Source organism: Salmo salar, unplaced genomic scaffold, assembly GCF_905237065.1.
Source record: "Salmo salar unplaced genomic scaffold, Ssal_v3.1, whole genome shotgun sequence".
Classification (NCBI taxonomy): Eukaryota; Metazoa; Chordata; class Actinopteri; order Salmoniformes; family Salmonidae; genus Salmo; species Salmo salar.
The window spans coordinates 18,277-87,500 of NW_025549157.1; the positions used below are offsets into that span (position 1 = coordinate 18,277).

The 69,224-nt window shown below is 40.7% G+C and overlaps 2 long non-coding RNA genes across 2 annotated transcripts; one reads left to right on the plus strand and one right to left on the minus strand.

Moving 5' to 3' along the window:
* Positions 1–34,116: 34,116 nt before the first annotated feature.
* Positions 34,117–37,069, minus strand: LOC123735859 (uncharacterized). The gene is made up of 2 exons (XR_006765812.1): positions 37,030–37,069; positions 34,117–35,028 (listed from the first exon to the last, which is right to left on the minus strand). It is a non-coding gene; the product is annotated as an uncharacterized lncRNA (long non-coding RNA).
* Positions 37,070–54,263: 17,194 nt separating this feature from the next.
* Positions 54,264–57,586, plus strand: LOC123735861 (uncharacterized). Its single transcript, XR_006765814.1, has 2 exons — positions 54,264–54,618; positions 57,001–57,586. It is a non-coding gene; the product is annotated as an uncharacterized lncRNA (long non-coding RNA).
* Positions 57,587–69,224: the final 11,638 nt, after the last annotated feature.

Below are 69,224 nucleotides of genomic sequence, written 5' to 3' on the forward strand. Positions count from 1 at the left end.
CTGACTTGCCTAATTAAATAAAGGTTAAATGAAAAGTGGACGAGAGTTCTAGAAGCTAGTGATTTTTCGGATTCTATAAAGAATAAAATGAAAAAAATAATCCTATTGTATATTATTGTTTAGAAATACGTGTTTTTTTCTTGTTTTTAATTGTTGACAGCCAGTAGACACCATGTTTATATTGGTGAAGGTGAAGCATTGTAGTTGATTATAATGTGAAATGGAAGTTGTTTTCTGTTGGTGGTGAGCAAACTTGTCCAAAAGAAACTATAGGATAAGGTGTTACAGGCTTTGGTTTTTCCATTTATGTTTTGAGGTTGGACTTTAGCACGTATTGCTCGTTAGCACGTCTAGCTCGTTAGCTCGTTAGCACGTATTGCTCGTTAGCACGTCTTGCTCGTTAGCTCGTTAGCACGTATTGCTCGTTAGCACGTAGGGCGCACTGATTGGTGTCACCTCAGTTAGTCAGTATGTGTTACACCTGTGCTGGCTTGTCCATCTCGTTATGGTTGAATATAACATCCAATTGTTAATATTGTAATCAATTAATTTTCCTTAGAATGCTCATTAGTCTTTCAGTTGTTATTCTTCATTTTTTTTATCCTCTTATGTTTGTGGTAAATATTGCTGTTTATTTTCATTGTTTTTTGTTTTCTTTTCCCTGTGAAGCCATTGTGTTTCATCCATGTCTGAAATGTGCTGTATAAATAAAGCTTGATTTGAACATATAAAACTAATGAACCCAATGACTGACAATCAACAGACTTTTGCAAAACTAATGAACAAATATGTGCAAAAGCAACACGTATCTTGGTCCATCTTAGTATGAAAAACAGTATAAATTCAGTATATCTTCCACTATGTCAAAATAGTGCTGGTATGTAAGTTTAGTATCACTTTTCAACCAACCCAGTTCATTTGTTGAAAATGAAAAATTTTGAAATCAACAATATGTTAAAGGATTCAACTCCTGAAAACTGAAACAAACAATTGGATCAAACAGATCAATCCTACTGGACATTGGGTTTGATTCAGACCCTGCCAGCATGGCCAGAGATGTAACTTATAACCACCCCAGACCTTTCATGCCTAAAAACACCTAAGTATTAGATTTACTGCCATGGTCTAGTATGTCACTGCATCAGACACCATTCACAATGCTGGCTGAGGTACGAGTAAAACATGACGTATTATTTCCTAACCATTCACAATGCTGGCTGAGGTACTAGTAAAACATGATGTATTATTTCCTAACCATTCACAATGCTGGCTGAGGTACGAGTAAAACATGACATATTATTTCCTAACCATTCACAATGCTGGCTGAGGTACGAGTAAAACATGACATATTATTTCCTAATTGTAAAAAAAATCCCCACTGTTTAACCAGAACAACATGAGTTGTGTCCTTCAAACTGTTAGTCCATAATCATATTCAGCTACTTAGATGTCATGTATTGTCATGTTCTCTATAATGAAACATCACCACTGTAGATGTCATGTATTGTTATGTTCTCTATAATGAAACATCACCACTGTAGATGTCATGTATTGTCATGTTATGTTCTCTATAATGAAACATCACCACTGTAGATGTCATGTATTGTTATGTCATGTTCTCTATAATGAAACATCACCACTGTAGATGTCATGTATTGTTATGTTCTCTATAATGAAACATCACCACTGTAGATGTCATGTATTGTTATGTTCTCTATAATGAAACATCACCACTGTAGATGTCATGTATTGTTATGTTCTCTATAATGAAACATCACCACTGTAGATGTCATGTATTGTTATGTCATGTTCTCTATAATGAAACATCACCACTGTAGATGTCATGTATTGTTATGTCATGTTCTCTATAATGAAACATCACCACTGTAGATGTCATGTATTGTTATGTCATGTTCTCTATAATGAAACATCACCACTGTAGATGTCATGTATTGTCATGTCATGTTCTCTATAATGAAACATCACCACTGTAGATGTCATGTATTGTTATGTTCTCTATAATGAAACATCACCACTGTAGATGTCATGTATTGTTATGTCATGTTCTCTATAATGAAACATCACCACTGTAGATGTCATGTATTGTTATGTCATGTTCTCTATAATGAAACATCACCACTGTAGATGTCATGTATTGTTATGTCATGTTCTCTATAATGAAACATCACCACTGTAGATGTCATGTATTGTTATGTTATGTTCTCTATAATGAAACATCACCACTGTAGATGTCATGTATTGTCATGTTCTCTATAATGAAACATCACCACTGTAGATGTCATGTATTGTCATGTTCTCTATAATGAAACATCACCACTGTAGATGTCATGTATTGTCATGTTCTCTATAATGAAACATCACCACTGTAGATGTCATGTATTGTTATGTTCTCTATAATGAAACATCACCACTGTAGATGTCATGTATTGTTATGTCATGTTCTCTATAATGAAACATCACCACTGTAGATGTCATGTATTGTTATGTCATGTTCTCTATAATGAAACATCACCACTGTAGATGTCATGTATTGTTATGTCATGTTCTCTATAATGAAACATCACCACTGTAGATGTCATGTATTGTCATGTCATGTTCTCTATAATGAAACATCACCACTGTAGATGTCATGTATTGTCATGTTATGTTCTCTATAATGACACATCACCACTGTAGATGTCATGTATTGTTATGTTCTCTATAATGAAACATCACCACTGTAGATGTCATGTATTGTTATGTTCTCTATAATGAAACATCACCACTGTAGATGTCATGTATTGTCATGTTATGTTCTCTATAATGAAACATCACCACTGTAGATGTCATGTATTGTCATGTTCTCTATAATGAAACATCACCACTGTAGATGTCATGTATTGTTATGTTCTCTATAATGAAACATCACCACTGTAGATGTCATGTATTGTTATGTTCTCTATAATGAAACATCACCACTGTAGATGTCATGTATTGTTATGATCTCTATAATGAAACATCACCACTGTAGATGTCATGTATTGTCATGTCATGTTCTCTATAATGACACATCACCACTGTAGATGTCATGTATTGTTATGTTATGTTCTCTATAATGAAACATCACCCCTGTAGATGTCATGTATTGTCATGTCATGTTCTCTATAATGAAACATCACCACTGTAGATGTCATGTATTGTTATGTTATGTTCTCTATAATGAAACATCACCACTGTAGATGTCATGTATTGTTATGTTATGTTCTCTATAATGAAACATCACCACTGTAGATGTCATGTATTGTTATGTTATGTTCTCTATAATGACACATCACCACTGTAGATGTCGTGTATTGTTATGTCATGTTCTCTATAATGAAACATCACCACTGTAGATGTCATATATTGTCATGTCATGTTCTCTATAATGAAACATCACCACTGTAGATGTCATGTATTGTCATGTTCTCTATAATGAAACATCACCACTGTAGATGTCATGTATTGTCATGTTATGTTCTCTATAATGAAACATCACCACTGTAGATGTCATGTATTGTCATGTCATGTTCTCTATAATGAAACATCACCACTGTAGATGTCATGTATTGTTATGTTCTCTATAATGAAACATCACCACTGTAGATGTCATGTATTGTTATGTCATGTTCTCTATAATGAAACATCACCACTGTAGATGTCATGTATTGTCATGTTCTCTATAATGAAACATCACCACTGTAGATGTCATGTATTGTTATGTTCTCTATAATGAAACATCACCACTGTAGATGTCATGTATTGTTATGTCATGTTCTCTATAATGACACATCACCACTGTAGATGTCATGTATTGTCATGTTATGTTCTCTATAATGAAACATCACCACTGTAGATGTCATGTATTGTTATGTTATGTTCTCTATAATGAAACATCACCACTGTAGATGTCATGTATTGTTATGTTATGTTCTCTATAATGAAACATCACCACTGTAGATGTCATGTATTGTTATGTTCTCTATAATGAAACATCACCACTGTAGATGTCATGTATTGTTATGTTCTCTATAATGAAACATCACCACTGTAGATGTCATGTATTGTCATGTTATGTTCTCTATAATGAAACATCACCACTGTAGATGTCATGTATTGTTATGTCATGTTCTCTATAATGAAACATCACCACTGTAGATGTCATGTATTGTCATGTTCTCTATAATGAAACATCACCACTGTAGATGTCATGTATTGTTATGTTATGTTCTCTATAATGAAACATCACCACTGTAGATGTCATGTATTGTTATGTTCTCTATAATGACACATCACCACTGTAGATGTCATGTATTGTTATGTTATGTTCTCTATAATGAAACATCACCACTGTAGATGTCATGTATTGTCATGTTATGTTCTCTATAATGAAACATCACCACTGTAGATGTCATGTATTGTCATGTTATGTTCTCTATAATGAAACATCACCACTGTAGATGTCATGTATTGTCATGTCATGTTCTCTATAATGAAACATCACCACTGTAGATGTCATGTATTGTTATGTTCTCTATAATGACACATCACCACTGTAGATGTCATGTATTGTTATGTTATGTTCTCTATAATGAAACATCACCAAGTGAAATAAAGTTGATCAGATATTCTTAATAGACATTAAATAAAAAATGGTTGTTCAGAAATCATTAATTATCATGTTGCTCTGATGAAATGAACTAAATATTTCACAATCATTACCACTGCTGATATTCACAGAGAATAATTACAAGGATCATATTTCACAATCATTCCCACTGCTGATATTCACAGAGAATAATTACAAGGATCATATTTCACAATCATTACCACTGCTGATATTCACAGAGAATAATTACAAGGATCATATTTCACAATCATTCCCACTGCTGATATTCACAGAGAATAATTACAAGGATCATATTTCACAATCATTCCCACTGCTGATATTCACAGAGAATAATTACAAGGATCATATTTCTCAGTTGCATTGACCTGCAGACATCAGACACCACCTCTCCCTTATGCACATGTGACTGAAATGTAACCAATCACAAAAATCCCTGACACAGCTTTGATGGCCCAATAAAAACGAAACTGCACGTTTCTGCCAGCCAATGGGATAATTCCAGTGCAGTACATGTGTAGAGGGATAATTCCAATTCAGGAAGTTCCTACCGTTTAACTTTTTGTCTGAACATTATAATATACATTTTACTCAACTGCGTTACCCACTCCAGTCAGCAGATGGCGGTCTGGGAATTTAAGGTAATGCTGTTGGTGTGACGTAAAATCTAGTGGACGGAACGCTTCGTTCAACAGCAACAACAGTTAGTCAGCCACCTCGGTAGCTTGCTAGACAAAATAGCCAAACCAATAAAGCTCTTTAGATGCTTTCGTGTATATTAGCCACTGTGTTTTAAACCCACTTCTGTCGTCTAGTTAGTTATCCGATTTAATTTCATATTTACGGTGTTGTTGTTATTATTCAGCTAGCGGGCTGGTTTAGTTAGCATTAGCCTAGCTAGCTAACAACTCCGACCATGCGGTCACTGAGCTACTCTCCTGCTAAAGAAGATGAGGACATCACAGTAAAACAAGAAGTGGAGGGTGAGGCTGTTACTGTGAAAGAAGAAGAGAAAGACGTTTCAGTAAAAGAAGAGGAAGATGCGTTCAGAGTGAAAGAGGAGGAGGATGTTACAGTAAAAGAAGAGGAGGAAGATGCAGTTTATGGAGTGGAAGAGGGGAGATGACTGTCACATCGAAAAAGGAAGAAGAGGAGGAAACTGTATATCTGGGCCCGGTTTCCCAAAGGCATGATAAGGCATCCAATGGTTTTAACGATGAACGGGCCCTGATAAACACTAGTAAGTACTGTCTTAAATACAGAGTCACAAACTCTGCAGTTGTTGAACTGATGTGTGGTGTTAAAGGGGAAATCTGCAATTGCTACATCCATATTGTGACTTTATAATTATTAATTTATAGCCATTGATTCTTGAAGAATATAACACATGCCTCATGAGCTTAGTTCAACTGTTGTACCCCATCAGAACCCCCAAAGAAACTTTTTTTACTCCAATGTTTAGAAACAATGTAAACCAACACTGTATAGCCTCAACATGGTTAAAACTATAATGTTGATATCATGGATGGTCAGTCCTTGCATCCATAGGTCTGTCTATGAATTTGAGAGTAGTTACATTTCTCCAACCCCATAATCATCTTATAACCAAAACAGTGGTGGAATGACAGCTTTGTTATTGTTTGGACTGCAGATTGGTTGATTGATTGTGTGGCTTTTTTAAAGGGGCAACCTAGTTTTAAAACAGAAACAAAATGGCTGCCCAGAGACTTGGTTTGGTGAACAGCTGAGGGATGGGGGAAGGAGAAATGTAACCACTCTCAAATTCATAGGGACCTCGTCAAGATGTTCAGACATCTTGGCGTAACAGTTATAAGGTGTTGGCTTGACAGTCACTGGACCCAGGTTTGAGTTCAGCTCAGGGCCTCCCCTGAATTCACTACACTATGAATACAAGGACTGGCCATCCATGAGGTCATAATGATAGTTTAACCAGGTTTCTAGGCTATATAGTATATTCTAGAATTCATCCATGATGTTATAATGATAGTTTACCCTGTTTGGGATAGGGGGCAGTATTTTCGCGTCCGGATAAAAAACGTACCCGATTTAATCTGGTTACTACTCCTGCCCAGAAACTAGAATATGCATATAATTAGTAGATTTGGATAGAAAACACTCTAAAGTTTCTAAAACTGTTTGAATGGTGTCTGTGAGTATAACAGAACTCATATGGCAGGCAAAAACCTGAGAAGATTCCATACAGGAAGGCCCTGTCTGATAATTTGTTGTCCTTCTGCATCTCTATCGACATTACAGCATCTGTGCTGTAACGTGACACTTTCTAAGGCTTCCATTTGCTCTCTAAAGCCACCAGAAAGTGGAATGGGGTGTCTGCTGTCTCTGGGCAAAGTACAGCAGCTCTGTTTGTGATCAGTCAGCCTGGGGACAGTGAGACTGAGATGCGCGTTCACGAGAATTCAATTTTTTTTCTTTCAGCCTTTGAATGAATACAACGTTGCCCGGTTGTAATATTATCGCTATTTTACGAGAAAAGTAGCATAAAAATAGATTTTAAACAGCGTTTGATATGTCACAAAAACCAAAACCACAGCTAAATGCAGTACTAACCTTTGATAATCTTCATCAGATGACACTCCTAGGACATTATGTTATACAATACATGCATGTTTTGTTCAATCAAGTTCATATTTATATCAAAAACCAGCTTTTACATTAGCATGTAAAAAGCCCATAGAGGTTAACCTCTATGGGCTAGGTGGGACGAATTCGTCCCACCTACGTAACAGCCACTGGCAGCCTGTGGCGCGATTTTCAAAACGTTAAAAATCCTATTACTTCAATTTCTCAAACATATGACTATTTTACAGCTATTTAAAGACAAGACTCTCGTTAATCTAACCACACTGTCCGATTTCAAAAAGGCTTTACAACGAAAGCAAAACATTAGATTATGTCAGCAGAGTACCAAGCCAGAAATAATCAGACACCCATTTTTCAAGCCAGCATATAATGTCACCAAAACCCAGAAGACAGCTAAATGCAGCACTCACCTTTGATGATCTTCATCAGATGACAACCCTAGGACAATATGTTATACAATACATGCATGTTTTGTTCAATCAAGTTCATATTTATATCAAAAACCAGCTTTTTACATTAGCATGTGACGTTCAGAACTAGCATACCCCCTTCCGGGGAATTCGCTAACATTTTACTAAATTACTCACGATAAACGTTCACAAAAAGCATAACAATTATTTTAAGAATTATAGATACAGACCTCCTCTATGCACTCGATATGTCCGATTTTAAAATAGCTTTTTGGTGAAAGCACATTTTGTAATATTCTAAGTACATAGCCCAGGCATCACGGGCTCGCTATTTAGACACCCGGCAAGTTTAGCACTCACCATAATCATATTTACTATTATAAAAGTTTGATTACCTTTTGTTGTCTTCGTCAGAATGCACACCCAGGACTGCTACTTCAATAACAAATGTTGGTTTGGTCCAAAATAATCCATCGTTATATCCGAATAGCGGCGTTTTGTTTGTGCGTTCCAGACACTATCCGAAATAGTAAAGAAGTGTCGCGCGCATGGCGCAATTCGTGACAATAAAATTCTAAATATTCCATTACCGTACTTCGAAGCATGTCAACCGCTGTTTAAAATCAATTTTTACGACATTTTTCTCATAGAAAAGCGATAATATTCCGACAGGGAATCTCCTTTTCGGCAAACAGAGGAAAAATTCCCAAAGGCGGGGGCGGTCGGGTCACGCGCCTAAGCCCAGTGTCCCTTGATCGGCCACTTGAGAAAGGCGATAATGTGTTTCAGCCTGGGGCTGGAATGACGACATTCTGTTTTTTCCCGGGCTCTGAGCGCCTATGGACGACGTGGGAAGTGTCACGTTAGAGCAGAGATCCTTAGTAAATGATAGAGATGGAAAAGAAGTTCAAGAAATGGTCAGACAGGCCACTTCCTGTAAAGGAATCTCTCAGGTTTTGACCTGCCATTTGAGTTCTGTTATACTCACAGACACCATTCAAACAGTTTTAGAAAATGTAGGGTGTTTTCTATCCATATGTAATAAGTATATGCATATTCTAGTTACTGGGTAGGAGTGGTAACCAGATTAAATCGGGTATGTTTTTTTATCCAGCCGTGTCAATACTGCCCCCTAGCCTAACAGGTTAACTTCGGCGATGTCATTTTCAAAATAGCCTCCAACACTCTACTCAGCAAACTGGATGCAGTCTATCACAGTGCCATCCGTTTTGTCACCAATGCCCCATATACCACCCACCACTGCGACCTGTACGCTCTCGTCGGCTGGCCCTCGCTACATATTCGTCGCCAAACCCACTGGCTCCAGGTCATCTATAAGTCTTTGCTATGTAAAGCTCCGCCTTAACTCAGCTCACTGGTCACCATAGCAACACCCACCCATAGCACACGCTCCAGGAGGTATATCTCACTGGTCATCCCCAAAGCCAACACCTACTTTGGCCGCATTTCCTTCCAGTTCTCTGCTGCCAATGACTGGAACGAATTGCAAAAATCGCTGAAGTTGGAGACATATATCTCCCTCACTAACTTTAAGCATCAGCTATCTGATCAGCTTACCGATCGCTGCAGCTGTACACAGCCCATCTGTAAATAGCCCATCCAACTGCCTACCTCATCCCCATGTTTTTATTTACTTTTTTGCTCTTTCGCACACCAGTATTTCTACTTGCACATCATCATCTGCACATCTATCTCTCCAGTGTTAATTTGCTAAATTGTAATTACTTCACTACTATGGTCTATTTATTGCCTTGCCTCCGTACTCCATTTGCACACATTGTATGTAGATTTTTCTATTGTGTTATTGACTGTACGTTTGTTTATCCAACGTGTAACTCTGTTGTTTTTTTGTCGCACTGCTTTGCTTTATCTTGGCCAGGTCACAGTTGTAAATGAGAACTTGTTCTCAACTGGCCTACCTGGTTAAATAAATAAATAAAATCTTAACTTTATTGACAACACCCAAATGGATACTGTCATTAACGCGGTTCTTCAATAATTACACATAATTCTTAATGCTTTAGCAAGCATTATATTAAACAGGACATTCAAATATCCTTACAATTATAATCCAAAGTAGTGTGAAATGAACTCATAAGCAACCTGGAAATGGAGGTTACTCCCCTGAGTTTTCCCCCATTCACATTCAGAATACATTGTGAAAAACTAAAATCTTTGCTCACCATTTTTGCTCCAGGCAGATATAGTACATCCATAACTATCGGTTTCCTCATTAGCAGGGAGGAGTTTCTGCAATCAAATTGCATGTGCATCGCCCTCATGCCACAATTTTAGCAAACACAGAAAGGGGCCTATATTGGAGACCAAAAGTCGTCTGGCACACTGCTTAGAGTTTCATCAACTTTAATAACTTATTTCTAGCCTACAATCATTGATGTTACTACTAATGTGAAAACAAGACAAAATATGACTATTCTTGCTCATTTTAAGGCAAATATCAAATAATTCTAACATTCATTACAGACGTCAATTGTTGTCCAACATCATGGCTCCGCTGTTGGCATCACCTTTTACAGTGGATTACCGCTGTTGTGGGCCTTTAATCATCTGTCTGACTTTGTTGTTCACACAGGAGAGATACTTCACTATCTTGGATCCTCTGGGGAGCCTCAACAACCTCATGATGCTGACGAGGCAGAGAAGAGTCTCTCCAGATCAGAACACCTCAATAAACACCAGCAGAGACACACAGGGAAGATAACTCACTGCTGCTCTGACTGTGGGAAGAGATTCAACTCTTCATCAAACCTTAAAATACATAAAAGAATTCACACAGGAGAGAAATCATACGGCTGTGATCAATGTGGGAAGAGTTTTACTACATCTAGCTATCTAACAATACACCAGAGAACACACACAGGAGAGAAACCTTATAGCTGTGATAAATGTGGGAAGAGTTTTGGTGTATCTGGAGGGCTGACAGTGCACCATAGAACACACACAGGAGAGAAACCTTATATCTGTGGTCAATGTGGGAAGAGTTTTGCTGCATCTCTTAGTCTGACTCTACACCAGAGAATACACACAGGAGAGAAACCTTATAGGTGTGATCAATGTGGGAAGAGTTTTACAGGATCTGGCAATCTGACTCTACACCAGAGAATACACACAGGAGAGAAACCTTATAGCTGTGGTCAATGTGGGAAGAGTTTTGGTCAATCTGGCCATCTGGTATCACACCAGAGAATACACACAGGAGAGAAACCTTATAGCTGTGATCAATGTGGGAAGAGTTTTGGTCGATCTGGAGTGCTGACAGTGCACCAGAGAACACACACAGGAGAGAAACCTTATAGCTGTGGTCAATGTGGGAAGAGTTTTGCTGCATTGAGCACTCTGACTCTTCACCAGAGAACACACACAGGAGAGAAGCCTTATAGCTGTGATCAGTGTGACAAGAGATACTCTGATAAAAGATCTCTGATCAAACATCAGAAAATACATACATGAAGGAATTGTTTCATGATATCAATGAAATGAAATCTCACAATGTAGAATGTTTTAACATTGTAGTAGGAGTATTTTAATGATGTCACAATGTAGAACCCTAAACGTTTGTCCCCTGTTCTATTGATTTCAACATGATATGGATATTAGCCTCAGGGGGAAAATCCAGGCTCTGAAATGGTAGAGTTACTATTTATGAGATTTAACAAAAAGTGACTAACAAAAAAATAACGGACAAAAAAAGAGTTGTGTTACACTTACCATGTTGGTGACCCACTTGAATCAAAACGCAACACTTCAAAATGTAGTGAGCTGTTTTCTACAAATTGTCCTCTAACCAGGGATGTACACATTACTCCCAGATTCCGTGTGGTTTTTGAGCTGTTCGTTTTAACAGGACGTGTAACCTCATCTTCCTCCTTTCGCACAATTGATTGCCAGCAGCATACCACCCTGCATCCCACTGCTGGCTTGCTTCTGAAGCTAAGCAGGGTTGGTCCTGGTCAGTCCCTGGATGGGAGACCAGATGCTGCTGGAGGGCCAGTCGGAGGTACTCTTTCCTCTGGTCTAAACAATATCCCAATGCCCCAGGGCAGTGACTGCCCTGTGTAGGGTGCCGTCTTTCGGATGGGACGTTAAACGGGTGTCCTGACTCTCTGAGGTCATTAAAGATCCCATTGCACTTATTGTAAGAGTAGGGGTGTTAACCCCGGTGTCCTGGCTAAATTCCCAATCTGGCCCTCATACCATCACGGCCACCTAATCATCCCCAGCTTACAATTGGCTCATTCATCCCCCCCTCCTCTCCCCTGTAACTATTCCCCAGGTTGTTGCTGTAAATGAGAATGTGTTCTCAGTCAACTTAACTGGTAAAACAACGGTAAAAAGAAAAAAAATCCACATGACATCGATGAGTTATGACAAATAGGTGTTGTGTTCCTTTGTTTAGGGACCCCTACATTTAAATGCATCACTCCAAAATGTAGCTGACTGTCTTCTGCAGGTTGTCCTCTAACCAGTGAGGTAAAATATATCTCCATTTCCATGTGTTTTTTGTTTTGTTGTGTTAGTTTCAAGAGCAGGTTCAACCTGATTTCCCCCAAATGGATATAAGATTTGTGTTTTGCGTTTAGCTAGTGCGTTGCTATGGATCTTTATTTATTTTGACTGCATGTTTTTCCGTATTGAGATGAGTTTTGTTTGGGCTCGTTCCAAGGAGACGAGAGTTCTAGAAGCTAGTGGGATTTAGAAAGAGGATAGTTCTAGAAGCTAGTGGGATTTAGGAAGAGGAGAGTTCTAGAATCTAGTGAGTTTTAGGAAGACGAGAGTTCTAGAAGCTAGTGGGATTTAGAAAGAGGAGAGTTCTAGAATCTAGTGAGTTTTAGGAAGACGAGTGTTCTAGAAGCTAGTGGGATTTAGGAAGACGAGTGTTCTAGAAGCTAGTGAGTTTTTAGGAAGACGAGAGTTCTAGAAGCTAGTGGGATTTAGGAAGACGAGTGTTCTAGAAGCTAGTGGGATTTAGGAAGACGAGAGTTCTAGAAGCTAGTGAGTTTTAGGATTCTATAGAAAGAAAAGGAGAAACAAATAATACTATTGTATATTATTATTTAGAAATACGTGTTTTTTCTTGTTTTTAATTGTTGACATCCAGTAGACACCATGTTTATATTGGTGAAGGTGAATCATTGTAGTTGATTATAATGTGAAATGGAAGTTGTTTTCTGTTGGTGGTGAGCAAATTTGTCCAAAAGAAATGTAGGATATATTTGTTGTCTTAAGGGGAAAGGTGTTACAGGCTTTGGTTTTCCATTTATGTTTTGAGGTTGGACTTTAGCACGTCTAGCTCGTTAGCACGTCTAGCTCGTTAGCACGTCTAGCTCGTTAGCCCGTCTAGCTCGTTAGCACGTAGGACGCACTGATTGGTGTCACTTCGTTAGTCAGTATGTGTTACACCTGTGCTGGCTTGTCCATCTCGTTAGTGGGAAGGTGTTTCACCTGAGCTGGTCCAGGTTCTATTTAAGAGTGTCTGGCCCAGTGCTCCAGTTGTCTTGATACATGTGGAGAGTCAACACCTTTAGTTGCTCCACCTTTTTGGTTTACTTCCTGTCTTTAAGTTTGGTGTGGGTTTTTCTTTTGTTTTCCTCTTCTTGGGCAGATTTAGTGGGTCTCATGGTGGGTGTCTTTTAGGTCCCAGTTGTTGTTACTAGTCAACTTCCAGTGGACACCCCCATAGTGTCTTTCAGAGCCCCTCCTAAAACCCCACCTGTTTAGTTGTGGTTGTTGTCAGTGACTCTTTGTTAGTTCCTCTTCTGTTTAAGGGACATTTCTGGTTTCCTGCTGGGGAACGTAACAACAAACAAACTTCTATTTTGGGTTGGACGTTGCATCATATTGTTAATATTTTAATCAAATGGCATTTCCTTAGAATGTTCATTAGTCTTCCATTTAATCTTGTTTTTTATCCTTAAGTTTGTTATGTAGTAAATGTGAGTTTTTATTCATTTTTTTCTTTCCGTGAAGCCATGTCTGAAATTTGCTATATAAATAAAGCTTGATTTGAATATATTGCGAAATGAATCAACCCAATGACCGACCAATCAACAGACTCTTGCAAAAGCAACACATATTTTGGGCAGCAGGTAGCCTAGTGGTTAGAGCGTAGGGCCAGTAACTGAAAATTTGCTTGATTGAATCCCCAAGCTGACAAGGTAAAAATCTGTTATGCCCCTGAACAAGGCAGTTAACTCACTGTTCCCCGGTAGGCCGTCATTGTAAATAAGAATTTGTTCTTGCCTAGTTAAATACATGTAATTTTTTTAAACAAAAAATATATATCTTGGTCCATCTTAGTATGAAAAACAGTATAAATGATGTATATCAAAAATAGTGTTGAAATCAACAAAGGATTCAACTATTAAACATTGAAACAAACAAATGGATCAACCAGATCAATCCCACTTTTCCAGCCTGCTGAAGGCGTGGTGGAGTGGTAAACACCACCCCCGGCTCTACCAGGGGCTTGAGGTGGTCTCCCACAGCTCTGCTTATGTCATGTTCTGTGGCCTTGCTGTTCCATTTCTTGACTGTCCCTGCAACACAGAAACACATTTAGTTATATTATATAAAACACTCAAAGTAATGGATATGGAGCATCTATGGCCTCAGTTACACCTGGCACCTACATGTGACTTCTGTCATCCGATCACTCCAAGCTGCATTAGGTTCAGATCTACCGGGATGGGCCTTTGACACAGTCAGGCCACTGAATATACATAAGCAATGTAAAGAGATGGGGTGAATGAGGGGAAAAGTACATTTGACACAAATGACCTTCATAATATCAAAGAACAAATGTGTGTGTCTGAGGGGAAATTAACTTTCATACAGCCAAAAGGAGTGAGAAATTACACCAATATCAGTGGACAATTTGTACTAATGTAAATAAACATAGATGATGGAACATATTCCCTTTTGCTGACGTGATGAACCACTAAGGGGACATAAATATTTACCATCTAAACCATGTGTGACCTCTCACCTCTCTGGCTGTAGAAGTGTTCTTCCTAACCAGTCCCTCAACAGCTCTCTGACTGAGCTCCACCCTCACTGGGTCTTCAGAGGAGAGGAAGGCTGAGGAGGGATGGAAGGATGAATGGATCAGTCAGTCAATAATGTGTAGAGCTGCTGTCTATGCTGTCTGACAAAATCACTATTTTAGTAGTTCATTAAAGTAAATAAGGCTTTATGACTGCTGAATACCAACTATCAATCACTTAGATCATGTATTTTCAGGTAGAGATACATCCTTGGGACGTCCCTAGCCCGTTGAAGTTGACATTTAAAATGGTTAAGGTAGGGGGTTAAGGTTAGGGTTTAGGGTAGGGATGTCCCAAGGATCCCAGATAGCATTGACCATTGTGCATTCTTCTGTCTCTTTTTACATAGCAGGTGATGGGTTCTGAACTTGAAAATATGAAATATCCTTATTCATGTCACTGTTTGAGGGGAATGTAGAACGTTTACATTCTGTCAGAATGTGTTATTGTTAGACGTCAGGGATCCTATGGAAGGAGAAACGGCCACAGTCTGGAACAAGTCAACAGGACAGCCGTGAGGTGGGGAGGAGAAGGGCCACAGTCTGGAACAAGTCAACAGGACAGCCGTGAGGTGGGGAGGAGAAGGGCCACAGTCTGGAACAAGTCAACAGGACAGCCGTGAGGTGGGGAGGAGAAGGACCACAGTCTGGAACAAGTCAACAGGACAGCCGTGAGGTGGGGAGGAGAAGGACCACAGTCTGGAACAAGTCAACAGGACAGCCGTGAGGTGGGGAGGAGAAGGGCCACAGTCTGGAACAAGTCAACAGGACAGCCGTGAGGTGGGGAGGAGAAGGGCCACAGTCTGGAACAAGTCAACAGGACAGCCGTGAGGTGGGGAGGAGAAGGGCCACAGTCTGGAACAAGTCAACAGGACAGCCGTGAGGTGGGGAGGAGAAGGGCCACAGTCTGGAACATGTCAACAGGACAGCCGTGAGGTGGGGAGGAGAAGGACCACAGTCTGGAACAAGTCAACAGGACAGCCGTGAGGTGGGGAGGAGAAGGACCACAGTCTGGAACAAGTCAACAGGACAGCCGTGAGGTGGGGAGGAGAAGGGCCACAGTCTGGAACAAGTCAACAGGACAGCCGTGAGGTGGGGAGGAGAAGGACCACAGTCTGGAACAAGTCAACAGGACAGCCGTGAGGTGGGGAGGAGGGAGGAATTTAGGCTGAGGTCAGGTCAGGTCAAGTGAGGAAGAACTCATGTGACTAAAGTTCTGCCTAGCAACAGAGGTGTAATTCAACATCAGTTCACCGTCTCAACTCATACTGTATTGGAGCTGCAGCAGCTTCTACTAACGTTAGCTTCGTTAACTAACTAACTAAGGACGGTGACCTGTCCAGACGAGATGTTACAACGAACTGAATCGTCAATAGAGGTCTTCCTCTTTATATAGCCTGCTACAGCATGCAATACTATTAACTCACAAGGGGGCATAACGTTACATGTACAATACTATCCCATTTTGGACACGTTACATGTACAATACTATCCCATTTTGGAAACGTTACATGTACAATACTATCCCATTTTGGAAACGTTACATGGATAATACTATCCCATTTTGGAAACGTTACATGTACAATACTATCCCATTTTGGAAACATTACATGTACAATACTATCCCATTTTGGAAACGTTACATGTACAATACTATCCCATTTTGGAAACGTTACATGTACAATACTATCCCATTTTGGAAACGTTACATGTCCGCCCCCTTGTGGTGGGAAATTAATATCTTAGATGGTAGCTGTAGATGGGATTCAAATGCATAATGGTATTAATACAGTGTCTAGACTACCTCTTTTGTATAAATGCCCTTCAGAATCCAAACACAGTATTGCCACGCAGCAAAATGTTGAGTATAATCTTTCAAGTCAGCCTGATAAAATATTGAACAATTTGTGTACAAAGATATCTTGAAATGTGATATTATGCCTGTATGGCAGTACTGTTACTGTATGGCAGTACTGTATTGGCTAGTGCTTTCTCCAATATGTTCTTCCATTTTACATTATATTATTTGTCGATGCCATTTATCTTTCAATATTCATTTAAAAAAAAATATATATATATATATATATATATATATATATATATATATTTTAATACTTGTAAGACTATTCTTTGACACATTTTCTCTTCCTTTGAAATTGTTATAGGACAGAACATGGACACAATGCAATTGGGATCAAGAAGAAGGTACAGATATGTTGTAGGACAGCTGCATTTGAAGTGTACATTTAACCTACATAGCAGTCAATACAAACTGAAATCTATTAGCGTACAAATGTGTACAAATGATCTTTTCAGATCTTCTCAGAAATGAATCAAGTCCATGGAATGGATATAGACAAAAAGATAATTCAAGGACTATCAGAGGTAGAGAGGCGAGGCAGGGGTGAGGACATCATCCTGCTATTCTGACAGTCCCTGAAGGACAATACAGAAGAGGGATCTGCTCTTATTCCTTCCCTTTCTCTAATGTATTTTCTAGTAAAATTAGCAAGTGTAGTAATATCATTGCTTTACTTTACTAGGACTGGAGACCACAGCAGTGATTCTGCTCTTGCCCTACCTCTTCAATGAGGACCCGAGTGGCCTTTATGTCCGTGACAAGGTATGCCTATGCACCAATCATCTGTTTCTTCATAAACATAGGTGTGCATGCTTATATAAAACTACAGCTGAACATTTGTTATGTTCTTTGTTAATTGTATGTGTATTAATCTTTTCTTACTTTTGTTGACACAGATTTCACCGCTCTTCACTCCTTTACTGCACATCGGTGGAAATCCATTTCACCATGAGAGTGAAATCCCGCTGGCCTTTGATGGGGAGAACATCCAGGCCCTCGAGGACGTCCCCGTGGGACTTGGGGCTCTGCTACGGCTGGATTTTTATTTTCCCTTAAATTTCCCCAAAATGTCAGAAAAACACTTATGTTGTTAAGTGACTGTGTTCTGGGGATCAGAGAAGTTGGGGTGAAGTTACCAGGGCCGGTCGTAAAGATGGAAAACTTCCTAACATAACTAAGTGGATACGATATACACACTAAAGCTGAAAAATCTGTATTTAGCATCAAGTCTACAATATTGTTAGTTTACCTGTGATTCACTCCAGTTTCTGAGACAACTGCCCAGACTTTATAGACAGTTTAATAATGCTTAAACCTCATCTTTATCAAATGATCCATTAAAGATACCAACTCAAAGCCTACGTTCGTCTACATATGGGTTGTTTAAATTGTATCTAATTATATTCCCAGTATTACTTCATCAAATCTCTAGTAATCATTATACACACATACAATTCATCATATTTTCATATATTCACAGAATCCATATAAAACGTAAGAAATTCTCAGGTAGTCACGACAACCATTCCATTTGCTTTTTCAGGGACTCTCCATAGCTACGAAGCATCTCTCCAAACATCCTCCCAGCAGAACAAAAAATTAACTTTTGTTTCCCAGACAATGACCATGGGATCCTCAACGGTTCTCTAACCTCCCAGAGACCACGGCAAAATCAAGCCTCCCAGGAACTATAGACCTTCCTCTGCTTTCTAAAATATCATCCCGCTTATTATCCACATTTCAATCATCTGATTCAGCATATTTCTATATGTTACTATCCAAACGTCAGATTAAGACTCATATCACAGTCACACAACTCTCATATCACAGTCACACAACTCCCATATCACAGTCACACAACTCTCATATCACAGTCACACAACTCTCATATCACAGTCACACAACTCTCATATCACAGTCACACAACGCTCATACCACAGTCACACAACTCTCATATCACAGTCACACAACTCTCATATCACAGTCACACAACTCCCATATCACAGTCACACAACTCTCATATCAGTCACACAACTCTCATATCACAGTCACACAACTCTCATATCACAGTCACACAACTCTCATATCACAGTCACACAACTCTCATATCACAGTCACACAACTCTCATATCACAGTCACACAACTCTCATATCAGTCACACAACTCTCATATCACAGTCACACAACTCTCATATCACAGTCACACAACGCTCATATCACAGTCACACAACTCTCATATCACAGTCACACAACTCTCATATCACAGTCACACAACTCTCATACCACAGTCACAACTCTCATACCACAGTCACACAACTCTCATATCACAGTCACACAACTCTCATATCACAGTCACACAACTCTCATATCACAGTCACACAATGCTATTCCCAAACATACCTAATCAATTAGTTGTTTTTCAACAATATTTTAACCTGCGGGAATATTTCCACATTTATCTAATGGTTAGTTCCTAGGATAATGAAACTCATACATTTACATCTTTCAATACATCTAAAATGGGGTCCAGGTTTAAAACAATTACAGGTGCACCTTACTATCTTGTACTATATCATAAATGGTCTTAACTAGTAAACACAGATTCTAGTTTTCATCCAGTTTGCACAGATAGCTGACTCAGCCTCAGATTCTACTGACTGGGCCCTGTTTACACCTCCACACAGGAATACACACTCAGAGCCTCCTGACTGGGCCCTGTTTACACCTCCACACAGGAATACACACTCAGAGCCTCCCTGACTGGGCCCTGTTTACACCTCCACACAGGAACACACTCCGAGCCTCCTGACTGGGCCCTGTTTACACCTCCACACAGGAATACACACTCAGAGCCTACTGACTGGGCCCTGTTTACACCTCCACACAGGAATACACACTCAGAGCCTACTGACTGGGCCCTGTTTACACCTCCACACAGGAACACACTCAGAGCCTCCTGACTGGGCCCTGTTTACACCTCCACACAGGAATACACACTCAGAGCCTACTGACTGGGCCCTGTTTACACCTCCACACAGGAATACACACTCAGAGCCTCCTGACTGGGCCCTGTTTACACCTCCACACAGGAACACACACTCAGAGCCTCCCTGACTGGGCCCTGTTTACACCTCCACACAGGAACACACTCAGAGCCTACTGACTGGGCCCTGTTTACACCTCCACACAGGAATACACACTCAGAGCCTCCTGACTGGGCCCTGTTTACACCTCCACACAGGAACACACACTCAGAGCCTCCTGACTGGGCCCTGTTTACACCTCCACACAGGAACACACTCAGAGCCTACTGACTGGGCCCTGTTTACACCTCCACACAGGAATACACACTCAGAGCCTCCTGACTGGGCCCTGTTTACACCTCCACACAGGAATACACACTCAGAGCCTACGAGGCTTTTCTAAAAACTCCACTTTGTGTGTTTCACATCTTTCTTTCTTTTTTTAAACTAGGTTTGAGTTGTGGTATCCACTCAGATTAAAGGTGGGTTCATCTGCTCCGTTCCTGAAGTGGGGTCTCCCTGAGATCCCAAGTTAGAGGAATCCCTTGTGCACCATTTACCCAGGTCACCAGGAGCGGTCACCAAGTGAAGATTCTCATCCCCATCGCCAAATGTGGTGGTTAATTTCTTTAATATCAATTGAGGAGACAAACTTATCACACAAGTCAGAGTTATTCTTAAACTAAATCTTTATTCACTTATCTGCTGTAAAAACAGTACTCTTTATGTAGAGAGCAGGGTCTGGCCCTGGGGTCATCTCTCCCTGGTACCATATAGAACAGAAACATTAACTCATGTTCTGGAATGCAGTCTCTTTAGGTTTTATCACCCAAAAGACATTGTAAATCTCCTGTCAGTGTTTTCTCCCAGAGGCCCATCCTCAGTAGAACACAGAGACAATAGTTATAAGAACCCTCTATTCTGTTGCATAAAACAACCATTTGATGCAATAAAAGTATTATAACATAATGTTTCACTTTTGCTCTCAGTGTCCACTAAAAGTTGACTAGTAACAACAACTGGGACCTAAAAGACACCCACCATGAGACCCACTAAATCTGCCCAAGAAGAGGAAAACAAAAGAAAAACCCACACCAAACTTAAAGACAGGAAGTAAACCAAAAGGTGGAGCAACTAAAGGTGTTGACTCTCCACATGTATCAAGACAACTGGAGCACTGGGCCAGACACTCTTAAATAGAACCTGGACCAGCTCAGGTGAAACACCTTCCCACTAACGAGATGGACAAGCCAGCACAGGTGTAACACATACTGACTAACGAGGTGACACCAATCAGTGCGTCCTACGTGCTAACGAGCTATACGGGCTAACGAGCTAGACGTGCTAGACGTGCTAACAAGCTAGACGGGCTAACGAGCTAGACGTGCTAACGAGCTAGACGTGCTAAAGTCCAACTTCAAAACATAAATGGAAAAACCAAAGCCTGTAACACCTTCCCCCTTAAGACAACAAATATATCCTACATTTCTTTTGGACAAATTTGCTCACCACCAACAGAAAACAACTTCCATTTCACATGATAATCAACTACAATGCTTCACCTTCACCAATATAAACATGGTGTCTACTGGATGTCAACAATTAAAAACAAGAAAAAACACGTATTTCTAAATAATAATATACAATAGGATTATTAGTTTCTCCTTTTTCTTTCTATAGAATCCTAAATCCCACTAGCTTCTAGAACACTCGTCTTCCTAAAACTCACTAAACAAAACTCATCTCCAATACGGAAAAACATGCAGTCAAAATAAATAAAGATCCATAGCAACGCACTAGCTAAACGCAAAACACAAATCTTATATCCATTTGGGGGGAAATCAGGTTGAATCTGCTCTTCAAACTAACACAACAAAACAAAAAACACATGGAAATGGGAGATATATTTTACCTCACTGGTTAGAGGACAACCTGCAGAAGACAGTCAGCTACATTTTGGAGTGATGCATTTAAATTTAGGGATCCCTAAACAAAGGAACACAACACTTATTTGTCATAACTCATCGATATCATGTTGAAATCAATTGTGCCGAGAGGAGGGAGATGAGGTTGCACGTCCTGTTAAAACTAACAGCTCAAAAACCACACGGAATCTGGGAATAATGTGTACATCCCTGGTTAGAGGACAACTTGTAGAAAACAGCTAGCTACCTTTTGAAGTGTTGCATTTTGATTCAAGTGGGTCACCAATATGGTAAGTGTAACAGAACTCTTTTTTTGTTAGTCACTTTTTGTTAAATCTCATAAATAGTAACTCTTCCATTTCAGAGCCTGGATTTTACCCCTGAGGCTAATATTCATATCATGTTGAAATCAATAGAACAGGGGACAAACGTTTAGGGTTCTACATTGTGACATCATTAAAATACTCCTACTACAATGTTAAAACATTCTACATTGTGACATTAATTCATTGATATCATGGAACAACTCCTTCATGTATTTTCTGATGTTTAATCAGAGAACGTTTTTGAGAGTATCTCTTCCCACATTGATTGCAGCTATAAGGTTTCTCTCCTGTGTGTGTTCTATGGTGTCTAGTCAGCATGCTAGAACAAGTAAAACTCTTCCCACATTGAGCACAGCTATAAGGTTTCTCTACCGTGTGTGTTTTCTGGTGGTATATCAGGCTGCTTAGCAGAGTAAAACTCTTCCCACATTGATTACAGCCAAAAGGTTTCTCTCCTGTGTGTGTTCTCTGGTGTGCTGTCAGGCCGCCAGGTGAAGCAAAACTCTTCCCACATTCATCACAGCTACATGGTTTCTTTCCTGTGTGTGTTCTCTGGTGTGATATCAGGGCGATTAAAATAGCAAAACTCTTCCCACATTGATCACAGCTATAAGGTTTCTCTCCTGTGTGTGTTCTCTGGTGTGATATCAGGCTGGTTGACAGAGGAAAACTCTTCCCACAGTCAGAGCAGAAGTAAGGTTTCTCTTTTGTGTGATTTCTCAGGTGTATTTTGAGTTCTGATGAAGATTTAAAAAATTTCCCACAATCAGAGCAGCAGTGAGAATTATCACTTGTGTGAATTCTCTGGTGTGATATAATGCCTGATGAGGTGCATCTTTTCCCACAGTCAAAGCAGCGGTGAGATCTTTTCCCTGTGGTTCTCCGCTGGCGTTTCTTGAGGTGTTCTGATCTGGAGAGACTCTTCTCTGCCTTGTCAGCATCATGAGGTTGTTGAGGCTCCCCAGAGGATCCACGATAGTCACGTCTCTCTCCTGTGTGAACAACAAAGTCAGACAGATGATTAAAGGCCCACAACAGCAGAAATCCACTGTTTGAGGTAAAAGGTGATGCCCAGAGCGTACCCATGAAGTTGTACAACAATTGACGTCTGTTAAAATATTTGACAATTAAGACAGTCAACTTAGCAACAATCATATTTTGTCTTGTTTTCACACTAGTAGTAACTAGAAAAGTTTTTAAAGTTGTTGAAACCCTAAGCAGTGTGCCAGATGACTTTTGGTCTCCAATATTGGCCCCTTTCTGTGTTTGCTAAAATTGCGACACGAGGTCAATGCACATGCAATTTGATTGCAGAAACACCTCCCTGCTAATGAGGAAACAGCTGGTTATGGATGTAGTATAACTGCTAATGAGGAAACCGCTAGTTATGGATGTAGTATATCTGGTAATGAGGAAACCACTAGTTATGGATGTAGTATATCTGCTAATGAGGAAACCACTAGTTATGGATGTAGTATATCTGGTAATGAGGAAACCGCTAGTTATGGATGTAGTATATCTGGTAATGAGTAAACCACTAGTTATGGATGTAGTATATCTGGTAATGAGGAAACCACTAGTTATGGATGTAGTATATCTGGTAATGAGGAAACCACTAGTTATGGATGTAGTATATCTGGTAATGAGGAAACCACTAGTTATGGATGTAGTATATCTGCTAATGAGGAAACCACTAGTTATGGATGTAGTATATTTGGTAATGAGGAAACCACTAGTTATGTATGTAGTATATCTGGTCATGAGGAAACCACTAGTTATGGATGTAGTATATCTGGTAATGAGGAAACCACTAGTTATGGATGTAGTATATCTGGTAATGAGGAAACCACTAGTTATGGATGTAGTATATCTGGTAATGAGGAAACCACTAGTTATGGATGTAGTATATCTGGTAATGAGGAAACCACTAGTTATGGATGTAGTATATCTGGTAATGAGGAGACCACTAGTTATTGATGTAGTATATCTGGTAATGAGGAAACCACTAGTTATGGATGTAGTATATCTGGTAATGAGGAAACCACTAGTTATGGATGTAGTATATCTGGTCATGAGGAAACCACTAGTTATGGATGTAGTATATCTGGTAATGAGGAAACCACTAGTTATGGATGTAGTATATCTGGTAATGAGGAAACCACTAGTTATGGATGTAGTATATCTGGTAATGAGGAAACCACTAGTTATGGATGTAGTATATCTGGTAATGAGGAAACCACTAGTTATGGATGTAGTATATCTGGTAATGAGGAAACCACTAGTTATGGATGTAGTATATCTGGTAATGAGGAAACCACTAGTTATGGATGTAGTATATCTGGTAATGAGGAAACCACTAGTTGTGGATGTAGTATATCTGCTAATGAGGAAACCACTAGTTATGGATGTAGTATATCTGGTAATGAGGAAACCACTAGTTATGGATGTAGTATATCTGGTAATGAGGAAACCACTAGTTATGGATGTAGTATATCTGGTAATGAGGAAACCACTAGTTATGGATGTAGTATATCTGGTAATGAGGAAACCACTAGTTATGGATGTAGTATATCTGGTAATGAGGAAACCACTAGTTATGGATGTAGTATATCTGGTAATGAGGAAACCACTAGTTATGGATGTAGTATATCTGGTAATGAGGAAACCACTAGTTATGGATGTAGTATATCTGGTAATGAGGAAACCACTAGTTATGGATGTAGTATATCTGGTAATGAGGAAACCACTAGTTATGGATGTAGTATATCTGCATGGAGCAAAAATGGTGAGCAAAGATTTAAATTTTTCACAATGTATTCTGAATATTACAGCGCAAGATCAGGAGTGCTACTCAAGGAAACTCACATTAAGCTCTGTGTCTATTCACTAATTCACCACCGTGGGGGGAAAACTCAGGGGAGTTCTCATAGGCTGACAGCAAAATTAGCCTCCTTTTCCAGGTTGCTTATGAGTGCATTTCACATTACTTTGGATTATAATTCTAAGGCTCGCTTGAATCTCCTGCTTAATATGTTTGTGTTACTGTCGCAAATCAACTGCTTTATACTTAAAAAACACTTCAACCAGTAAAATGCTCTTTGGCAAGTTTTTCCATCAGCCTGACAATGAGGGTTTGTACACCAAGTGTTTAACAAATTGGCTCATAACTTCACCTAACAATAACATAGACCTACTGTAGGACCCATAACTTCACCTAACAATAACATAGACCTACTGTAGGACCCATAACTTCACCTAACAACATAGACCTACTGTAGGACCCATAACTTCACCTAACAACAACATAGACCTACTGTAGGACCCATAACTTCACCTAACAATAACATAGACCTACTGTAGGACCCATAACTTCACCTAACAATAACATAGACCTACTGTAGGACCCATAACTTCACCTAACAACAACACAGACCTACTGTAGGACCCATAACTTCACCTAACAATAACATAGACCTACTGTAGGACCCATAGCTTCCCCTAACAACAACATAGACCTACTGTAGGACCCATAACTTCACCTAACAACAACATAGACCTACTGTAGGACCCATAACTTCACCTAACAATAACATAGACCTACTGTAGGACCCATAACTTCACCTAACAATAACATAGACCTACTGTAGGACCCATAACTTCACCTCACAATAACATAGACCTACTGTAGGACCCATAACTTCACCTAACAATAACATAGACCTACTGTAGGACCCATAGCTTCCCCTAACAACAACATAGACCTACTGTAGGACCCATAACTTCACCTAACAACAACATAGACCTACTGTAGGACCCATAACTTCACCTAACAATAACATAGACCTACTGTAGGACCCATAACTTCACCTCACAATAACATAGACCTACTGTAGGACCCATAACTTCACCTAACAATAACATAGACCTACTGTAGGACCCATAACTTCACCTAACAATAACATAGACCTACTGTAGGACCCATAACTTCACCTAACAATAACATAGACCTAGGACTATAAATAATTTAATATTTCAGGTGAAACATGGAAACTAAAATGTCTGTCATGACATTTCATAACCTGATCACCAGATAATTTTGTGAATAATCCCACTAGGCTACTCTGTAATGTGTTGTCATTCTAAATGTCCTGAATATAGGAAAATAGCTCTGTGTGTTGTACAATAGCCTATCCATCAAGGAACAGTTCTCTACACATTATGAGCGAAGTATCTCTGTGTCCAGACAGACTAACGAGACCCTACAGTACATCAACCAGACAATAGCACATTATAAACATGAATTTGTTAGGGATGTTGGATCCAATGTGCAGCACAGCATAACTGTCTTTACCAGAGTAATGAATGAAGAAGCACTTTGGTTGTTGTTGCATGTCGTGATGTTTGTCATGTGACTGTCATTCAGAAAATGATTTCCTGGATCAGCTGATGGTAGTTGAACATGTGACTGTAACTAAACAGCTACAGTATTAAGTATTATGTGTAATTATTGAAGAACCGCATTAATGACAGTATCCATTTGGGTGTTGTCAATAAAGTTAAGGTGACTCTCGGTTTTTACCATTGGATTTAGCAAACTCTGAAATGATTTAGGATTTCTGTGCCCATGAAAACTGTTTTGCCAGCGTAACATAAGGAGACACTAAATGTTACGTAGGTAGAGAGCATTTCAGAGATCTGAATACAAAAAACTGTCCTAACAGGACAATAACCTAAACCACAAGGCCAAATCTACACTGGAGGAGCTTACCAAGATGACATTGAATGTTCCTGAGTGGCCTAGTTACAGTTTGGACTTAAATCATCTTGAAAGTCTATAGCAAGACTTGAAAACGGCTTTCTAGCAATGATCAACAACCAACTTGACAGAACAGGAAGGATTTTAAAAAGAATAATGAATATTCACATGAAGATCAGCCTCCTATTGGATGACATCACGACTTCCCATCAAGCCAACTCCTTGGAGGCCTTACTATGACATCACTCACTCCGTCTAGTTTGCAGTTGTCTAAAAAAACACTATTTTGCTCAAAACATTTATTTGTTTCCCTTTAGTGTGTTTATACTTTACTGTATTTATATCACTTTTCAACAGGAAAGGACGTCATGAACAATTCATACAGTACAAAAACATATTCAAGTGTAGAATGCCCTTTTAAAAATCACACATTAGTTCAACAACTGCAGAGTTTGTGTCCCTGTTTTATAAGATAGTACTCACTGTATTTACTGGTGTTAAATCAGATCAATGTCCCTGTTTTATTAGATAGTACTCACTGTATTTACTGGTGTTAATCAGATCAATGTCCCTGTTTTATTAGATAGTACTCACTGTATTTACTGGTGTTAATTAGATCAATGTCCCTGTTTTATAAGATAGTACTCACTGTATTTACTGGTGTTAATCAGATCAATGTCCCTGTTTTATTAGATAGTACTCACTGTATTTACTGGTGTTAAATCAGATCAATGTCCCTGTTTTATTAGATAGTACTCACTGTATTTACTGGTGTTAATCAGATCAATGTCCCTGTTTTATTAGATAGTACTCACTGTATTTACTGGTGTTAATCAGATCAATGTCCCTGTTTTATTAGATAGTACTCACTGTATTTACTGGTGTTAATCAGATCAATGTCCCTGTTTTATTAGATAGTACTCACTGTATTTACTGGTGTTAATCAGATCAATGTCCCTGTTTTATTAGATAGTACTCACTGTATTTACTGGTGTTAATCAGATCAATGTCCCTGTTTTATTAGATAGTACTCACTGTATTTACTGGTGTTAATCAGATCAATGTCCCTGTTTTATTAGATAGTACTCACTGTATTTACTGGTGTTAATCAGATCAATGTCCCTGTTTTATTAGATAGTACTCACTGTATTTACTGGTGTTAATCAGTTCTCCAGTCTTCTCTTCTTCGTCCTCCTCTAATGTGACAGTAATCTCCCCCTCTTCATCCTTCATTCCAAAAACGTCTTCATCTTCTTTCACTTCATCCTCCACTCCAAAAACTGCATCTTCCTCCTCTTCTTTCACAGTAACATCCTCCTCCTCTTTCACGGAAACGTCTTTCTCCTCTTCTTTCACAGTAACATCCTCCTCCTCTTTCACTCTGAAGGCGTCTTCCTCTTCTTTCACTGTAACGTCTTTCTCTTCTTCTTTCACTGTAACAGCTTCACCCTCTACTTGTTTTTGTATTGTAACAGCCTCCTCTTCCTCCTCCTCTTTGACGAGAGCTTCTTTCTCCGTCCAGCAGACCTCCTCTTCTTTAGCAGGAGAGTAGCTTAGTGAACTCATGGTCGGAGATAATAGCTAGTTAGCATTAGCGACTAGACTAGTGCTAATTTAACCAGCCAGCTAGTTGACTTACAACGTAAATATTAAATTTAATGGGGTAGCTAGTTGTTTCCACATAAGTATGTTTAAAGCAAAATGGCAATTAAAACACGAAATTGTCTAAAGAACTTGATTGTGCCGACTTTGTCGGCTAGCGAGCTACCGAGGTGGCTGCAGTTGTTGAAGAAGAGTTCCGTCCACTAGATTATACGTCACACTAGAAACATCGCCTGAAAGACACATATCGCCATCTGCTGTCTGGAGGGAGGAAACGCAGTTGAGGAGGGAAAACTATTTTTATTCTTCATTGAATTATAATATTATAAAGCAGTTTAGGGGAAACGTTTTTTTCTCTTCATTAAATATGAATATTATATCAACACGTACAAAGAGCAACAAGTGTTGTTTGATTAGTTCAGATTTTTTATGAAAATGTAAAACAAACTTAACCTCTACTTCACATCTGTATTTCTGATTAAGAAGCAAATGATTATATATCAAAATAAGCACCTAGTTATTGATACCCTTGATAAAGATGAGCAAAAATTACTGTATGAAATAAATAAATAAACTTTACCCACTACCAGGATATTTTAGCCCAAAACCTGGTTACCTCTCTGCTAGGAGGCTGAAACTTGGCCATAAGAGGATCTTCCAGCAAGACACATCAACATCCACAAAGAAATGGTTATTTGGGCACAAAATCAACATTTTCAATGGCCATCTCAGTCTTCGGACTTGAACTCCATTGAAAACCTGTGGTTTGAATTGAACAGGGCAGTCCATAAGACAGACTAAATAAATCAAGGACATGGAGAGATTCTGTATGGAGGAAGGGTCTAAGATCCCACCCAATGTGTTCTCTAATCTCATTAAACATTTCAGTGTCATTATCCTCCCAAGGGGAGGGTGCTGGAGTATTGAAAACATGGGTGGCAATAATTCAGACCCCAACCTTTTGAGAATTACATTTTAAACTAAATCTCTTTCTCTGAGCAATTGTATTAGTATAAAATAATATAATTTCCTTTTTTTGTGTTGGTGTAACAATACATCATGTAGATGTATATAATGAACAGACTAGGTCTATACTGCTCCTATATGGTGTAACAATACATCATGTAGATGTATATAATGAACAGACTAGGTCTATACTGCTCCTACATGGTGTAACAATACATCATGTAGATGTATATAATGAACAGACTAGGTCTATACTGCTCCTACATGGTGTAACAATACATCATGTAGATGTATATAATGAACAGACTAGGTCTATACTGCTCCTACATGGTGTAACAATACATCATGTAGAAGTATATAATGAACAGACTAGGTCTATACTGCTCCTACATGGTGTAACAATACATCATGTAGATGTATATAATGAACAGACTAGGTCTATACTGCTCCTACATGGTGTAACAATACATCATGTAGATGTATATAATGAACATACTAGGTCTATACTGCTCCTACATGGTGTAACAATACATCATGTAGAAGTATATAATGAACAGACTAGGTCTATACTGCTCCTACATGGTGTAACAATACATCATGTAGAAGTATATAATGAACAGACTAGGTTCTATCCTATTCTACTGTATCTGTCTATGTATTACTCATCACATATGTATATACTGTATTCTATCCTATTCTACTGTATCTCTCTATGCATTACTCATCTCATATGTATATACTGTATTCTATCCTATTCTACTGTATCTGTCTATGTATTACTCATCTCATATGTATATACTGTATTCTATACTATTCTACTGTATTTTAGTCTATGCCACTCTGACGTTGCTCGTCCAAATATTTATATATTCTTAATTCCATTCCTTTACTTTAGATGTGTGTATTTGTTGTGAAGTTGTTACATATTATTGCACTGTTGTCCTTGAGTGGTCCAGCCAGAGCCCGGACTTGAACCCGATCAAACATCTCTGGAGAGACCTGAAAATAGTTGTGCAGCGATGCTCCCCATCCAACCTGACAGAGCTTGAGAGGATCTGCAGAGAAGAATGGGAGAAACTCCCCAAATACAGTTGTGCCAAGCTTCTAGTGTCATACCCAAGAAGACTCAAGGCTGTAATCGCTGCCAAAGGTGTTTCAACAAAGTACTGAGTTAAGGGTCTGAACACTTATGTAAATGTAGGATTGGGCCGTTGTCATCAAACTTCCATGATTAGTAAGAATTAGGGTAGATTTATAGGACTATTGTTTTTATGATTCATACATACTTTCCTAACCCTAAAATGTACCTAAATAATCTACAAGATCAGAGTATTTTTAAATCTACCAGTTGGTGTTGAAACAGAGACGAATGATGACTTTCTTGAATTGATCCCTAGTTTCTGACTCCGTGTATTCTATTGAGTCCGTCAACAAAATTAGAATGAAAAGGTATTTAAAGGCACAACATTCTAATTAAAGGTATTACCGTATTTAAAAGAATGGCTTAAGATGAAATGGACTCTAAACCCTATTGAATGAAAACTCCATGACAAAATCTGTTGGCCAACAACTGTGAGGGTTTTCAGCCAGGTATCAACACATGCAGAGTGTCAGTAAGCAAGACATACATTCCTAAATGGGGATCGGCCCCAGTCTCCTGGTAAAACACCAGAACCCTCCCCTACAGCATTTATGTTCATTTTGAGAAAGTAGCACTACAGTCTCCAGGTAAAAAACTACTTTTGGGTAAAAATAGACGCGACACCTGTCTATGAATTTGAGAGGTTACATTGATGCTCCAGATACTCAACTAGTCTAAAGCAGACCAGTTTTATTGCTTCTTTAATCATAACAACAGTTTTCAGCTGTGCTAACATAATTGCAAAAGGGTTTTCTAATGATCAATTAGCCTTTTAAAATGATAAACTTGGATTAACTAACACAACGTGCCATAGGAACACAGGAGTGATGGTTGCTGATAATGGGCCTCTGTACGCCTATGTAGATATTCCATTAATAATCAGCCGTTTCCAGCTACAATAGTCATTTACAACATTAACAATGTCTACACTGTATTTCAGATCAATTTGATGTTATTTTAATGGACAAAAAATGGCTTTCTTTTAAAAACAAGGTTATTTCTAAGTGACCCCAAACTGTTGAACGGTAGTGTACATCTACATCCTCCCATGTTGCTGAACCACTGATCAATAACTCCCTATTACAGGAAAAAACACTATTTCCATTGGTTGTTAGTACTGTACTGACCTCTCGTCCTCTGTCTCTCTCGTACTCTGCCTTGTGTATTTATCTTCAAAATATTCTTATAGTCCCAACATAGAACCAAATAGACTTCCCAAAAATAATATGGCATTTACTTTATTTCACATTTATTTAATCAGATATGTCAATTGAGAACCAATACGCATTTACAATGACAATCTGAATGAAGAAATACTAATATCAATCTATTTAATAATTAACATGTTTGAAATATCCCAATGATATAGTGAACAACATTTAGGGGTTTACACCTGCATTCAATCAATCTTAAGTTCATAATCAAAACATTTTTTTACTCTTTTAATCCGATTTTCGACATGATCATGTCTTGAGCTGGAAAAAACATGTAGACCTATTTTTCAGTATGATTTCATTCATACAATATTATTTAATGTAGAATGAACAAAAACACAATTTCTCAATCAAAAACATAAGTCAGAACACAGCCTCTCTATTCTCTCATGTGATTTCAGGTCCTCTGACTGGGAAAATGTATTTCCACAATGAGAGCAGTGGTATGTCTTCTCCTCCTGTGTATGTGTATGTATTCTTTCATGCTCTTTCAGGTACCTTAACCGGGTAAATCTCTTTCCACTGTGGGAGCAGTGGTAAGGCTTTTCTCCTGTGTGTATTCTCTCATGCTCCTTCAGGCTCCCTAACTGGGTGCAACTCTTTCCACAATGGGAACATTGGAAAGGCTTTTCTCCTGTGTGTGTTCTCTCATGCCTTTCCACGCTCCCTAACCACCTAAAACTCTTTCCGCACAAGGAGCAGGTGTAAGGCTTCTCTCCAGTGTGTATTCTCTTATGTGCTCTCAGGCTCCCTAACTGAGTAAAACTCTTTCCACACTGGGAGCAGTGATGTCGTCCTGCTGGTTTGGACATCTCAGGGTCTGGTTCCTCTGAAGGACTCTTCCTGCTGTCAGAAGGAGAGTCTGGTCTCTCTCCTGTCAAAGACAAACAGATTATATAATTAATTAAACAGAGACCTGAATGAAACATGATAAAACTTCCTATGATGTTTAATCTCGACTAGATCCCTCAATCACCTGAAGTCAGTTTTCACAAGTATTATTAAACCCGACTTCAAAATGCAGGTCTCTGGTGCTTCTTAGGATGTCCAGGCAGGTGATTCACTTCTAACCGAAGTCTTGCAGGTGTTTACATGGTTTTCACATCTGCCAGATCATCGAAAAATCTAATTTCAGTACGAGTGTGTATATATATATATATATATATTTTTGTACTTTTACACCTTTTTCTCACCAATTTCATGATATCCAATTGCAACTCCCCCTACGGACTCCGGGGGAGAGGCGAAGGTCGAGCCATGTGTCCTCTGAAACACGACCCTGCCAAGCCGCACTGCACATCTTGACACACTGCTCGTTTAACCTGGAAGACAGCCACACCAATGCGTCGGAGGAAACACTGTCCAGCTGGCGACCGAAGTCAGCGTGCATGCTGACCACCACAAGGAGTCGCTAGAGCACAATGGGACAAGGACGTCCCGGCCAGCCAAACCCTCCCCAAACATAACGCTTTGTATTCAGGATATAAAGTTTGTTTCTTTGCCACATTCTTTTGTAGTATTACTTTAGTGCCAACAGCCTCTCTATTCTCTCATGTGATTTCAGGTCCTCTGACTGGGAATGCTTCCTTCTTTTCACTCTGTCATTTAGGTTAGTATTGTGGAGTAACTACAATGTTGTTGATCCATCCGCAGTTTTCTCATATCACAATCATTAAACACTAACTATTTTAAAGTCACCATTGGCCTCATGGTGAAATCCCTGAGCGGTTTCCTTCCTCTCCAGCAACTGAGTTAGTGACTGGGTATATTGATACACCATCTAAAGTGTAATTAATAACTTCACCATGCTCAAAGGGATATTCAATGTCTGCTTTTTTTTACCCATCCACCAATACATGCCCTTCTTTGCGAGGCGTTGGAAAACCTCCCTGGTCTTTGTGGTTGAATCTGTGTTTGAAATTCACTGCTCAACTGAGAGACAATACAGATAATTGTATGTGTGGGGAACAGAGATGAGGTATTCATTCAAATATCATGTTAAACACTATTATTGCACACAGTGAGTCCATGCAACTTATGTGACTTGTTAAGCAAAATCTTTACTCCTGAACTTATTTAAGCTTTTAATTAAATGTGTAAACATTTCCAAAAACATAATTCCACTTTGACATTATGGGGTATTGAATCCATTTAACCCCAGTATCTCTACTTGCACATTCATCTTCTGCACATCCTACCATTCCAGTGTTTAATTGCTATATTGTAATTACTTCGCCACCATGGCCTATTTATTGCCTAACCTCTCTTATCCTACCTCATTTACACATGCTGTATATAGATTTTTCTACTGTATAATTGATTGTATGTTTGTTTTACTCCATGTGTAACTCTGTGTTGTTGTATGTGTCGAATTGCTATGCTTTATCTTGGCCAGGTCGCAGTTGCAAATGAGAACTTGTTCTCAACTGGCCTACCTGGTTAAATAAAGGTGAAATAAAAATAAATAACAATATTTTTTAAATTTAGGCTGTAACACAACGAAATGTGGGACAAGTCAAGGGGTGTGAATACTTTCTGAAGGCACTGTATATATAAAACTCCCCCCACACAGCAATCTAATAGCATCAGTAAAATCTGTTGAAATTAAACCACAGATAAATATACCTAACATAGTACATCTATTAAACAATTCATCACAACACATACATCAGAAATAGTTACACATTATAGAGATCCATTCATGGATGTACAGGTCTGTTGGATAAACGTTCAGAAATGTCCACTGCTGATTTTTTCCAGGCGTCCATAGCGGACACCCTGGCCCTATGAATCCTGGCCGTGGACAAATTCTCAGTCAGAAACACAAGTCAGAACACAGCCTCTCTATTCTCTCGTGTGATTTCAGGTCCTCTGACTGGGAAAATGTCTTTTCACAATGAGAACAGTGGTATGTCTTCTCCTCCTGTGTATTAGTATGTTGGAAAGGCTTTTCTCCTGTGTGTTTTCTCGCATGCTTTTTCAAGCTCCCCGACCACCTAAAACTCTTTTCACACTGGGAACATTGGAAAGGCTTTTCTCCTGTGTGTATTCTCTCATGCGTTTTCAGGCTCACTAACCACCTAAAACTGTTTCCACAGTGAGAACAGTGGTAAGGCTTCTCTCCCGTGTGTGTTCTCTCATGCTTTTTCAGGACCCATAACCACCTAAAACTGTTTCCACAGTGGGAACAGTGGTAAGGCTTCTCTCCCGTGTGTGTTCTCTCATGCCCAACCAGGGCTCCTAACTGAGTAAAATTCTTTCCACAGTGGGAACAGTGGTAGGGCTTTTCTCCTGTATGTGTTCTCTCATGCATTTTCAGGCTCCCTAACCACCTAAAACTCTTTCCACAGTGGGAGCAGTGGTGTTGGTCAGGCGTCTCTGGGTCTGTTTCCCCTGAGGAACTCTTCCTGCTGTCAGAGTCTGGTCTCTCTCCTGCCAAAGACAAACAGAGTATCTAGTTAAACAGAGACCTGAATGAAACCTGCATTAAATAAAAATGTCTTCCTATGAGGTTTAATCTAGACTAGATCCCTCAATACCCTGAGGTCAGTTTTCACAACATTACATCATTAATAATAAACTTGGTGACGGTGAGATTTAAAAACAAATGATGAAGAGCTCCAAATCTAATCTCTCAGGGAATGTCATGATGTCATAATGATAGACAATGTCATGTTTATAGGCTGATCAGAGCTCTATAATAATACATAATGTCATGTTTATAGGCTGATCAGAGCTCTATAATAATAGATAATGTCATGTTTATAGGCTGAGCAGAGCTCTATAATAATAGATAATGTCATGTTTATAGGCTGAGCAGAGCTCTATAATAATAGATAATGTCATGTTTATAGGCTGAGCAGAGCTCTATAATAATAGATAATGTCATGTTTATAGGCTGAGCAGAGCTCTATAATAATAGATAATGTCATGTTTATAGGCTGAACAGAGCTCTATAATAATAGATCATGTTTATAGGCTGATCAGAGCTCTATAATAATAGATAATGTCATGTTTATAGGCTGATCAGAGCTCTATAATAATAGATAATGTCATGTTTATAGGCTGAACAGAGCTCTATAATAATAGATCATGTTTATAGGCTGATCAGAGCTCTATAATAATATATATTACTATTCCAGTCAGTGTTATAGGCTGCAGTTGATCCATTGTTAATAACGTTTTGTTGGTGTCCCACTTCATCTCTAAAGTAATAATGGACATTACTATCTCTCTAAATTATATTTTTTTGTTTAGCCACACCTTTCCTTCAAAATTGTTATTTTGAAGACTTACAAACTGTCCTTTTGCTATTATGTTCAGTCTCCCCAAAACACTTGTCCTTTTGCTAATATTTTCAGTCTCCCCAAAACGCTTGTCCTTTTGCTAATATGTTCAGTCTCCCCATAACACGTGTCCATTTCATTTCAATAATGCTTCTTATTGTAACGGGCGTCGTATAGAGGGGACCAAAACGCAGCGTGTTGAGTGTTCATTATTATATTTATTTACTCAAAACACTAATGACAAAATAACAAAAGGAAATTATCAACTTACAGTTCTGTCAGGTACAGAGACTAAACAGAATGCAACTGCCCACAAAAACCCAGGAAGAAAAACCCCTACTTAAATATGATCTCCAATCAGAGGCAACGAGGACCAGCTGCCTCCAATTGGAGATCAACCCCCCAAAAAAACATAGAAATAGAAAACCTAGAACTAACACATAGAAATAGAAAACATAGAAAAACACAAAACACCGCCTGTCAAACCCTGACCTACTCTACCATAGAAAATAACCAGTTACTATGGTCAGGACGTGACACTTATTTTATGTATTTCTCCAACATTATTTAGAAATCTGCTTTTTGCGGGTATACACACTCTACGCAAGGCCTACAATGGACACACGTCAAAAATTTCATTTATAACATGTTTGCCATTCTGTGAGACAATTAAGTTGTGATTTTGTGGTGGGAGGGACTCTGATGGTATACACATGTTACAGTTAAGTAATAAGGCCAGAGGAAGTGTGGTATATGGCCAATATAGCACGGTTAAAGACTGTTCTTAAGCACGACTCAACACAGAGTGCCCGGATACAGAACTTAGCCGTGGTATATTGGCCATCTATCACAAACCCCTGAGGTGTCTTATTGCTATTATAAACATGTTACCAACATAATTAGAACAGTAAAAATACATGACATACCCGTGGTATACGGCCTGATATACCACGGCTGTCAGCCAATCAGCATTCAGGGCTTTAATCATCCATTTTAAAATGTAGCTTTAACATTATATTATAACATGAATTCCTATAGTACAGAACAACATCTTCAAGTATAGAATTTCAGTAGCATGCTGCTTTAAAACAACACGTTCGTTCAAACCCTTTGGACAGTTAGAGCCCGTTTTTAAGACAGTACTTACTGATGGTAATCAGATCTCCTGACTCCTCTGTCAATATGACAGTTATCTCTCCCTCTTTCTCCTCCTTCACTCCAAAAACTACATCCTCCTCTTTCACCTCCTCCTCTTCTTTTACTGTAACATCCTCCTCTTTCTCTTCCTCCTCTTCTTTTACTGTAACATCCTCCTCCTCTTTCACTCTGAACGTGTCTTCCTCTTCTTTCACTGAAACGTCTTTCTCTTCTTCTTTCACTGTAACATCCTCACCCTCTACTTCTTGTTTTACTGTGACATCCTCCTCTTCCTTCTCCTCTTTCACGACAATGTTCAGCCCCAGAGCTTCTTTCTCCGTCCAGCAGACCTCCTCTTCTTTAACAGGAGGGGAGTAGTTTAGGGAGCTCATGTTCAGACCTCTTCTTTAGCAGGCGAGGAATACATCAGTGAGTTCATGGTCGGGGATGTTAGCTAGCTAGCTAGTTAGCATGAGCGACTAGTTTAGTGCTAGGCTAATTTATCAAGCCAGCTAGTTGACTAACAATGTACCTATAACATTTAAATGGGGGCAATTAACTAGATGTCAGAAGTATATTTAAAAAACAGAGGCAAATATGCACAGAAACAGTCTAAATGTTTCGGCTGTTGGCTACCGAGGTGGCTGACTAGATGTTGTTGAAGAAGTGTTCCGTCCACTAGATTTTACGTCACGCTGCAGCGTCGCCTGAAAGACGCACATCGCCGTCTGCTGACTGGAGGGAAACGCAGTTGTTGTTGCACACAAATGTATTTTTCATTCCTTTCATTAAATAATAATATTATATTGAGACGTTCAAAAGAGCAGTGCATATTTTGAGTGAGAATTTAAAACATACTGTCCTTCACATCTGTATTTAAGGCAGTTTCATATTCATTCATTTAAAGAAACCCACTGGTCACACTGGTTGAATTATCTGTCAAACTAGGAACTCTGCAGCCTAGTTGAACAGTGATCTATGTTCTATGAACGCTGCTGGGAGCAAACTGGAGAGTAGCTAGAGGAAAACAAACCTAACTGCATGTCCAGGCCCTGGTATATCACCAGACTGTACAAACCTAACGGCATCCCCAGTCCCTGGTATATCATCAGACTGTACAAACCTAACTACATCCCCAGTCCCTGGTATATCACCAGACTGTACAAACCTAACTGCATCCCCAGTCCCTGGTATATCACCAGACTGTACAAACCTAACTGCATCCCCAGTCCCTGGTATATCATCAGACTGTACAAACCTAACTGCATCCCCAGTCCCTGGTATATCATCAGACTGTACAAACCTAACTGCATCCCCAGTCCCTGGTATATCACCAGACTGCATACAAACCTAACTACATCCCCAGTCCCTGGTATATCATCAGACTACATACAAACCTAACTACATCCCCAGTCCCTGGTATATCACCAGACTGTATACAAACCTAACTACATCCCCAGTCTCTGCTATATCATCAGACTGTACAAACCTAACTGCATCCCCAGGCCCTGCTATGTCACCAGACTGTACAAACCTAACTACATCCCCAGTCCCTGGTATATCACCACACTGCATACTAACCTAACTACATCCCCAGTCCCTGGTATATCATCAGACTGTACAAACCTAACTGCATCCCCAGTCCCTGGTATATCATCAGACTGTACAAACCTAACTGCATCCCCAGTCCCTGGTATATCACCAGACTGTACAAACCTAACTGCATCCCCAGTCCCTGGTATATCACCAGACTGTACAAACCTAACTGCATCCCCAGTCCCTGGTATATCACCAGACTGTACAAACCTAACTGCATCCCCAGTCCCTGGTATATCATCAGACTGTATACAAACCTAACTGCATCCCCAGGCCCTGGTATATCATCCGACTACATACAAACCTAACTACATCCCCAGTCCCTGGTATATCACCAGACTACATACAAACCTAACTGCATCCCCAGTCCCTGGTATATCACCAGACTGCATACAAACCTAACTGCATCCCCAGTCCCTGGTATGTCACTAGACTGCATACAAACCTAACTGCATCCCCAGTCCCTGGTATATCACCAGACTGTACAAACCTAACTGCATCCCCAGTCCCTGGTATATCACCAGACTGCATACAAACCTAACTGCATCCCCAGGCCCTGGTATATCATCCGACTGTACAAACCTAACTGCATCCCCAGTCCCTGGTATATCATCCGACTGTACAAACCTAACTGCATCCCCAGTCCCTGGTATATCATCCGACTGTACAAACCTAACTGCATCCCCAGTCCCTGGTATATCACCAGACTGTATACAAACCTAACTGCATCCCCAGTCCCTGGTATATCACCAGACTGTACAAACCTAACTGCATCCCCAGTCCCTGGTATATCATCTGACTGTACAAACCTAACTGCATCCCCAGTCCCTGGTATATCACCAGACTGTATACAAACCTAACTGCATCCTATAGGGATAGATCAGAAAGAGAAAGTCAAATAATGGAACAAAAAATAGAAGAAAAATTAGAATGGTTAAGATCCAAACAAAAAGAAAGCAAGAGAAGGCAAGAAAGACAAGACGAGGCTGTGGCCCGCAGTATGCATGAGGATTTTAGGAATGAGCCTGCAGAAAACTTCCTCAGGGCCCGTAGAGAAGGGTCAAGGAAAGAATCTGGCTTTTATGAAAAACAGTGTCCGATCCTGATAAAAGGAGACCAAGGACACTATATACCATGGGCTGCGCAGGACCTGGAGGGGTTGGTTGTCCGCTTGCCAGATCTCCATGAGGGAGCAGGGAAGTGGATCAGAACCTTTGAAGAATATACAATGGGGAAATTGCTGGCGGTGGGTGACAAGCGTGCAGAGAATGGGAGAAATCATGCAGGATGGTGGAATCAACGGCACAGATTGGGAGGTGATGAAGGATGGACTGATGTTCGACAGGTATAGACCTGCCATCTGGCGTGCATTAAGGGCAGCATACCCAACGAAGGTTGACCCCAAAGCTCTGAGAGGTGAAGCTATTGGAGCTACAGAAAACCCGGCCACATACTTACATGGACAATTGAAAAGATGGAGAATGGAAACAGAACAAGATCCAGAAGGAAATGAACTAATGACAGCAATGTTCCGAACTTCTGTGATGGAAGCCATGCCCCAGCCGGTAAGGAGCCGACTGGAGGATGTGGTGGGACTTACTTCAAAACCTTACAAAGAGTTCTGTGACTATGTGATTCATGCTGTGGAAAAACACAAGAAGGACGAACAGAGACAGATTGAACAAGGAAAAGACATACAGAGAAGGCTGGCCCAGTTGCAGCTGGAAGAACTAACCAAAGGAAAGAAGAAAGTCCAGGCCTCGGTAACCACTCCTGTGCCCGAGATAGGAACAATGGCTGCTGTTTCCCCAGGAGGGCCGGAACTGTCAACCCCCGGGCGGGCCCAAATGCCTACCTCACTGCCAGTAGTAAATGTGTACACACAGCCCCGGAGTTGGAATAGTGGAAATAAACAACAGAAAAATGTACAAGCGGATCAGAGGAAAGGACCCAGGAACCCTCGAGGGCCAGCTGGTGTTTGTTGGGGTTGCCAGCAATCAGGACACCCCAGACGAGAATGCCCTACAAACCCTTGGCAGGATCGGACTGGAGGAAACACAAATAACAGGCAACCACCAACAAACAACAATCCAGGTGGCTGGCACCCATCTGGTAATGAAAACCAGAGTACTTGGAATCCAAATGGTGGATGGCAGGGCAACCAAAGCCAACCTTCGGGCCCTGTGAACCCATGGTCAGGGCCTAACCAAACATACTAGGGATGCCCAGAAAATCCTACAGGGGAGGGTCAGTTCCCAATAATAACCACAAGAGCTGACCAAGAACCTATGCTGCAGGTTCAAATAGAGAACAGAGGCACACCCATGATGATAGATACTGGAGCCACTTACACATGTGTGAGTTCAAATTATACCTCTCATCTCCCCATGTCTGGTAAATATGCCAAAACAATAGGATTCTCGGGAAAAACGCAGCTAATTCCAATGACTGCTCCAGTTCGCCTGACTGCTGATGGTAAATCAGCCATAATCCCAATATTAGTATCAGATCAAACACCAGTTAATCTATTGGGAAGGGATGCTCTATGCAAAATGGGGATACAAATGAAGTGTTCTCATGAGGGGGTGATAATAGAAAGAACAGGACTACAATTACCAGTGGCAACTGCAGGAAAGACAGCTAATGTATATTGGTTAGGAGGCATTGAGACAGACGTAGACAGAACTGTAAGGAGATGGGGTAAATTTATTCAGGCCCAAATACCTAAAGCAGTTAGAGCAAAATCTGAATATCACTGCCCAATGCAATTTGACCCTCACCAGGACCCTTTGTTAGAACAACTCTGGGTTATGGGGGCAAATGGAAGGAAAGCACCAATAATGTCTCAGTATATAATCATTGGAAAGCATGGAGCTGCAATGGATGTGATGGACGGAGATGGATCTGAATTTGTACAAAAGTGGTTCAATGTCTCTGACTCTGTCCCTCACATTACATTGCTGGTAAATCAGGGATTTACATCAAAGGATCTAGGACCTATGATGAAGGAAGCTAAAGGGAAGAGATGGGATAAAACAGAAAATCCCTTAATTTTCCAGTCACAAGATAAGGCATTCATCAAAATAATAACCACTACATTAATGATTGGGGATCCTAGGGAAATAGAGGTCAGTGCAGGCCAACCGGTATTGTTGGGTGAAGGAAAAGGACTGATTAGTGAGCTTATAGAAGAAATGGAAAATATCATACCACCAGAGGTATGGTCACAACATGATACAGATGTGGGGTTAGTAAAATCAGCGAGTGAAACCGGATGCTAAACCCCCTTGGAAAGCTCAGTATCCTATGAAGCCTGAAGCTGAAGAAGGAATAAGTTCAACGATTGAAGGATTGCTCAGGGCAGGTGTATTGATTGAGATGACAAGCCTGTGCAATACACCTTTGCTCCCCGTTCTTAAAGCCGATGGTAAAAAATGGAGACTGGTATATGACTTAAGAGCTGTTAATGATATTGCACAGGACTGTCCTGCGGAAGTGCCAAACCCTCACACACTGCTGACTAATGTTCCCCCTGATGCCAAGTACTTTACCGTGATTGACTTGTGTGGAGCATTTTTTAGTGTACCCCTGGCGGAAGAATGCAGGCATTTGTTTGCATTTAGATATAGAGGTAAAACTCTATCGTACACAAGACTTCCCCAGGGATTTCGTCATAGCCCGCACTTATTCAATCAAATACTGAGAGCTGATTTGGAGGAACTAATGCTTGATGGCATTCTGATCCAATATGTGGATGACCTGTTAATCTGTGCATCTACAGTGGAACAGTGCCACTCTGACTCATTAAAGGTACTACAGCGTTTAGCAGAAGGAGGACACAAAGTCTCTAAAACAAAACTGCAGTACTGTCAACCCCAGGTTGAGTACTTAGGTAGGACAATAGCTCATGGAACTAAAGCAATAGCTCCAGGACAGCTAGAGGGTATTAGCAAAGCACCATTACCGCAAACGGTAGCTCAAATGATGACCTTTTTAGGAATGACAGGATTCAGCTCTGACTGGATAGAGGAGTATGTAGTCAAAACAGCTCCCCTAAGAGAAATAATGAAAGATGCTGGACAGCTAAATCTGAGAGCACAACTAGAATGGAACACTGATGCTCTGGTTGCATTTGAAACCCTTAACCTGTTAGGGCTAGGGGGCAGTATTGACACGGCTGGATAAAAAACATACCCGATTTAATCTGGTTACCACTCCTACCCAGTAACTAGAATATGCATATACTTATTACATATGGATAGAAAACACCCTAAAGTTTCTAAAACTGTTTGAATGGTGTCTGTGAGTATAACAGAACTCATTTGGCAGGCAAAACCCTGAGACATTTTCTGACAGGAAGTGGATACCTGATGTGTTGAATTACCTTTAAGCCTATGCCATTGAAACACACAGGGGTTGATTAATGTTTTGGCACTTCCTATTGCTTCCACTAGATGTCACCAGCCTTTACAAAGTGTTTTGAGTCTTTTACTGTGAGATCTGACCGAACAAGAGCCATGGAACGTTGATGGCCGATTAGACTCTGGCGCGCGAGTTCATGTTGGGTACCCTCGTTCCAATACGTTATAAAAGAGAATGCAGTCGTCCACCTTGAATATTATTCATGTTCTGGTTAAAAAGGCACTAATGATTTATGCTATACAACGTTTGACATGTTTGAACGAACGTAAATATATTTTTTTCCCCTCGTTCATGACGAGAAGTCCGACTGGCTTAGATCATGTGCTAACAACACGGATCTTTTTGGATATAAATGATGAGCTTTTTTGAACAAAACTACATTCGTTATGGACCTGGGAATCCGGGAAGTGACATCTGATGAAGAGAATCAAAGGTAATGGATTATTTACATAGTATTTTCGATTTTAGATCTCTCCAACATGGCCGTTTGTCTGTATAGCAAAGCATATTTTTCTGGGCGCAGTGCTCAGATTATTGCAAAGTGTGATTTCCCAGTAAGGTTATTTTTAAATCTGGCAAGTTGATTGCGTTCAAGAGATGTAAATCTATAATTCTTTAAATGACAATATAATATTTTACCAATGTTTTCTAATTTTAATTATTTAATTTGTGGTGCTGACTTGACTGCCGGTTATTGGAGGGAAACGATTTCCTCAACATCAATGCCATAGTAAAACGCTGTTTTTGGATATAAATATGAACTTGATAGAACTAAAAATGCATGCATTGTCTAACATAATGTCCTAGGAGTGTCATCTGATGGAGATTGTAAAAGGTTAGTGCATCATTTTAGCTGGTTTTATGGTTTTGGTGACCCTGTCTTTGAATTGACAAAACATTACACACAGCTATTGTCAATGTACTCTCCTAACATAATCTAACTTTATGCTTTCGCCGTAAAACCTTTTTGAAATCGGACAACGTGGTTAGATTAACCTGTTAGGGCTAGGGGGCAGTATTGACACGGCTGGATAAAAAACATACCCGATTTAATCTGGTTACCACTCCTACCCAGTACCTAGAATATGCATATACTTATTACATATGGATAGAAAACACCCTAAATTTTCTAAAACTGTTTGAATGGTGTCTGTGAGTATAACAGAACTCAAATGGCAGGTCAAAACCTGAGAGATTCCTTTACAGGAAGTGGCCTGTCTGACCATTTCTTGAACTTCTTTTCCATCTCTATCATTTACTAAGGATCTCTGCTCTAACGTGACACTTCCCACGTCGTCCATAGGCGCTCAGAGCCCGGAAAAAACAGAATGTCGTCATTCCAGCCCCAGGCTGAAACACATTATCGCCTTTCTCAAGTGGCCGATCAAGGGACACTGGGCTTATGCGCGTGACCCCGACCGCCCCCGCCTTTGGGATTTTTTCCTCTGTTTGCCGAAAAGGAGATTCCCTGTCGGAATATTATCGCTTTTCTACGAGAAAAATGTCGTAAAAATTGATTTTAAACAGCGGTTGACATGCTTCGAAGTACGGTAATGGAATATTTAGAATTTTATTGTCACGAAATGCGCCATGCGCGCGACACTTCTTTACTATTTCGGATAGTGTCTGGAACGCATACGAACAAAACGCCGCTATTCGGATATAACGATGGATTATTTTGGACCAAACCAACATTTGTTATTGAAGTAGCAGTCCTGGGTGTGCATTCTGACGAAGACAACAAAAGGTAATCAAACTTTTATAATAGTAAATATGATTATGGTGAGTGCTAAACTTGCCGGGTGTCTAAATAGCGAGCCCGTGATGCCTGGGCTATGTACTTAGAATATTGCAAAATGTGCTTTCACCAAAAAGCTATTTTAAAATCGGACATATCGAGTGCATAGAGGAGGTCTGTATCTATAATTCATAAAATAATTGTTATGCTTTTTGTGAACGTTTATCGTGAGTAATTTAGTAAAATGTTAGCGAATTCCCGGAAGTTTGCGGGAGTATGCTAGATCTGAACGTCACATGCTAATGTAAAAAGCTGGTTTTTGATATAAATATGAACTTGATTGAACAAAACATGCATGTATTGTATAACATAATGTCCTAGGGTTGTCATCTGATGAAGATCATCAAAGGTGAGTGCTGCATTTAGCTGTCTTCTGGGTTTTGGTGACATTATATGCTGGCTTGAAAAATGGGTGTCTGATTATTTCTGGCTTGGTACTCTGCTGACATAATCTAATGTTTTGCTTTCGTTGTAAAGCCTTTTTGAAATCGGACAGTGTGGTTAGATTAACGAGAGTCTTGTCTTTAAATGGCTGTAAAATAGTCATATGTTTGAGAAATTGAAGTAATAGGATTTTTAAGGTTTTGAAAATCGCGCCACAGGCTGGCAGTGGCTGTTACGTAGGTGGGACGAATTCGTCCCGCCTAGCCCAGAGAGGTTAAGGAGATGTTTATCTTTCAAAGGGTGTAAGATAGTTGTATGTTTGAAAAATTTGAATTTTGACATTTATTTGGTTTCAAATTTGCCGCTCTTGAAATGCACCTGCTGTTTATAGGGTGCACCACGGGTGGCACGCTAGCGTCCCACATAGCCCCAAGAAGTTAACCTCTCTAGGCTAGGCGGGACGAATTCGTCCCACCTACGTAACAGCCACTGCTATCCTGTGGCGCGATTTTCAAAACCTTAAAAATCCTATTACTTCAATTTCTCAAACATATGACTATTTTACAGCCATTTAAAGACAAGACTCTCGTTAATCTAACCACACTGTCCGATTTCAAAAAGGCTTTACAACGAAAGCAAAACATTAGATTATGTCAGCAGAGTACCAAGCCAGAAATAATCAGACACCCATTTTTCAAGCCAGCATATAATGTCACCAAAACCCAGAAGACAGCTAAATGCAGCACTCACCTTTGATGATCTTCATCAGATGACAACCCTAGGACATTATGTTATACAATACATGCATGTTTTGTTCAATCAAGTTCATATTTATATCAAAAACCAGCTTTTTACATTAGCATGTGACGTTCAGAACTAGCATACCCCGCAAACTTCCGGGGAATTCGCTAACATTTTACTAAATTACTCACGATAAACGTTCACAAAAAGCATAACAATTATTTTAAGAATTATAGATACAGACCTCCTCTATGCACTCGATATGTCCGATTTTAAAATAGCTTTTGGTGAAAGCACATTTTGCAATATTCTAAGTACATAGCCCAGGCATCACGGGCTCGCTTATTTAGACACCCGGCAAGTTTAGCACTCACCATAATCATATTTACTATTATAAAAGTTTCATTACCTTTTGTTGTCTTCGTCAGAATACACACCCAGGACTGCTACTTCAATAACAAATGTTGGTTTGGTCCAAAATAATCCATCGTTATATCTGAATAGCGGCGTTTTGTTCGATGCGTCCAGACACTATCCGAAATAGTAAAGAAGTGTCACGCGCATGGCGCAATTCGTGACAATAAAATTCTAAGTATTCCATTACCGTACTTCGAAGCATGTCAACCGCTGTTTAAAATCAATTTTTACGACATTTTTCTCGTAGAAAAGCGATAATATTCCGACAGGGAATCTCCTTTTCGGCAAACAGAGGAAAGAATCCCAAAGGCGGGGGCGGTCGGGGTCACGCGCATAAGCCAGTGTCTCTTGATCGGCCACTTGAGAAAGGCGATAATGTGTTTCAGCCTGGGGCTGGAATGACGACATTCTGTTTTTTCCCGGGCTCTGAGAGCCTATGGAAGACGTGGGAAGTGTCACGTTAGAGCAGAGATCCTTAGTAAATGATAGAGATGGAAAAGAAGTTCAACAAATGGTCAGACAGGCCACTTCCTGTAAAGGAATCTCTCAGGTTTTGACCTGCCATTTGAGTTCTGTTATACTCACAGACACCATTCAAACAGTTTTAGAAAATTTAGGGTGTTTTCTATCCATATGTAATAAGTATATCCATATTCTAGTTACTGGGTAGGAGTGGTAACCAGATTAAATCGGGTATGTTTTTTATCCAGCCGTGTCAATGCTGCCCCCTAGCCCTAACAGGTTAACTAATGCTAGGACTTTGGACTACATGACTCACTTATCCTGACGTCTCCATTAAAAGATGTAACACTGTCAACCCGGCCGAGAGAATTCCATTTGATTTTGAAGGGAAAGCACATGATTGTGTTGCAGAAGCCTTAACATTTACCAAACTGCGTCCAGACCTGGAATCCATTCCATTAATAGACAGAGAGGGAAGTAACTTGGAGAACTACTTTGTAGATGGTTCTTGTTTCAAGGACTACACAGGTAATCATGCAGGATTCGCGGTAGTTAAACAACAGGGAAAGGCTTTCACTGAGGAAATATTCGAATATTGTCCTCAACCCTGTTCGGCCCAGTTGGCTGAACTACAGGCACTGACTGCAGCATGTTTGCTAGGTAAGGGAAAGGCAGTTAATATCTGTACTGATTCAGCTTACGCACATGGTGTATGTCATCTATTTGGGGCAGTCTGGAAACAGAGAGGATTTAAATAAAGTGATGGTACTCCCATTCAGCATCACGCGCAAATTGTTAAACTAATGACAGCGCTAATGTACCCTCGGAAACTAGCAATAATCAAATGTCAAGCGCACAAAAAAGGTAATGACTTTGTTATTAGGGGTAATAATGCAGCTGATGAAGCTGCCAAGAAGGCATCTAGATGTATTGTCCCTATTTTAACTGCACCTTTGATGGATATGGTTGGCATCGTGCCAATTACAACTCCGGCTGAGTTGGTTCAAATTCAGTCTCGTGCTGGAATTACTTAGCAAAATACCTGGCTACAGAGGGGAGCCTCTGTTGACAGACATGGAGTATGGAGAACACATGATGGTGCCATCCTGGCCACCACTACTTTATTGACATTGCTGATTAATAATGCACATGATCTAGATCATTGTGCAAGGGGGAGGTGATAAGAAAAATCAAAAAACAAGGTTTTTGGTCACCTTATCTACAAGCAACAGTAGATGAGATCTTGTCAAAATGTGAAATATGTGCGAAAAATAACATACGTAAAGGCATAACTACGCCCATAGGGCACATACCGGTGCCAGAAGGTCCATTCCGACACATTGTGATGGACTACGTAGACATGATAAAACCTATACGAGGTAAAAGGTACATGTTAGTCATCATAGACAGGTTTAGCAGATGGATAGAAGCAATACCGTCGGCTGATCAGGGATCGAGCACAGTGATAAAATTCCTATCAAAAGGAAGTAATACCCAGATTTGGTATTCCGTCCGAAATCAGTTCAGACAACGGTTCAGCGTTTATGCAAAAAGTTGTAAAAACAATAATACAGCAGTTAAGGATGAAACAAAGGTTGGGATGTGTCTATCATCCGCAATCACAAGGTTTAGTTGAGAGAGCTAACGGAACTCTGAAAAATAAGATAATAAAGATTTGTTTAACCACAGGGCTTAATTGGGTGGATGCTTTGCCGCTCGCACTAATGAGTTGCCGCATGGAAACTAACAGAAACACGCATTTATCACCACATGAAATGCTTACGGGTCGACCCATGCCTGTACCAAAGTTAGGAGGACTATACAAAGGTCCCTCCTTAGATATATTGCAAAAAGAATTAAAAACATATGTACAGCATCTAACTGAGATACATGAAGCTATATATTCACAGGAGAAAAGAAGGTACCTGAGCCAGGACCAGAGAGACCACTCCCAGTGATACCAGGGGATCTGGTCTACATTCGGGTGTTCCGGAGGAAGTGGAACCAGCCAAGGAGAGAAGGACCCTACGAGGTGGCCAACGCGACACCGACGGCCGTCCAGGTGAAAGGAAGTCAGACGTGGTACCATCTAAACCACTGCACCAGGGTCCCATCGGAGAGGAGGAGACAACCGCATAGAGATGAGGACACAGAGGATGCTGATTCACCAGGTGGGAGCCCGGAAGGAGCAGGAGCAGCAGAAGAGATCGAGGCGCCGGGGAGGAGTCAAGAAGTCAGCAGACCAAGTGAAAACCAGGACACGACTGATGCACCGCCGAATGCACCCAGACGAGGACGAAGGAAAGACAATGCTGGAGAAAAAACCTGCAACCAACCGATATTCACTCCTGTGGGGCCAGAGAGTCCAGGGTTGGGGGGGGAGTGACATGCCTGCTACTCCTAATGACATACCTATTGTGGCAGACCTCCTTGACGGAAGCCCTTTACAGTGGGACCCCGAAGTACCACCTACAGAATGGGAGAGACTCTTTCCTGAAATCAATGCCTTTCCAGATGGAAGCCCAATCGGGTCAGAGGAGGGAGCCCCACAAGAAGGAGGAGAAGGAGGACCCCCACAAGAAGGAGGAGAAGGAGAAACCCCACAAGAAGGAGGAGAAGGAGGACCCCCACAAGAAGGAGGAGAAGGAGGCGTACCACAGACTGAAGAAGAAGGGGATTTCCCCACAATTGATTTTTCAGCTCTTGAATGGTCCCCTTAACAGACAATTGAAGTTAGAAAGACAAGAGAACAGTGACAATGGCATGACAACCACATCAGTAGACGTTGGTGAAGAAACAGACTCAAGCACAATCAATCAGTATGGTGGAAGCAGGAAGAAACGAGGGGAACCCGCTGAACAATCTGAAAAAACTGACAATAGGATTAGCATCCCCATTCCACCCCAGATAATGACTCAAGAAGAAGTTCAGAGATCCCTCTCAATCCGGAGGATCAGACCTCCACCAGAAATAGCACTCTGTGGATGGACCTCTCATCTGACATTAGGAGAAGCCATCTGGGACTCGAAAGAATGCAACTTGACGATAACTAGAGGAGAGGACACTTGGCTGATCACCATGAACAAGCGTGATCAAGAGGAAGGTGGAGAATATATAGTAGAAATAGTGAGTACTAAATTGACTGAAGGGAATAGTGTATCCATCATCCGATTTGGTTCCACGCAGGTACCAGACCAGGACCAAACTGTGACAACAGAACAAACAGTAACAGTAACAGATGCTTTGAACACCACAGCTGTTACCACTAGATTGCCACCTACTGCCCTTACCAAGCAGTCCACTACAAGTACAAAGAGACCTGAAGTATCAGAGTCAAGGGGGTTCTTTACTGACATTTGGAACTTTCTGACAAACTCTAACAATCCATCTCGAAGAAAGGACATTGTGACTCCAACACAAGAACTGCACGAGGGTAAATCAGTGGAGAAATTAGTGAGAAATGAATGGTAGGAATGGGCTCAATATACAGCATCAAAATTAAAACTGACAAATTGCTTATTATGCTCACCCTCTCCGCTGACAGAATTAGTGGTGGTACCTAATCCTTATGATTATAGGGACTGTGCTGATTTTAATAAGAATTTTTGTCATTTGAATAGATCAGAAAGGCCCTATTGTCCAGCGGAATGTTTGTCATATTTGGGTAATTCATATTATCAAAGACATTACAAGCAAACTGGCTGGGGAAAATGGTGTCAAGAATTGGATATACGGGTGGAAGCACAAAAACTAGAGGCCCCATATAGATATCGAATAGATTATCAGCAACCATATGAATGTTTTAACAGCACAGAAGGAAGGAATGAGATGGGGAAGTTCAAAGGCAAATGTGACATCACATGGCACCTAAATAAGGAAACCGTGTGGAATGCAGACACTCCGGGAAGGGCTACTTATCAAGCAGCCGGCAGTTGGATGGGAAAACGAGTCATTCATGATAATTGTCAAAATCAAACTTTAGCACTGCCATTAACTCTTAACTGTATTGTTGGTTTAAGAGCTTGTATTCAGCATTTGACAGTAAGGTCACCTGGCCACAAATTTAAATTTGATTTGTTTGGTAATAATGTTTTGTGTGTGTTTTTCCAGGACGGTCTCAATGAAGTGTGGCCACCCAGAAGGAGGGGCTAAGACCCATGTAGACAAACTAACGGACCGATTGGTCCTGTTCTCCGCTAACTCCTCCCGCTCTTGTATGGAGCTGGCCAATAGGATCGCAGGGTGAAGTCGATAGGCCGTTCCAGGTTACAGCCAGGGCTGTTGCCCTGATAGAAACACACGATTCCCCTCTCAGATAGACATGTTTGTTCTACGTTCCATATTTTTATCTGAACGTTTTCTAAAACGTTTGTCCTGCTGAACGCATCCCCCTCCCAGGGTTCTCTGAACTACCCGCTGGGAAGGCTTCTCCTCCAGCCCTGCTTTAACACGCCTGGTTCAGATACTCTTCACCGGGACCGTGGTTGAGTTAGAGCAGGGACGGAGCTAAACCCTGCAGTTGAATTAGGATGTTCTGTCTGTCTCTCTGTCTGTCTGTCTGTCTGTCTGTCTGTCTGTCTGTCTGTCTGTCTGTCTGTCTGTCTGTCTGTCTGTCTGTCTGTCTGTCTGTATAGTAACACCTCCTAACCTGTCTGTCTGTCTGTCTGTCTGTCTGTCTGTCTGTCTGTCTGTCTGTCTGTATAGTAACACCTCCTAACCCTAACCTGTCTGTCTGTCTGTCTGTCTGTATAGTAACACGTCCTAACCTACCTGTCTGTCTGTCTGTCTGTCTGTCTGTCTGTCTGTCTGTCTGTCTGTCTGTCTGTCTGTCTGTCTGTCTGTCTGTCTGTCTGTACAGTAACACCTCCTAACCCTAACCTGTCTGTCTGTCTGTCTGTCTGTCTGTCTGTCTGTCTGTCTGTCTGTCTGTCTGTCTGTCTGTCTGTCTGTCTGTCTGTCTGTCTGTCTGTCTGTCTGTTCAGTAACACCTAACCCTAACCTGTCTGTCTGTAGGAGACTGATGTCTAACAGGATTCTAATGGAGGTGAGGAAGAGGAGGAGGATGATGATGGTGGTAGTGATGGTTCTGTGTGACCCCTGACCTGACCTCTTGTCTCCATAGAAACGCGTATCCAGATCCAGGAGTCGGTCAGAGGGAGAGACGATTATACTGGGTACACCGGGTGTACACCGTTTAGTTTATCCTGGATACACCGGGTGTACACCGTTTAGTTTATACTGGATACACCGGGTGTACACCGTTTAGTTTATACTGGATACACCGGGTGTACACCGTTTAGTTCATACTGGATACACCGGGTGTACACCGTTAGTTTATACTGGGTACACTTTTGAACTCTATCAGCATGACAGAGTGATCTCCAGCCCAGTTTCCTCGTCAACGCTCACACCTGTGTCATCGAGAGAATCACTGACATGATGTCAGCTGGTCCTTTTGTGGCAGGGCTGAAATGCAGTGGAAATGTTTTGGGGGGATTCAGTTCATTTGCATGGCAAAAAGGAACTTTGCAATTAATTATTCATCTGATCACTTAACATTAGGGAGTTTATGCAAATTGGTGTCATACAAACTAAGGCAGCAGACTTTGTGAAAATTAATATTTGTGTCATTCTCAAAACTTTTGTCTTACTCTCCGTCATGCAGAGATGGTTCTCCTGTCTTACTCTCCGTCATGTTGAGATGGGTTCCCCTGTCTTACTGTCACGTCCTGAACAATATAAGTTCTTATTTTCTATGGTAGAGTGGTCAGGGCGTGACTTTTGTGTTTGTTCTATGTTCTCTATTTCTAAGCTTGAGTTCTAGTTATCTATTTCTATGTTGAGGTTTATTGGGTTGACCTTCAATTAGAGCCAGCTGTTCCTCGTAGCCTCTAATTGGAGGTCATATTTAGTAGTGTTGTTTTTTTCCTGTTGTTGGTGGGTAGTTGTTTTCCTGTTTAGTTTATGTTCACCTGATGGAACTGTTGTCGGTCATTTTGTTGTTTTTGTATTAGTGTTTCATTAAAGTAAGTTATGAGCACTTCACACTCCGAGCCTTGGTCCCCTTTGTACGACCCTTTTGTTACGTTACAGCCTTTAAAATATATTAAATACAGAAAAATCCTCAGCAATCTAGACACAATATCCCATACTGACAAATCGAAAACAGGTTTTCAGAAATGTTTGCAAATGTATTAAAACAGGGGTTCCCTGTAGCTCAGTTGGTAGAGCATGGTGTTTGCAATGCCTGGGTTGTGGGTTCGATTCCCAAGGGGGCCAGCACAGAAAAAAAAAATGTATGAAATGTATGTATTCACTACTGGTCTCTACACCACTGTGATCTATATAGTGGTGTTTGCTGGTCTCCACACCACTGTGAACTATATAGTGGTGTTGGCTGGTCTCCACACCACTGTGATCTATATAGTGGTGTTGGCTGGTCTCCACACCACTGTGATCTATATAGTTGTGTTGGCTGGTCTCCACACCACTGTGATCTATATAGTTTATTATCATAGTTTCTCACAGATCCTGGCTTCCACTGTTAGAATGGCTGGGCGAGAGGTGGTCGGCCTTTTTTCATATCCTGAGAGAGAGAGAGGATATATTACATAAAGTTATCACAGATGCAAACAATTTAAAACACTATAGTAAATATTATTTATATTTTCTACTCTGAGAGGTTCTGAATAGAACCTGTTTCCAAACAGTATGAATAATAACAATGTCTGGGCTGATGGGCAGTTCAGTGAGTTGGAGCCTTTGATTGCCCTGCCTCTGGGAGCCTGTCGACTTGTTACATGATTACTGAGTGAAAGAGAGCCTATGAAAGTTTTCATGGAGGGTGGGTGCCCCCTGGTGGCTGAACCTGAGATCAATGAGAGAACTTGTCAGAAAAACGACAGAGTCCCACCTATTTGTCATTGTACAAATTAGAGTGGAAAAAAATGTGTAAAGATGTATACAGAGGCTCTGGAATTTGTCATAAAAATGTTTTAATTAAAAGTTAAAAAGGATTAACCTCTAGGGGCTAGGGGGCAGTATTTTCACGGCCGGATGAAAAACGTACCCAATTTAAACAGGTTACTACTCTGGCCCAGAAAATAGAATATGAATATTATTAATAGATTTGCATAGAAAACACTCTGAAGTTTCTAAAACTGTTTGAATGGTGTCTGTGAGTATAACAGAACTCATATGGCAGGCAAAAAAAACTGAGAAAAAATTGACTCAGGAAGTGGGAGAAATTCGAAATGTAGTTTTTTCTTTTGAATCCCTTGAAAAAACTACAATGACATATTAGGATGCAACGTAAATCCTGACTCTTCCATTGGCTGTCAACAATCTTTAGGAACTGCTTTTCATCCGTCATCTGTAACCGGGCAGAAAATTCTGTCTCATTCAATCCCTGGCCAATCAGAGAACAGGTGTCTTATGACGCGCATCCACGTGACTGAGCTGTTGTTTTTATTTGTTCTTGTATGACTGAATACCTACAGCCCGGTTGTTAAATTATCCCCATTTTACGTTAAAAAATACCCTAAAGGATTGATTCTAAACATCGTTTGACGTGTTTCTACAAACGGTAATGGAACTTTTTGGCCATTTCGTCTACGGATTTGCGTCCACGCCACATGGCATGGTAACATGTAGTTCTGGACGGGTCAACAAAACGGACGTATTTTCGACATAAATGATGGACTTTTGCAGAACAAATGAAAATTTTTATTGTGGAAGTGGGAGCCCATCCGAGTGCATTCCGCCGAAGATCAGCAAAAGGTCAGTAAATATTTCCAACATATTGTTAGAGATTTGTCGACGCCGTGGTTGAAGGCTAACTGTATAGCTTAGCATTGAAGGCTAACTGTATAGCTTAGCATTGAAGGCTAACTGTATAGCTTAGCATTGAAGGCTAAATTCTGTACTCAGAATATTGAACAATGTTGCTTTTCCCGTAACGTTATTTTTGAAATCTGACAAAGTGGTTGCATAAAGGAGTAGATTATCTCTAATTCTTTAAATAATTGTTATATATTTTTTTCAACGTTTTATGAGTTCTTCCGTAAATTAAATGTGTCTTTTCACCGGATGTTATGGGGAGAAAACATTTTCTGAACGTCACGCACCAATGTAAAAATTGTTTTTTTGGATGTAAATATAAACTTGATCGAACTAAAAATGCATGTATTGTCTAACATGATGTCCTAGGAGTGTCATCTGATTCAGATTGTCAAAGGTTTGTGCTTAATTTTAGCTGTATATCTGGTTTTGTGATGCATCGTGCTTGGAAAATGGCTTTTTAATTTTTTGTTGTTGCTGAGATGCTAAAATAATCTGTTTTTCTTTCACCGTAAAGCCTTTTTGAAATAAGACAATGTGATTGGATTAACGAGTAGAGTATCTTTAAAATGACATATAATACTTTAATTTTAATTTTGAGATTATTTGTATATGATACTTTATCAGTGTTTACAGTCATACCAACATGATGTATATGATACTTTATCAGTGTTTACAGTCACACCAACATGATGTTTATGATACTTTATCAGTGTTTACAGTCACACCAACATGATGTTTATGATACTTTATCAGTGTTTACAGTCACACCAACATGATGTTTATGATACTTTATCAGTGTTTACAGTCACACCAACATGATGTATATGATACTTTATCAGTGTTTACAGTCACACCAACATGATGTATATGATACTTTATCAGTGTTTACAGTCACACCAACATGATGTATATGATACTTTATCAGTGTTTACAGTCATACCAACATGTTTATGATACTTTATCAGTGTTTACAGTCATACCAACATGATGTATATGATACTTTATCAGTGTTTACAGTCACACCAACATGATGTATATGATACTTTATCAGTGTTTACAGTCATACCAACATGATGTATATGATACTTTATCAGTGTTTACAGTCACACCAACATGATGTATATGATACTTTATCAGTGTTTACAGTCACACCAACATGATGTATATGATACTTTATCAGTGTTTACAGTCATACCAACATGTTTATGATACTTTATCAGTGTTTACAGTCATACCAACATGATGTTTATGATACTTTATCAGTGTTTACAGTCACACCAACATGATGTATATGATACTTTATCAGTGTTTACAGTCATACCATGAAATGATGTATATGATACTTTATCAGTGTTTACAGTCACACCAACATGATGTTTATGATACTTTATCAGTGTTTACAGTCACACCAACATGATGTATATGATACTTTATCAGTGTTTACAGTCACACCAACATGATGTATATGATACTTTATCAGTGTTTACAGTCACACCAACATGATGTATATGATACTTTATCAGTGTTTACAGTCACACCAACATGATGTTTATGATACTTTATCAGTGTTTACAGTCACACCAACATGATGTATATGATACTTTATCAGTGTTTACAGTCACACCAACATGATGTTTATGATACTTTATCAGTGTTTACAGTCATACCAACATGATGTATATGATACTTTATCAGTGTTTACAGTCACACCAACATGATGTATATGATACTTTATCAGTGTTTACAGTCATACCAACATGTTTATGATACTTTATCAGTGTTTACAGTCACACCAACATGATGTTTATGATACTTTATCAGTGTTTACAGTCATACCAACATGATGTATATGATACTTTATCAGTGTTTACAGTCACACCAACATGATGTTTATGATACTTTATCAGTGTTTACAGTCATACCAACATGATGTATATGATACTTTATCAGTGTTTACAGTCACACCAACATGATGTTTATGATACTTTATCAGTGTTTACAGTCACACCAACATGATGTATATGATACTTTATCAGTGTTTACAGTCACACCAACATGATGTATATGATACTTTATCAGTGTTTACAGTCACACCAACATGATGTATATGATACTTTATCAGTGTTTACAGTCATACCATGAAATGATCAGTTAACCTCTAGACTAGAAACACAGACAAATCACTTCAGGATGAAGTCCAATAGATGTCGCTGTTGCACTGTAGTAGTGGGGGAACAGGAAGTTCCGCTAGGCGCACACCATTCTTTAGAATAAGGAAAACGCAAGAACTGTGCTGTCTTTTTCTCTTTATTACTACAGTCTGAGGTCGGTAACGTCAACAGTGAGGACAATCCCAGCCTGTCTCTCTCCTTCCACACTGAGTCCAAACCTACAGTCACTGTGTCCTGATTGTGACAGTGGAGCCCAGTTTGCACTGCAGGATGCAGAGATGGAATCAGTGAAGCTGGAAGACTGCAGTCAAACACTGGAGCTGAATGTCAACATTAAAGAAGAGGAGGAGGAGATTGTCTCAACATGGTCTCCATTCTCTACATCCAGAGAGCAACAGCAGGAAGATCACAGAGCTAAGAGGTCTCACCACTGCCCACATTGTGAGGAGATTTTCCCAATTCTATCAAAGCTAAAAATACACCTTAAAACACACACTGGAGAGAATCTGTATCCCTGTAATGACTGTGGGAAGAGATTCACAACATCAAGGTCTCTGACAGTTCATCAGAGAATACACACAGGAGAGAAGCCTTACTCCTGCTCTGACTGTTGGAAGAGTTTCTCTCGACAGGGAAACTTAAAAAGACATGAACGTATACACACAGGAGAGAAGCCTTACTCCTGCTCTGATTGTGTAAAATGCTTCACAACATCAACTGACCTAAAAGTTCACCAGAGAACACACACGGGAGAGAAGCCTTACTCCTGCTCTGACTGTGGAAAGAGTTTCTCTCGACTGGCCCAGTTAAAAAGACACCAAGGTAATCATAAAGGAGAGAAGCCTTATCACAGATCTGACTGTAGATTTAGTTTTTTATCAACAGCTGAGCTAAAAGGGTCGTCAGAGAACACACAGAGGAGAGAAGCCTTACTTCTTCTCTAAATGTGGCAAGAGTTTCTCCCGATTGGGAAATGTAAAAACACACCAACGGATACACACTTGAGAGAAGCCTTACAGATTGGTGTATTTTTAAATGGCCCAATGTATACATAAAGGAGAGAAGTCTCATCAGTTTTCTCAGACCAGCTAAGATTAGTCACTCCACTTAATTCTCATCCCATAAAATAATTGTCATCTTTGAATTGGATCAGATGAAGACAGCGTAGAACACTCTATTGTAATCCTGTTGGTTCTCACTGTGAGAACCCTGCAGAAAAAAGGGATCATTCTAGAATGTTAGTCTCTCTTCTCTTTACTGATCAGCACCTTGTTGATATTGACATCTTGGATTTGCAATGATGGTTGAATATCCTCTGTGAGGCGTCTCACAATGGAGTCTGATGGTTGACTGGGTGGTACTGCTTCCCTCTGCAGTTTTCTGTGGGAATGAGCTTGTAGACACAACATATACTGAGTGTACAAAACATTAAGGACACCTGCTCTTTCCATAACATAGACTGTTTCTGTACAGCACTTGGTGACATCGGCTGATGTAAAAAGGGCTTTATAAATACATTTGATGATTTGATTGGTCTCCTGTACTATGTTTCCCACCAGCTCCTCTGTCAGAAACAACTTGAAGCACTCTGCCTCAGATGGAAATGGACTCCAGACTGGGACTCATCAAAACAAACAGCAGGGCCAGGAGGGGTGAAATGACTGGCGGCCTTCCAGCTACCACAGAACTCCTGTACTTCATCCACTGTCGGTCTCCCTCCATCACCACCAGCATCTTCAAAGGGACCTGGTACTTGGTCAGTGGACAAGGGAACCTCAGATTCAGGGTTCTCAATGGCTACAAGGTTGGGGGGGGGGGCAGCTCCTCACTGTCAGAATCTGATTCCTGACTTTCAGACTCAGACTCATTGTCAGAATTTTAACAAAAATCTCCATAATTTCCACATTTGTGAGTTGTCTCCTTTTGAAAGACATTGCTAATGCTACAGCTTAGCTCACTAGCTACATACATAAACAACAACACTGAATGGCTCAGAGTGAGAGGGGACGTGATTGACTGCCGGCATGCGTCACTTGTATCAATAAATCACCATCAGAAAATGTTTTGTGAGGTAATTATTTGTGTATTTATTGTTTTATTCACATGTTTTCAATTCTGGGTGACAAATCATGCATTCCGATTCTTGCATAGATTGTAATGGGCACATATTATGTGTGTAAAATACTTATTTGAAGGTTATACTGATTATGATGAGCTATGTGTATGGAGCCATGTTTGTTGACATACAATGCATTCTGGGTTTCACGTAATCATCCGTTTGACCAAAGATGTTATAACAAAATGAGGTGAGTAAAGAGTTCACTCATTTTTTTGAGGACTTCCGGAAATGAATGGTGGGATGTGAACGACGGTAGATGACACACCCCTTCAACACTATAAACAGACCGAACTCATCTTGTCTTTTATTATCTTCGGTTTCTGTGAGGGAAAAAATGCATGGCTGCTCGCTGAAACTAATCGTCGGATTACTGTCGATTTCTAGAAAATGTTTTACCTAATTATTTCGATCAATGGTGAGCTCACCCCGTGATGTGATTAATTATACATAGTAATTGCAATTAGCTAATTCATATTGTAGTTTACGTCAGCCGAGAGTTAGAAAATATGACTGCTTGTGTTGGGTCAATCTTTCCTCAGTTAGCGATAGGACAAATGTAGCCTACATTTTTCCGGTTAGGATGATTGTGTTGTGCTATATATATATATATATATATGTACACACACACACACTGCTCAAAAAAATAAAGGGAACACTTAAACAACACATCCTAGATCTGAATGAAAGAAATAATCTTATTAAATACTTTTTTCTTTACATAGTTGAATGTGCTGACAACAAAATCACACAAAAATAATCAATGGAAATCCAATTTATCAACCCATGGAGGTCTGGATTTGGAGTCACACTCAAAATTAAAGTGGAAAACCACACTACAGGCTGATCCAACTTTGATGTAATGTCCTTAAAACAAGTCAAAATGAGGCTCAGTAGTGTGTGTGGCCTCCACGTGCCTGTATGACCTCCCTACAACGCCTGGGCATGCTCCTGATGAGGTGACGGATGGTCTCCTGAGGGATCTCCTCCCAGACCTGGACTAAAGCATCCGCCAACTCCTGGACAGTCTGTGGTGCAACGTGACGTTGGTGGATGGAGCGAGACATGATGTCCCAGAGGTGCTCAATTGGATTCAGGTCTGGGGAACGGGCGGGCCAGTCCATAGCATCAATGCCTTCCTCTTGCAGGAACTGCTGACACACTCCAGCCACATGAGGTCTAGCATTGTCTTGCATTAGGAGGAACCCAGGGCCAACCGCACTAGCATATGGTCTCACAAGAGGTCTGAGGATCTCATCTCGGAACCTAATGGCAGTCAGGCTACCTCTGGCGAGCACATGGAGGGCTGTGCGGCCCCCCAAAGAAATGCCACCCCACACCATGACTGACCCACTGCCAAACCGGTCATGGTGGAGGATGTTGCAGGCAGCAGAACGTTCTCCACGGCGTCTCCAGACTCTGTCACGTGCTCAGTGTGAACCTGCTTCATCTGTGAAGAGCACAGGGCGCCAGTGGCGAATTTGACAATCTTGCTGTTCTCTGGCAAATGCCAAACGTCTTGCACGGTGTTGGGCTGTAAGCACAACCCCCACCTGTGGACGTCGGGCCCTCATACCACCCTCATGGAGTCTGTTTCTGACCGTTTGAGCAGACACATGCACATTTGTGGCCTGCTGGAGGTCATTTTGCAGGGCTCTGGCAGTGCTCCTGCTCTTCCTTGCACAAAGGCGGAGGTAGCGGTCTTGCTGCTGGGTTGTTGCCCTCCTACGGCCTCCTCCACGTCTCCTGATGTACTGGCCTGTCTCCTGGTAGTGCCTCCATGCTCTGGACACTACGCTGATAGACACAGCAAACCTTCTTGCCACAGCTCGCATTGATGTGCCATCCTGGATGAGCTGCACTACCTGAGCCACTTGTGTGGGTTGTAGACTCCGTCTCATGCTACCACTAGAGTGAAAGTACCGCCAGCATTCAAAAGTGACCAAAACATCAGCCAGGAAGCATAGGAACTGAGAAGTGGTCTGTGGTCACCACTGCAGAACCAGTCCTTTATTGGGGGTGTCTTGCTAATTGCCTATAATTTCCACCTGTTGTCTATTCCATTTGCACAACAGCATGTGACATTTATTGTCAATCAGTGTTGCTTCCTAAGTGGACAGTTTGATTTCACAGAAGTGTGATTAACTTGGAGTTACATTGTGTTGTTTAAGTGTTCCCTTTATTTTTTTGAGCAGTGTATATATATATATATATATACACACACTTCTGTGAATATCTGAACCATTTACTGTGTGTGTTTTTGTGTAAATAGTTTCTGAAAAAAAAAGTGTGTCGAGCTCAAATGCTGATTGTTGCGTCATTGTAAACTGGCCGTTTTAAACGAGTGTTCTAAATTAGTGTTCTAAAACAGCGTTCTAAACGAGCGTTCTAAACGAGGGTTCTAAAAGAGTGTGTCCAGCTCAAACGCTGATTGTTGCGTCATTGGAAACTGTCCGTTTTAAAGAGGGTTCTAAACGAGCTTTCTAAAGAGCGTTCTAAACAAGCGTACTAAACCAGCGTTCTAAATGAGTGTTCTAAAACAGCGTTCTAAACAAGCGTTCTAAATGAGTGTGTCCAGCTCAAACGCTGATTGTTGCGTCATTGTAAAGTGTCCGTTGTAACGGGGTTCCAACCTACTAATCAACCCGCTTCACTGTAGAACGGCTGGTATGAATAATAACAATGGCTGGGCTGATGGGCAGTTCAGTGAGTTGGAGCCTTTGATTGCCCTGCCTCTGGGAGCCTGTCGACTTGTTACATGATTACTGAGTGAAAGAGAGCCTATGAAAGTTTTCATGGAGGGTGGGTGCCCCCTGGTGGCTGAACCTGAGATCAATGAGAGAACTTGTCAGAAAAACGACAGTCCCACTTCTCTGTCATTGTACAAAGTAGAGAGTGGGGAAAAAATGTGTAAAAATGTATACAGAGGCTCTTGAATTTGTCATAAAAAATTAAGAGGAGGTGGGGCTTTTTTCATAGAGAGAGAGAGAGAGACATTCCGTTTTACTAGAGGGGTTGGGTGCGCCCCCTGTTGGCTGAACCTGGGTGGGAGGTTCCCCCTTAGCAAGCAATGGACCCCAGCACACCACTGAAGCCATTAAGAACTATATTCAAAAACACACCTGGTAACCTGTTCAATCACCAGGCACACGGCTCAACATAGTTCAATGACAGAGACTTAGAATAATTGTGTGTAAAAAAATGGTGAAAATTAATAAAATAAAGTTGCAGCTGTCTTTGATTTGCTCAAAATTAACTAACTGCTATCTTGAAATGTAGAGAAAGTGTTTTAAAATAGGCATCCTATCATTTGAAAATTAGTCGAAAGGCTAAGTGATTCTCCTCCTGAGAAGAACTTGACAGCCTTCAAGCAGAGCAAAAAAAGTGGTCACAAACAATATGTCAAAATGAATAAAAGAATTATACAGCTGTCTTTAATAAGATCAAACTGAACTAACTGCTATCTTGAAATGTTGAAAAAGTGTTTTTAAATAGGCATCCTGTGGTTCGGGCTATGTATTTAGGTAGAGGGGTGTTTGGTTTATGTGGTCCGGGGTTTGTTAGTCTATGTTCTATGTTAGTGTTTTTCTATGTTCTGTCTTGTCTATTGTAGTTCTATGTTTAGTTAATTGGGGTTGGACCTTCAATTGGAGGCAGCTGGTTATCGTTGCCTCTGATTGAAGGTCCTATAATTAGGAGTTTGTTTTGTCATGGGGGTTTTGTGGCAGATTGTTGCTGTGTATAGCTTTGTTCCTTACCGGCCTGTTCTTTGTCCTTTAATAAAAGAAGATGAGTGTACATTTTCCCGCTGCGTCTTGGTCTAAACCCTACGACACCTGTGACATTTACATTAGGGTGTATTGTTAGATACTACTGCACTGTTGGAACCAGGAACACAAGCATTTCACTACACCCACAATAACATCTGCTAAATATGTGTATGTGACCAATAACATTTTTATTTGATTGTATTTTTGAAAGTGTTACATAATTCTCAATCCGCTTTGCGTCGTGCCTAAAAACAGCACTTAGCCGTGGTACTGTATATTAGCCATATACTGTCACCACTTCCACCGAAGTCATTTCCTCTCCTTGTTCGGCGGTCGGCGTCACCGGTCTTCTAGTCATCGTCGATCCACTTTTCATTTTCCATTTGTTTTGTCTTGTTTTCTTACACATCTGGTTTCCATTTCCATCATGAATTGTTGTGTATTTAACCCTCTGTTCCCCCCATGTCCTTGTGTGGAATTGTTTGTTTGTAAGTGCTTGTACTCTGTTACTGGTGCGCATCGGGTTTTGTACCCATGTAGGTTCGTTTTGTATTAAACTGCTCCGGCTATTACCTATCTCTGCTCTCCTGCGTCTGACTTCACTGCCACCAGGTCCGCAATCCTTACATATACCACACCTCCTCAGGCCTTATTGCTTATTAGAACACATAAGTGTATTATAAGGCATTATAAAGGTCATTAAAATAATTATAATATGTACTTCATAGAAACTGTTACCATTTATATTCTAATAACTCACATTTTAAGATTCATTATTTCATTTATTCCATGTTAAGGGCTCTAACCAAGGAACAAGACTATTTGTCTCCCTCTTGCTGTTGCATGCAGTTCCTCTCTCTCTTCCTCCCTCCCTCTAACCCCTCCCTCCCTCTAACCCCACCCCTCTGGCAGAACCAGGAAATCCCTCCCCCTCCCACAAACTCTATTCTGAGGAAACGAAACTGATCTGAGTCTCTGTCTCGTCTGTCTGTGTGAGAGTGAACAACCGTCCAAATGGCTCAACAGGGAGTTCTGCTGGACCAGGACCAGTTCTGTTGTTCTGTCTGTCTGGATCTACTGAAGGAACCGGTCACTACTGCCTGTGGACACAGTTACTGTAGGAGCTGTATTGAGGGCTGCTGGGATCAGGATGTTCTGAAAGGGGTCTATAGCTGTCCTCAGTGCAGAGAGACCTTCACTCCAAGGCCTAATCTGAGGAAAAATAACATGTTGGCTGAGGTGGTGGAGAAACTGAAGAAGACAGGACTCCAGGCTGCTCCCCCTCCTGCTCTGTGCTATGCTGGACCTAGAGATGTGGCGTGTGATTTCTGCACTGGGACCAGAAAGCAGAAAGCCCTCATGTCCTGTCTGGTGTGTCTGGCCTCTTACTGTGAGACTCACCTCCAATCTCACTACGAATCTCCTGCTTTGAAGAAGCACAAGCTGGTCAAAGCCACCGCACAACTACAGGAGAAGATCTGCTCTCATCATGACAAACTGCTGGAGGTTTACTGTCGTACCGATCAGCAGTGTATCTGTTATCAGTGTGTGATGGATGAACATAAAGGCCATGATACAGTGTCAGCTGCAGCAGAGATGACTGAGAAACAGGTAAGACCAGAACAACTTGTTGGTGACTGTCTGATAAACAAAGAATTAAAGATACAGTAGGAACTAAGGCTGTTTGAATATGAGATCATTCAAATGAAATGGATCCTCAGCAGAACAAATATGAACACAAACCTTGAGTATATAGATATGTCAACCCAGATTCTCCAGATGTATCACCATTTTATAATGTCAAACACTATTATCATTCTGAATACCCTTTTATGAGTCCAAAGTTCAGTCTCAACCTGTTGATACATGTAGTCCTACCATAAAAACTATAATCATTCACATAGCAACAAATAAATATCATTTAGTAAATGGACCATCCATTTTTTTAGATCTTCCTCTCTATGGGCCCTATGTCACATTACTATACTATTGATCTACTGGACTAATAAAGCTTGATAGCTCATTGAAGAGTGATTCTCCACAGAGGCAGCTGGGGATGAGTCAGCAGAAGGTCCAGCAGAGATTCCAGGAGAGAGAGAAGGAGCTGAAGGAGCTCCAACAGGCTGTGGAGTCTTTCAAGGTGAGTATTGTTGACCAGAGGAGACACACCATTTCACCTGTCTCCTCCAGTCAGAGAGAGAGAGAGAGAGAGAGGTAGAGGGGCCCCTATCCAATCCCACTGACCCCACTGTTGGGAACAGGTTGTCACTGCTGAGGCAGTGAAGAAAGTAGAGGAGGATGGGTCAAGGCTGAAGGATCCTGAGAGGATCCCTGTGAGTAGTAGATCTGTGACAGCACAGAGGGATGGGCCAACCAGTGATATATGCTTCAGTAAGGTTGGCTTCTTAGTGTTCATAGCAAATGGTTATCAACTGTACCGCAGAAATGGAATGTAAATCACTGAAAAAAAATATGTTTTGGTGGCAGCTGCAGAGAAGTATTTGGTCATACTAGATTTGACTTCAGAAGAGTTCCAGGGTGTGTTGAGTGGTGGTGTCCCGTCCTCCCAGGCCGTTGGCCTGGTGCAGGAGCAGATAGGGTCAAAGTAGTGGAATGGGGTAGTGGGTTTTAATGAGTGTAGGGTTAGTTGGCCTGGTGCAGGAGCAGATAGGGTCAAAGTAGTGGAATGGGGTAGTGGGTTTTAATGAGTGTAGGGTTAGTTGGCCTGGTGCAGGAGCAGATAGAGTCAAAGTAGTGGAATGGGGGTAGTGGGTTTTAATGAGTGTAGGGTTAGTTGGCCTGGTGCAGGAGCAGATAGGGTCAAAGTAGTGGAATGGGCTAGTGGGTTTTAATGAGTGTAGGGTTAGTTGGCCTGGTGCAGGAGCAGATAGGGTCAAAGTAGTGGAATGGGGGTAGTGGGTTTTAATGAGTGTAGGGTTAGTTGGCCTGGTGCAGGAGCAGATAGGGTCAAAGTAGTGGAATGGGCTAGTGGGTTTTAATGAGTGTGGGGTTAGTTGGCCTGGTGCAGGAGCAGATAGGGTCAAAGTAGTGGAATGGGGTAGTGGGTTTTAATGAGTGTAGGGTTAGTTGGCCTGGTGCAGGAGCAGATAGGGTCAAAGTAGTGGAATGGGGGTAGTGGGTTTTAATGAGTGTAGGGTTAGTTGGCCTGGTGCAGGAGCAGATAGGGTCAAAGTAGTGGAATGGGGTAGTGGGTCTTAATGAGTGTAGGGTTAGTTGGCCTGGTGCAGGAGCAGATAGGGTCAAAGTAGTGGAATGGGGGTAGTGGGTTTTAATGAGTGTAGGGTTAGTTGGCCTGGTGCAGGAGCAGATAGGGTCAAAGTAGTGGAATGGGGTAGTGGGTTTTAATGAGTGTAGGGTTAGTTGGCCTGGTGCAGGAGCAGATAGGGTCAAAGTAGTGGAATGGGGTAGTGGGTTTTAATGAGTGTAGGGTTAGTTGGCCTGGTGCAGGAGCAGATAGGGTCAAAGTAGTGGAATGGGGGTAGTGGGTTTTAATGAGTGTAGGGTTAGTTGGCCTGGTGCAGGAGCAGATAGGGTCAAAGTAGTGGAATGGGGTAGTGGGTTTTAATGATTGTAGGGTTAGTTGGCCTGGTGCAGGAGCAGATAGGGTCAAAGTAGTGGAATGGGGTAGTGGGTTTTAATGAGTGTAGGGTTAGTTGGCCTGGTGCAGGAGCAGATAGGGTCAAAGTAGTGGAATGGGGTAGTGGGTTTTAATGAGTGTAGGGTTAGTTGGCCTGGTGCAGGAGCAGATAGGGTCAAAGTAGTGGAATGGGGTAGTGGGTTTTAATGAGTGTAGGGTTAGTTGGCCTGGTGCAGGAGCAGATAGGGTCAAAGTAGTGGAATGGGGGTAGTGGGTTTTAATGAGTGTAGGGTTAGTTGGCCTGGTGCAGGAGCAGATAGGGTCAAAGTAGTGGAATGGGGTAGTGGGTTTTAATGAGTGTAGGGTTAGTTGGCATGGTGCAGGAGCAGATAGGGTCAAAGTAGTGGAATGGGGGTAGTGGGTTTTAATGAGTGTAGGGTTAGTTGGCCTGGTGCAGGAGCAGATAGGGTCAAAGTAGTGGAATGGGGGTAGTGGGTTTTAATGAGTGTAGGGTTAGTTGGCCTGGTGCAGGAGCAGATAGGGTCAAAGTAGTGGAATGGGGGTAGTGGGTTTTAATGAGTGTAGGGTTAGTTGGCCTGGTGCAGGAGCAGATAGGGTCAAAGTAGTGGAATGGGCTAGTGGGTTTTAATGAGTGTAGGGTTAGTTGGCCTGGTGCAGGAGCAGATAGGGTCAAAGTAGTGGAATGGGGGTAGTGGGTTTTAATGAATGTAGGGTTAGTTAGAAGGGTGTTTTTTTAGTATTATCATAATTTCCCCTTTTCCCATTTTGTATCCCATAATATCATGTATTTATATTATAGTCCAGTTGAGGCAGGTGAGATGCCTTTGGATATACGACGTAATAAATTGTCATTAGCTTATTGGGTTGAAAGGCTGTGAGGTTGAGCATCCCACTGCTACTGTTCTAGATGACTGTTGGGAATATACTAGTAGACAAGGCAGTGGTTTTGGTTGGACAGTTGGAAAGCTTGCTGATGAGAGTAGTTTCAGGGAGTTGGAGGTTGGCCCTTTCTGTGGTGATAGGGGATGTTCCTCCATGGTTACTCCCAGATCCTGTTGTTGATCTAACCTTGGTAGACAAAAGGAAAGATTGGGTCAGAAGTCAGTGATAAAGGGAAACTGGTTGACAATTACATTGGTAGAAGTTGTTATGCTTTTTTTACCTCTTTTCACAGATGGATCCAAGGGCCCAGATAGTGGGCCCACAGGAGCAGGTGTTTACCTTCCTGAATGTGATGTGCAGATATGTAGAAGACTAACAGATGAACTGTCAGTGTACTCAGTTGAACTGTTGGTGATAATAGTTGTCCTCCAGTGGGTGGAGGACGTACAACCTGTTAGAGTTATAGTATCCTCAGATTCTCTGTCTGTATTGAATAGTTTATCATCTGGTAAATCTATTAGGAGTGACCTACTATTGGAGGTATTAATGTTATTATGGAGAATTGAGAGAATGGGTCTAGTAGTGAGATTCTGCTGGGTCCCAGCACATTCAGGTGTGGAATGGAATGAAATTGTAGACTCGTTAGCTAAAATAACTTTAAAACAAGATATAATATATATTAATGTTCCACTGGGTAGAGGTGAGGACAAATGTGAGATCAGGGCCATTTTGATAGATGTGTGGCAGAAGAGATGGGACTCTGAGCACAAGGGACGGCATTTATATGCCCTCCAAAGAAAGGTCGGTGGACCAAGGTTCAAAGGTCAGATTAGGAAGGAAGAGGTGGTGTTTACTCGATTGTGTTTAGGACATTGTACATTGAACTGGTCCTTCCATCTGGTTGGCAGCATGTGAATGGTTTGTGTCTGGAGGGTATTGTCAATGAAACGGTGGAGCATGTGTTGTTATATTGTTGTAAGGATGTTGAAGAGAGGGAAAGATTGAAGTGTAGGGTCATTGAGGTTGGACTGGGTATGATGGGGGTTTGGAAGGGATTTGGGGGATGGGGGAGGGTCTATTAGACGTTAGTAGGGATCTTTTTATTTTTATTTTTTATTTTCTCAGAAGTACCGAGTTAGGTAGGAGGATTTAGAAATGGCGTAAACCGTGATTGAACACACTCCAGCACAGTAGGAGGCGCCACGCTCCTTTAACGTTGGTTTGAGGACCGCCATTATACCATAGAAGAAGAAGAAGTTGGTAACGTGAGGTTTTGTCGTTCGTAAAGAGTGCAGCTATTCTTTTGCCTATTTTCCAAATGTATTTTGTCATGGTGGGAGGGTTTGTTTATCGGTTTCCGCTGTTTATCGGTTAGAGTTGAGGAGGGAGTAGGGTAGTTTGATGTCCTCAACCGAGTGGAGAAGAAACGCTGTCTCTTCAGGTGCGTTGTGGAGAATGGTGTGGAGGAATTATTGATCCTGGTCGGTGAACAGGTGGGAGAGGAACATATACACTCTGTATCCAGAATGAACAAGGCGGTGGTTGTGGTAATGTAAAAGGTGAGTCTTGTTACCCGGCTAGTTACCAGTATGATTTATGTGAGGGGTTGTGTTGGTGCTGATTTCGACAAGAGTAGTGGTGTCTAATCTGCCTCCGTTTATTACCACCGAACAGATCCGTAAAGAGTTGGTTAGTTTTGCTAAATGTGGAAGTGTTTTTCTGAACGAAATTCAAGGTTAAACAGGGGAGGGGTGGTACACAGGGTTTGTTAGCACAGAGGAGCCCAGTGATATAATATTATATATATATAATATTACTATATGTCCCAGCTGTTTGCTGTGGTTTTGAAGTAATTCTCTTCCAGCCCGCGTTAACCTTGTAGGTTTACCTCAGGTAACTTATTATTAACTATCCTTGTAGGTTTACCTCAGGTAACTTATTATTAACTAAACTTGTAGGTTTACCTCAGGTAACTTATTATTAAC